Raw genomic sequence first — 71016 nt, 5'->3', positions numbered from 1 at the left:
AATTTAGAGCCATTAGAGAAAACAAATATGTTAAAAAATTTTATAATAATTATATATACACTAAACATGGATATATTAGTAAAATAACAAACTAATTATTCTTTTAAAAAGGAAATAGACTCATAATGTAGCACACATAGAAGACAAAAGTAAGCTCATGTTTATAGAATATATATATATATATAGAATGAAAAGTATAATAATAAAAAAAAGGGAATTAAAATTTTTCCAATAATTATATAGACTAAATATGTATATATAGACTAATTATATACTTCTAATTGTACGTTTGAAAAAGCTATAGAATTAGAAACCATTTTTAGTTGAAACCTATGGCATCTTAACCGATTTTGCTTAATTATATGATGACAATGTTGGAATTGTTATTTTTTTCCTCTGGCTCAAGAATTACAGCATAATCGTTTGACCAAAATAGAGCTATTCATTATCCAATTCTCCTTTTTATATTATCAAAATGGAGAGCTTGAGAGAGATTTTCTTCTTTTTTTTTCTTTTTTTCTGGTTTTCTTGTGAGGCAGCCCGGGGTGGGTTGATATTGGAGAAGATAAAAGGGCATATGGCAGAGCTCTAAAACAAGGCTTGCAGCAGTACTTACAATAGAGAGCGTACAAGTACAGCTCTCTTTTGTGAGTCCTAGCCCCTGTAGCCCACATAGCACAATAATACAGCTAACAAGCCTCAGCCAGAGCCAGACCTTTTTATTGAAATATAATGCCAAGAGCCAGACTTAATAATTGTCTTTTTCCAGCAAAAGAGAATCAATGAAATAGCATCGGCAATTCTGACGCTTAACCGAATCTTCCTAAAGCCAGAGCCAGCCACATGACAAGAGACCAAAATGCCGCTTGACAATTGCCCTCAAAGTTGCCCAAAATTACGTGATAATCGCTTGACCAAAATTTCACTCTTCATAACCCAACTCCCGCTTTGCCAGAGCCAGCCACATGACAAGAGACCAAAATGCCGCTTGACAATTGCCCTCAAAGTTGGCCAAAATTACGTGATAACCGCTTGACCAAAATTTCACTCTTCATAACCCAACTCCCGCTTTTATATAGTTAGATATTTTGGATGCGCATACATATATATATATATATAATTATACACGATACATGTGTATGTATGGATGTTTTTTTTTTTCTGTTTTGGTTAAAGTAAGAAGGTTACTACAATTAGAAAAGAAAATAAGGATTAACTTGAATTTAATTCTCTAAAGCAGTATAAAATTTTAATTCCTTCTGTACAACTTAAAAAAATATAATTTTTTGTCATATATCATTAAAATTACTCGTAATATAAGCGATCTCAAAGATTTAAGCACATACACGGTACAAATTATTCTCTAATCATGCAAGCAACAAAATTGCTCTGGAACGGTTGACGAGGGAGGATTGAACAAAGTCTAAAAATGACATTGCTCCAGAGAAAATCTCCTTCAAACCATCTCTTAAAACCTAGACAGTATATGATAATAAGCCGGGAGACTCTTTATTTCATGTTTTACGCTTGGGATGCATAATCGCAGTTAATTAGTTAATCGTTTCTCCTCATCGACACTTTTTTAGTCTGCTGTTGCCTTTTTGGACGGCGTAGGTCATTCTGGCATGGAATTGATTTGAAGAGCTAATACTCTACTACTGTTCTCATTGCTACACAAATAATACTAACATTGATGCTGGCATGCTGCTATTAGTGGCACAGTACTTCAACATTGGTATCCAAAAAAAGCAGAAATTGCCATTGACAGCCTCTTCCCTCGTAAGACAAAATATATAAATACTTCATAAGAAAGGAAATATACTTGCATAGAATCTATTTGGTCTAGTGGCGGATTTAAGGTGGTGCAGTGGAATCCTTAAATTCCTATAATATTCTCATAAAATTTTGATATAATTTCAAGTGTACCTTTAAAGTTTTAAGGAAGTGACAAAATTACGTGGTTCTCTAAATTGGTTCATGAACTAATATTCAAAAAGAATATATAGGTCATAAAGTTCTATTTGAAATAAACTAAAAAGGGCTTTTTATTTTACATGTTGGTGAATATTTTTTTTGCTTAAAAAACTAGAAAAAGAGTAAGCAAAAAAATTTAGTGTTACTTTTGCTCCATTGAAAATTTTTTCTGACCCCGCCACTGATTTGGTCGACTAAAGGCTTTAATTGATTGTACTATTTTATAAGTATATATATAAATGCACATGATATCACCATCAAACACAATGATGGACCAAAAACCAGGTTTAAGTTAGTAATATGGTAGACTGCAGATAAGATTGGTAAATCTCGGCTTTTATCCTTTTCTGACATTTAGTTAAGCAGATGTTGTTTAGTGTAGCAAAATTCTTGAACTATGTTTAATGGCTAAATAAATCACAACATTACAGAGATGTGACATTTTTGTCATTTTAGCCCTCTGCAGGCTTCTTAATTTGCACAAGTCCAACGCCCTCTGCTCCTCTGTGAATTTTAAAAGGCATGGGAGGATCTATTAGCAAAATGGCAAATGCTGATTCATTGATTTCATCCCCCATCCCCCGTTCCTTCACTGTGACAAAACAAAACAGAAAAATAGAGAAATCAAATGCTAATAGACCAGAACATGCTTTCCCCAAATGGCAACTGCCTCCACTTCTTCCCAGAAGAAAAATCAGCGCACTCTTAGAATTTTTATATTGCTGCTTTTGTTTCTCTTCACCTTATTCATCCTCAGCAGGGACACTCTTGAACCCCAGTTGTCAATCTACAGAGATCTGTTTGTACAAACCCGTCCTCCCTCTTCCCTGAATTTACCTTTAAGATCTACCGAGACACTCATTTCAGCAGATCCTGAACTTGATGATAATGCAGTAGCTTTGATTGGTAAAAATGGCCTAAATACGTCTCCTGAGAATCCCATTTCATCAAAAGTGAATCTTGAGGATGAAACTAGTGCAAATTTATCGCTTGCTGATGGTAATGATGCTTCTTTGGATGCATCTGCTTCATCAAAATCGAATCTTGATGGTGAATTTCATGAGAAATCAACAACTAAGGAGCACCCTACATCCTCAAAATCTGATTTTGGTGACAAGGACACCGGAAAAGAAGCACCGGTTGACGGTAAGTAGACATCTTCTGAGGGACTCTTTTCATGGGAATCTGGAAATGATAATGAAGTCAGAAAGGACTCCACTTCAAGTTCTCAATCTGATGATGATTTAAGCAACACAAAAAGGGAAAAAGAAGGGCCAGTTTCTGAAATTTATAGTGAAGATTTTGCATTGTGGAAAGGTTGTGATTTTTACAAGGGAAAATGGGTGAAAGATGAGCAGTACCCAATATATAGACCAGGATCTTGTCCTTACGTTGATGAGGCTTTTGATTGTCAAAGTAATGGAAGGCCAGACTCTGAGTATTTAAAGTGGAGATGGAAGCCAGATGGATGTGATTTGCCAAGGTTAGATTTCATTCTTACACTAGATTTTCCTGATTATTATAGCCCTCTTGAGGATGGTGGCAATAATTCTATTCTGCTTATCAAAATTTGATTTTTCTAGTTGCATATGTTTGTATAGGTTAACATTTATTGTAAATTGGTTTGCCTAAGTGGAACAACTTGGTATTAATTTGGTTAATTTTGAGTCACGTGGTCATTATTGATATTAGTTTATCATATTATGGAGGACAGATGTGTCAGACATTACAGTCAAAAAATAGTTAAAGCTATTTAACAAACTACATATTCTGCAAGATCAAAGGTTACGTAAATTAAACTCTGAAGAAGAATGTGAAGAAGTGCCTATCCTGGTGAAAGAAGCTGGAATGTATCCAGACATGGTTGATTTTGTGCCGTTTTCTAGGCTGGCAGCATTATATAGAAGATTTTTACGGTTGTCTGGAGTGGATTTCAAAATTCTATTGGAAAATTTACTTGTATTTTGTGGTTGTTCCCAAACATCTAACATGAAAAACAATTTCTGAGAATGATGTCTATCTGGTTAAATTCAGGTCTTACTGATACTGTGTTGGCGCAGGTCAAGTATAAAAATGTTAGGTTACTGAAGGAGGGAGCAACTGAAAACAGTAGAAATAGAAGAAATATTTTATCTTGAGACAGATACAGTAGTAATTGTAGGGGGAAAATCGTAGGAGTATCGGCTGGGATAGTTTGGATATCAAAAATTAAAATTGACAAATTCACTCATCAAAGGTATGAAATAATAGTTTCTGCAAAGAAAAGCTGATTGAATACAATATTAATTGTAGGCAGAGTTAGTGCAATATCAGAAGTTACTCAAATGAGGTAATGAATCCAAGAGAGTTGGCCACAAAATAAAGCCAAGAGACAGGGTTATGGGGTTGACTTTTAAATTTGGAAGACGTCCTAGTAGAGTTGAGGTCTTTTAGCATGGTCCAATCCTTGTGATGAGGAGATGATTTTATTTTCTTTTTCTCATTCTCCTCTCATGTGATCTTACCATTTTGTATGCTTTTTCTGCTTTAACAGCATGATATTGTCATCAATTACAAGTCTTGTAAGAATTTGAATCCAGCTTTTTAAAATCTCTGTAAGAATTGATATTATCCCTACTTCATGTGCTTTTACTCTTGATGATTGGCATTATGGAAAATTACCTAAATAGTTTCCCATTTATTTTGGTTGAGAGTTTTGGCTCATCAGATCTGCTCGCAATTTCCAGGTTGTCTTCACTGATTAAGCACCAATCATTACTTCTAAAGAACCCGTACTTATGCCGTATGATTTCAGCACAAACAACCATAAGTTATTAATCACAATGGATTGAAAACCAAACCTTTGCATTGTGCTTTAATAGTTTGTGTCCACCTCTCATTACTTGCCTTCATTTGGTTTCCTAATCTGAATGTCAATTTTCATAAACTTGTCTAAAATGCATTCAATAGCTCCTATGACATTTTTTCAAAAAGATAAACTATCTTCTTGGTTTATAGGATAGTCAAATTTATTTTTCTAGCAGAATGCAGGAGATATTGGGAACTGAACATCTTTTATGTTTTTTTGAGACAAAAAGACAGAATTTATTTAGAGAAAAAAGAGAAGTTACACCTATAAGAAAATGAATAGTTCTGCTAGAAGAACCAAATAGTAACGAAAAAAAAATCTTTCTGACGCCTCAGAAAATCTGTTGCACTTGTACCCTTAAGAGTGCAGATAAGAACCGAAAGAAAGAGTGAAACACTCTATACATTTTTGCGGCTCTTTGGTTATTGGCAAGGAATCAATCTATTTCTCAACTATTTCTTGATTACTGACCAGTTTCTTAATAGTTGGTTTTGAAGTTTTTATCTTCAAATGAGCTATAAATTTACATTCGAAATCTTTTGAGACAGACATCTGACTGGTCCTCTTTGCAGATTTAATGCAACAGATTTTTTGGTTAGATTAAGAGGAAAGAGGCTGATGCTGGTTGGTGACTCCATGAACAGAAACCAATTTGAATCACTTCTTTGCATTTTGCGTGAAGGCTTACATAATAAAAGCAAAATGTATGAAGTTCATGGATACAGAATAACAAAGGGGAGAGGCTATTACATCTTCAAATTTGAGGTTAGTTCCGTGATCTTGCAGTTCTGATCATAAACATGGCTGATTGAATAAGGATCATTTTGCTTTTTGTTTGAAAGAGATGCCATGCCCTAAAGGACAATTGTGTTTCATGATCTGTGAAATGCCAGTAATTGGTGGAGAATCCCTTTCAGAATCTGTAATTACTAACTGGAATGCCTATCTGAAATTTTAGCCTGTATAAATGATTTTGATCCAAATAATGTTTATTGGATTACCAACACAAAAAATAAAAAAGGAGAAAAAAAGGTGCCGCAATATATGTTTGTTGGAGCTCCTCATGTAGCATTTGTCTGTTGCATTTCTAGCACATGCTTCTTTAACATTTTTCCCTCTTTTTTTTTTCTTCTGTCTTGATCTTTATAAAAGAATACATCATGTAGATAGTACTGATTAATAGGCACACTCATGAAATCGATGGGCAGGACTATAACTGCACAGTGGAATTTGTACGATCTCATTTCCTTGTCAAGGAAGGAATTCGTATCAATGCACAAGGAAACTCAAATCCAACTCTGTCAATAGACCGCATAGACAAGTCAGCTGGCCGATGGAAGCGAGCTGACATTCTTGTCTTCAATACTGCTCATTGGTGGACTCATGGGAAGACTGCTAGAGGGTAAGTCAACATCTGTATCATTCTAGTCTGTCATCTGTTCTTTCTGAACTCTCATCTGTTTTCTTTCTTTTGCTTCTTTTAAGCGTTTAAAACTGTACGGAGCTCTCATCGTGACTTCACATGCAAAGCTTAGAGGAATAGGAGTATGCCATGTATGATGGCATCAGAAACTTCCATACTGAGTGTATATAGAGTGATTCCATAATTACAATGTGATTAGCTCATAGTTTGCTACACATAGTAGTGGACAAGGTCATGGAACTTGAAAGATGTTTCAAGTGTAGTTTAGCTGGGTAATTAAGTGCATTCGTCCTACATGAAACAACACACAACCTCTTCTGCTGAATAAGCGTAGACAATTTGGAGCTTTAGACATGCAGCTGATGTCTGTTGATATTACGTAGGCAAAATTATTACAAAGAGGGGAACTACATCTATCCTAAATTTGATGCTGTGGAGGCTTATAGAAGAGCTATAAAGACATGGTCAAAGTGGGTTGACAATAACTCAAAGTGGTTAATTTTGAGTCACGTGGTCATTATTGATATTAGTTTATCATATTATGGAGGACAAAAAAAAAATCAGTAGTGGGGTATAAATTTTTGCTTTTTCATATAAATTTTTGAATTTCTCAGTGGGGTATATTGGATTTCAATCAGTAGTGAACTGCCCATTTTTGCTGGATATTGTTGAAACGTATATCTAAGAAGCTCAAAGTGCAGATAGGCAGCGTCACTGGGTTTGAGTCCGTTGCTAGCAGGCTAAATGAGGGCCTAGCAAAAACATACCAGTGAGGAGCTAGGTTTTGTTCGCTGGAGGGGGATTTTTGTTGGACCATACACTATTCAGAAAACTCTCTGTGAACTGTGCGGATCAGTGTTCTTAGAAAACATCATCCCTGCTGCCGCCGTTCCTTTAGCGCTAATTTTAGACTTCAATTTCAAGCCTCAGCCCCCAGCTCGTCTCCTATTTGGTTCTACTCTTCTTAGCCGTTGGTCCTCCATCACTGCCGCTCCTCAACGATTGCCGCCGCCACCGCCGTTCAAGCCTTCATTTTGGGCTTTAAGTTCAAACCACAGCAGCCAGGTAAATAATTTGGCGCATATGAATGTTTGCCTTTCAGACATTATAACTAATCTTTGTGAACAAAATATAGATAACTTTTTGCAAGGTAAATAATTTGAATGACGATATCAATTCTTTCATGTAGTTGTGGGATTAGAAGTTTATAATTAAGGCTGCCAATCTATATAACTAGTATGTGAATTGCAAATAGAGCGATACTCATTGCAGTATTGGCTGTTCGACTCAGAGGCATAAAATACTCTGCAATACAAACAAGAGTATACCTGATCAATTATTCAAAGCTGACGCTTATGGCTAATTAGGATGGGGATTCATGAGACGAGAAGGGTTTTTGAATAACAGCATATTATAGAATTTCATTTCAAGAAAAAAGCTCTTCTAGTTAACAAGGATAGGTTCATTAGTAAAATGTTCCTTTGCGGGGATTTTGTAATCATTGTTCTGCGTAATCCCAAGTAAATGTTTTGGAGTTCCAGCATGTGATAAGACACGACTATCGAATTATGATGTCAATATTAGGACTTGTGTGGAATCTCTAGTGAGCTAAATTAAACTTGTGCTTTGGCAAAAAAAACAATATGTGCTGTCTTTTTACCCTGTGATTGTTCGGCTTATTTGTACTCATAAGGGATAGCTCTACATGTTTGGATGTAACATACATACATCTGTCTAAGCAATGGTTGATTTTCTGGCCCTGACCTTTTTAATCTTTAGATTAGTTTGTTTGAGATGTTTTTTTAAAAAAAAGCATATGAAAGTTAATGAAAGTTAAATTTTGTGAATTTGGATGAATTTGGTGAATTGTTTGGTGAATTGGATATAAATTTGGATGATTGGATTCTTTGGTTATATTTTGTAAATTTGATTTGTAGAGAATTAAATATGTATATATGACTTATTTACGACGTCATTCGGTTCAACCTTCTATCGACCCCAATTGAACCCATTGAACCCTAACTCTTGGACTCGGCTGAGTCAATTCCGGTCTGAGTTTGAAAACGTAGGTGCAGATTTCACGAACCCAAATTATCACCAAATCGCAATCCATCTATTCAGAAAACTTTTGTGAACTGTACGGATTTCACAAACCCAAATCACCACCAAACCTTAATCCATCATTCGGGATCAAATAGAAGATTGGGAAATTAATAATCATAGTTGTAGATTTACCCAACTAAATGTGGAAGGTAGAGACCTAAGTGAAGGATATAGCAACAATGTGTTACGAAGACTAGGTTTGATAGATAAAAATTGTTCATTTGTACCAATTAAAGGTACTGAGTTGCATCTCATATCTTTGAATTTGGAGTGACTGGTCGGGAGCGATGCTGTTTTGTCGATTTATGGCCTTTTGTAACATAGAAGACAAAACAAATATCGTCTTGTGACTGATAGAATTGATTCTTCTTTGCACCAGTGGTTCAAAAATGAAGGCAACCCGTACGATAAAAATGGGTTTTTGAAGCCGTCTTTGACCGATAAAGTAAGGTAATGTTCATCATTTTAAACTCTGCTCCGAAAATCTGCTTTTTTCTTTGTTGTTGATTTTGTAAATTGACCCTCCATCATTATAAGTCTCCACATTTTAGTTTGACATTTTATTTGCTCTAATTTTAGCATTGTAATTTGTATAGGGGGCTGTTAGGATGTTTTGCTGTTTTATGCAATAACAACATTAAACATAGTGGCGGCTGCAACATCCAAGCAACTCAAATCTTTGTCGTCAAAGGAAAAGTGAAGCTTTTGTATGTCACCATTCGTAACCTGCATGAGAATCGGAAACAGATCACCATCTACAGCAGTCAACAATTCAACATATTGTTCTCATATTTGGTTAATCCACAGGATAAAATCCTTGTGAAAAAGGAATATATTCATTTCTATCAGATAGATAATTATTTAAAATTGAATTTTAAGTTTTTAGAAGAAAAATCATACGAGCTATTTTACTTTAATTTTTTATAATTTAAGTAAACTTTTTTTTCCATTCGTTAGGGAAAAAGCTACTCGTCATCCCTTGCTGTTAAGTCCATGGAAAAGATTGGTATTGCCGGCGCATGTACACTGCAAGCTATTGTCAGACAAGAAATATCATCCACACAGGTTCAATAATTTATGTCATTTGCGGTTGTGGACAAAAAAAATCTCTCTCAACAGTTTGTGTTTCATCTTTTATCACTTTATTTTATTCACTATTTCTTATTATACTCATTTTCATTGTTTGTATGTGTATTGTACTTTATTTTGCTCTTGAAATTTGGCAATAGCCATCCACAAATATTCTGCTTAACAATATATATTTTGAAAAAATACGGGAATAACAATGTGACAGTTGGTTCTTAGTTAATTTTTGATAAACTTATGTCCAAACACAATAATAAATTAGTGGTAAGTAAATCTTGGCCAGTGGATTAAGAGATATTGGCAGTGATATGTAAAGCTGATTTTTCATTGTTGGACTATATTTATGATCCCAAAATGTTTGAGGCTGTCTATCTAGTGGCACCATGGAGGGAAAAAAATTAGTGGGATTGGCGTATTAGTTAGCTGACAAAACATGAATATAGTGTTTACTTTCATGTTTGACTGACATAATGGTCGGATGTAGGTGTTACGGGAATCATACTTGATCATAGGTCATATAAGGATACTGCTCACAGTTGTTTGGATTTTCTGAGAAATTTTATCGAACATGTGTTTCAATCCGATACATTGGAATAGTACCGTCGTGCAATTGGGGATAACATTAACACTGCTCATTTAGTATATTAATTTTTACCAATAAATATATGATATCTGCCTACTTTAGCTGTAATACTTTTTGTGCCTCTTTAACTTTAATTTTTTATATTGTATATAGCCATCAATTGTTGAAATGAATCACCTTCTAGCGTTTCAGATTGGAAAAAATTATCTATTGGATATCTTTGATCATGTTGAATCTAGTCATTGGAAGTAGGTATGTAACACTAACATCATCTAGATTTCATCCCCTGGTATTATATTAATTTCGTGTTACTTTTTTGGCATATTACTTGCATGATCAATAACTGTTTACATTTGGTGCTTAATTTTGTGGAATTTACTGTTAGAAAGTATCTCTAAGAAGGTAATTTATGAGATTTGAAATTTAATAGATATTCACACTTTGTATCTAGTATGGTTCTGTAAATTATGAAAATTAAAATTTGATGATATAGCAATTTCATATGTAACATTCACATCTCTGCATAGCTGTGAGCAACAAATGGTTTTTATCGTTAAACATCATTTTTGCAATTGTAAGCATCTTGGTTGGAATCTATATGACTGGACAGTTCTAAAATTTGTATAACATATTGAAATGTCCAAAATGTTAGAACTAGAGACATGGAGTGCTGCATAAGAAAATTGAAATTGAGGAAAAATTGATGAATCTTTGCTACACTTTGTATTGAGAATGAGATCTAACATCAATTTTGAAGTTTCTAGTTGGAGTCAGCCCACCTGAAAAGATGTGTACCAATATGTTTTAGTTTTTTGGAAAAGGTCTTCGGGGCCCTTGAAAGTGTAGCAAAAATCTACCAAATTTTTTTCAATTTCAATTTTTTCAAGCAGCACTCCATGTCCCTAACTCTAACATTTTAGGCATTTCAATTTGTTGTATACATTTTGGAACTGTCCAGTCATATAAATTCCAACCAAGATGCTTACAATTGCGAAAGTGATGATTAACGATAAAAATCATTTGTCACTCACAGCTATGCAGAGATGTGAATGCTACATATGAAAATGTTACATTATCAGATTTTAATTTTCATAATTTACAGAACTATGCTAGATCCAAAGTGTTCATATTTGTTAAAATTCAAACCTCATAAATTGCCTTCTTAGTGATGCTTTCTAACAATAAATTCCAGAAAATCAAGCGCCAAACGTCAACAGTTACTAATCATGTAAGTAATATGCAAAAAAAGGTAACATGAAATTAATATAAAACTTGGGGATGAAATCTAGATGATGTTAGTGTTACACACCTACTTCCAATGGTTAGATTCAACATGATCAAAGATATCCAGTAGATAATTTTCCCCAATCTGAGACGCTAGAAGGTGGTTCATTTCAACAATTGATGGTTATATACAATATAAAAAATTAAAGTTAAAGAGACACAAAAAGTACTATAGCTAAAGTAGGCAGATATCATATATTTATTGACAAAAATTAATGTACTAAATGAGCAGTGTTACTGTTATCTCCAATTGCACGACGGTACTATTCCAATGTATCGGATTGAAACACATGTTCGATAAAATTTCTCAGAAAGTCCAAACAACTGTGAGTCGTATCCTTATATGACCTATGGGCAAGTTTGATTCCCATAATACCTAAATCCGACCATTACGTCAGTCAAACATGAAGGTAACACTATATTCATGTTTTGTGAGTTAACTAATACGCCAATTTCACTGATTTTTTTTCTTCCACGGTGCCACTAGATACACAATCTCAAACATTTTGGAATCATAAATATAGTCCAACAATGAAAAATCAGCTTTACATATCACTGTCAAAAACTCTTAATCCAATGGTCAAGATTCTACGTACCACTAATTTATCATTGTATTTGGACATACGTTTATCAAAAATTAACTAAGAGCCAACTATCACATTGTTATTCCCGTATTCTTTCAAAATATATATTTCCAAACAGAATATTTGTGGGTGGCTATTGCCAAATTTCAAAGACAAAATAAAGTACAATATACATACAAACAATGAAAATGAGCATGATAAGAAATAGTGAATAAAATAAAGTGACGAAGGATGAAATACAAACTGTTGGAGGAGATTTTTTTGTCCACAGCCCCAAATGACATAAATTATTGAACGTGTGTGGATGATATTTCTTATCTGACAATAGCTTGCAGTGTACATGCGCCGGCAATACCAATCTTTTCCAGGGGCTTAACAGTAAGGGATGACGAGCAGCTTTTTCCCTAACGAATGGAAAAAAAAGTTTATTTAAATTATAAAAAATTAAAGTAAAATAACTCTTATGATTTTTCTTCTAAAAAGTTAAAATTCAATTTTAAATAATCATTTATCTGATAGAAATGAATATATTCCTTTTTCACAAAGATTTTATCCTGTGGATTAAGTAAATGTGAGAACAATATGTTGAGTTGTTGACTGTTGTAGATGGTGATCTGTTTCCGATTCTCATGCGGGCTATGAATGGTGACGTACAAAAGTTTCACTTTTCCCTTGACAACAAAGATTTGGATGTTGCAACCGCCACTATATTTGATGTTGTTATTCCACAAAACATCCCAATAGCCCCTTATACAAATTACAATGCCAAAATTAGAGTAACTAAAATGTGGAGACTCACAATGATGGAGAGTCAATTTACAAAGAAAAAAGCAGATCTTCAAAGAAAAGAACGGAGCAGATCTGACATCAGTTTTGAAGTTTCTAGTTGGAGTCATCCCACCTGAAAAGATGTGTACCAATATGTTTTAGTTTTTTGGAAAATGTCTTTGGGAACCTTGATGGATTGAGTGGTCTAGAACTGATGCTTATGATTAGTTTGTTTGCATCAAGCCATGCTTTTGAGTTTTGACAACCCAGGTCATTGCTCACTGTCTAAGCATACTAACATTTAGGCCATGCTTAGCTAAACTCAAGTTTATATCTAATTCCACGTATTTGGACTGACCAAGCTTGGATTGTAGGGTAAACAATGGAGTCAAACAAATTTCATGTCTTTGTATGATGAGAAATAAGGGATTAATAATATAGTATGTTGAGAAATATATGGATAACAAATTTCATGTCTTTGTCATTAATTATTTAATTAACTCGAGCTTGGTCAGATCTCGCATCAACAAGTTTATGGAGAATGTTATAATCTTGTAGATAAACCAAATCCTCATTGATGTGCTAAATTGTTTAGTTTTGCGCACTTGACCCTCGGATTGGTAGTCTAGTCTTCCAGTGCCCCAAGGCCCAAAGTACATATTTTACTCCTTAAACTTTAGGGCACTTAAACCCAAACTTTGGAGATAATTATACTAATTTGAATATAAACAAGGAAACTTAAGATCACGTTTACTTAAACTTAGCTCACTCAAGCTCAACTTCAAGCCACATTGGATCTTTATTCAGTCAAGCTCAATCAAACTTGTGTGATATAAATTAATATTTTATATAATTTTTAACAAGAGATATGGTAGCTTTTCACACTAATAAATATAACAAAGTCAAAATACATATATATTTGAAATTTGATTGAGCTCGATTAAATTTAGTGAGTTTCGAGTTTCATATGTCTATCTCTCGACAGAGCTCGAACTTGTCAAGTTATTCGAGTTGCTCGAACTTGATTAACACGAATTTAAGATGCGTTCGAAATCAAACTTTGATCACATAAGCTCACAAGTTGTTTGCACCCGATTTAGAAGTAGATTTCACCATGTACCTCCCACTTAGATTGATTCCAAGGACATTCATGTCATACATAGCTTAGAGCCTTCGACACAATTGACAATCAACAGAAAAGCTCCTTCTGTCTCCACAATTCCTCCACCATATAAGTCCATGCATTTGACAACCCAGTTAGAGCTCACTAAGCATAATACCATTTTGGCCATGCTCAATTCATCTCATGCTTGTGCTAAGTTCTGCCTAATTTCGATTGACCACGCTTGGATAGCAAAGATTAATTTGACTCCACGGCTACTAGGGGTGTGCAAATTCGAAAAATTTCGATTTACCGACCGATTTCGAATTGAATTCGAAATTTCGAATTTGGAATTTCGGTAATTTGGAATGCAATTCGGTAATTCCGATTTCGAATTGATCAAAATCGGGTCGAATTCGAAAATATAATTTTTGAAATTGGAATTACCGATTTCGAATTGGGAATTCGAAATAGGAATTCGAAATCGGAAATATGATTTCGAATTTGATTAATAATATTTATATATAGTATAATATTTTTTAACAATACATATATAGTATATATTATATAACTTAATAAGTTAATAATACATCTAACAATTGAAATTGCAAAAACCTAATCTGTTCTCTTGTTACTCTTCCGCCGCTTCTTCCTCATCATCTCTCAAGAGTCTTCCCCTACTGCCGCTACCTATTACCTCTTCCCTCTTTAGCCACATCAATTTCATGGGCATTGCTGAAATCGCATCGAATTTGTGTTGCAGTCTATAAGCCTGGCACATTTTAATCCCAGCAATCTTGGCAACCGCGTACCATTCATTTGTGGGCTCCAAAGGACCCGTCAACAGCGTGCTTTCGGGGATGGGTTGGGGGGCGAATTTGGGATAAATTCAAGAGGAGTCGAGGAAGAGGAGTTTCTTGACGCCATGGGAGAATGAGGAAGTGATGACGTTGGTCTGGATTTGGAGGTTGATGGTAATGAAATCAGCAGGGTAGGTGTTGTTGGCGTGGATGCCGCCGACTTTAGAGGCGGAGAGGATGAACAGGTTTTTTCCTTTTTGAACAGGAGAGAGAAAAAAAAAGGAATTCGGTGAATTCGAAATTCACCGAATTTCGTATTCAATTTGGTATCGAATTCGAAATCGAAATTGGCCATTTCGAAATCGAATTCGGTCGGGAAAATTCATGTCAAAATTTCAAAAAATTTCGATTTCAAACTTTCGATTTACCGATTTCGATTTCGATGCACAACCCTAACGGCTACAATGAGGTTTGGCTCCATGCTTGTTGTACTTACTTATTGTTATATTTATACCGCTTTAGAGAAAGTCAAACTGTTGTTAGCTTAAGACCAGTAAGAACCAAATAAGAAAATAACAGATGATCCAATAGGCACTTTAAAGTAATAGCAGCAATTGATATGTCATGACTTGTAATAAATAATGATGCAGCCTGAAGCCAGAAAGAAAGTCCTTCCAACAAGCATTCAATTAAGCACAAATAGACAAGGACTTCATTTCATGCACCTACTAAGATGAAAGCTAAAGCAACCCAAAGTGGAAAAGTTGCACCCCCAATTACAAATTCTCGGTTGCAAAAGTTGTCTTTGAAGTCCCTCTTCTATTCACTCTCCAAGGCAGCCAAACAACCAACCAATGAAAAGGAAATGATGTATGAAAGTTTGACATAGAAACAACCACATAACTTAAAAAATTCATTGTTTATAGGCAATCTATGGTTGGCTTGAAACAACCACTTGTCAAGTGGCTTAATCGTGACTGTGGGATCTGTGTCTCTTATTGTAGGATGAAGTTGAGGACGTATAGCTCGAGACATGTGACTGCAACGTTGATGATGGAACTTGAAGAGGGGTTGAGAAGAAACAACTTGAATAGCTTTGAGCTTTCACGAAGTTTGCTCTATGGTTTAAGGGAAGCTTGATTTGTCAAATTATCACTAGGATACCCAAATGAAAACCTGCAAATGTTTGCTTAACTGGAAGTTTATTTGTACAGGGATCTCCAATGTTACTGCATGTGTTTTTAAGTTTCATATCGTTTTTATTATGGCAGAGGTTATCAAAATGGATAGGGATAATATCAGAAACCTCCCCTGAGGTTTTCGACAATTTCACTCGGCTCCCTTGAGGTTTACATAATTACAGAGATCTCCCTTATTGTGATAAAAAGACAATAATGTCCTTTGTTAATTATCAACTCATTAAAAAACTCTATCAAATATTAAAACTCTCTCATCGATTATTAACCAATAATTCAAATCACTGTTTTTTCTATTTAACTATCTTTTCTTTTCCTCATATATCTATTTTTCTTTCGAACTCATTTATCTATTATTATCAACCAAATGTGTACTGTCGCTACTAATAAAATCACCATACACGCTAAACCACCAATACTTATATATTTTAGTATCTATTCCCAATCCTCGATTTTCTATTATTCGTAAATAGTTTCCTTATGCCCATGTTTGTTTCCAAGTTTTGATAGGTATTAGCAAATTGAAATTGTCAAATGATAAATTGAGTGCTAATTTCATTATCAAATTAGATGGAGATGAAGATAGTGACAGTGATAAAAAATAATTAAGGATAAGAAGTGGAATAGGAATTAAATATAAGTTATACTATTATGGTTATCATGAAAAAAAAAGTGTTCTTGGTATATATTTATAACTGCATTGTGTTTCTATTTTTGATTTACAATTATTGATATTATTCCTATAGAGAGAATTTGATTGATTTTGAACTCTGTGCCAATAGAATATATTGGATATTGATATTAGTAGTGATGGTTTAGATTATTTTGTATTAAAAAGGTGGCAGTCATGGAATTGAAATTTAGAAATATTGATGAATATTGTAGTATATTAAGTAAAATCTAATATTGTTATGAAATTGTAAGTAAGTTTTTGAATATATGATGTAGCGTTTATAGTTGATACGATAGTCTGCATCGAAAATTTTTAGGTAAAAGAGGAACATTAGAACAAAGATAAGTGTTTATTTAATGATAATTTGGATGTTGATAAGTAGGTAATAGTGGTAGGAAATAAAGATAAATGAAATAGAGACTGTAAACCATTTTTTCCTTTACATTCTTGTTGTTACTTATAACTCAAGGGTATTATAGAAATTTTGGGAAAAAGTATAGCCTTTTGGGTCTAGAATATTACTTAAATAGTGAAAATAAGGGAGGTAAGTATAATTTGTAGAACTTGAGGGAAGCTTTCTGCAATTGTTAAAAATCTCAGGGGAAGTATGTGAAATTAACCCAAATGGATAGTTATATCCATGTGGGCCTGCAGAATTTGAAGCTTAAGAGTCTCATGAATTTATAATCTTTCATCAATAAATCGTTGAAATGAGAGCTAATAATAATCATACAATAGAGTTTACACGTACGTAGAATCCGGCTCAGTTCCTTGATGAATGTATGAAGAGATCTTCCTTTATTGACATTCGAGTGCTTGAATATCGTTGAGGTGAGCCGAGGAATACTTGACATAGTAACTGCAATATGCTGCAAGTAAAATAATTGGCTAGTTGAGAAAGGCACCCATGGATCGAGTTGCTCAAGCCTAAAATTAGATGAGAAAGGAACAGAAAAATAATTTAATTAATTTACACAGTATCACTAATTTGTGCCCTCACACACGAGGCCTTTCTTGGTCTGAGTGCATTCTATTTTCTACTTCTTCGCAACAGAAAACTCTCCAGAATTGTAAACGCAGAAATAGGCAACAAGAAGAAGAGAAGATGACAGTGGCAAAGTCAATGTAACTGCTATTGCATTTTAGTGTAAAAGAGATTCTAAACCTTATAAAAGGCGAGGAGAAAGAAAGATTTGACAGTCAAACTAGAGATCTTACAACTATCTTCTGTACCCATGCCTTGTGCTTCAGAAGACAGAGAATTTTGGATCGCTAATATATTATAAGAAGGAAAATTTATCAGTCATGTGAAGATAGGAAAATTCCAAACAAATTTTGATTTGAAATAAAATTGTTCTAAATGCTTTTGCCCGGTGGTTTGGTCCTAGCTACAAGTACTTCAGCGTCTCTTCTTGTGCATGCGCAGTTTATTCTTTATCAAGGTCCATTTCAGCGCAATGTGCTCTGCGATTGAACTGAATCCAAATACTTGGGAATTCTCCTATCTCCAAATGGCTAAAGCAGTTCCATCATCACTATAAACTATTATACTCCCAATAATAATAAACTGACCGAAGTTTTCAAGCATACCAATCATCATAATCACAAACTAACAGGATGACAGGAAAGATTAGCTACTATTCTTGGAAAAGATACGCCAATTGTAGAGGAGTCAATTCTCCACGGACACATGTCAGTTTTGACAGGCCAGTTCGGCCTACACTATAACAAAAATGTCTTTTAATGGCATTTAAAAGTGTCAGTATAAATAATTTAACCTGACACTTTACCTTTTCTCACACCTCGAACGAGTGTCGTCCCTTCCAATATGGGGATAGGCTCCTAGTATTCAAACGTGTCAGGAAAACTATGCTATTATAGCATCCCATCTGTCAACAAAAATTCCTTTTCTTAATAATCGAAAGTGTCAGGATAGCTATAGTACAATATTAGGATATCGAGTTCTATGCTGATACTTTTAATTGTCAGGAGTTTTTTTTTCTTTTTTTTTATATAGAAGTAACCTGTAGGTAGTGCTCTCTGCTATACATTCCGTCAATCAGAAACCCAAAGGACTTGTAAAATTATCCCAAAGAACAGAATGCATATAGTAATCTAAAAACAAAAGTCAATGCTCAAATATAATTTATGGAACTAAAAGTCAATAACAAGTACTAACATAACAAATCCCTAACAAGTACAAACTTAAAAGATTTTCTTGTGCACAAACTAAAAGATCCTCATGTGCACAAACTAAAATATTCTCTTCCCTAACAAGTAGAAAGAATTTGCAGTAGCTTCCAAATTTTCCAAATGAAATGAGAGCCTTCAGTCATAACCACGAATACCCCATCAATCTTCAGCTGGTTCCACCTATGCACAAAGTTTGTTGGGATCATTAGATCATCATAGCTAGCAATAAAATTCATTAATGTGTGAAAAGCATAAGGAACCACGTACAAAAGCTGATCTTCAGTGTAGTTTGTGTGCCTCTCGCATGTCTTAGTCCACTTCTTGAACCCATTGACAGAGCATTGTGCAGTAAAGATTGTTGCTGCTGCTAAGAGAGACGGGGGGAATTTAAGCATTTCATACTGGACAAGGCACAGCTCAACGATCAAGAAGGACAGAAGCTCCAACTGGTCACCAGAAGATTATTGCCAGTTATTAGGAACAGAAATAGAAACTTGAAAGGAATTTATTACAAAACAATAAAAACAACCAAACAAGAAAGGAATGATTGAATCATTTGGTTTTTAAAAAAAAATTTCTGAATAAACTAGGCTTCTCTCTTTCACTGGCTTGACAACATGTATCCAGCACTGTTTGCTTTTTTTGAAGCTCAAATATCTTCTTCCCTTCTTTATAGCTGCTTCCAAAGGCTGCTCTAGAAATCACATCTGTAGAAAGGCTCTGCAGTTCAGGATTGATATCAATTTCACTCCATCCATCGGATGCAACCAACATCTTCCATCAATCAATCAGGTTGCAGCAACTTGCTAAAAACTCTGGCACTATTCCCTACTTTCTTTAAGTCATAAGTACATAGGGATGAAGCTCACTTTTATTAACAGTTTGGGCATGCAACTTAATCAAGATGATGCACTTTTGCTCTTCCTTAGCATAACTTGTTTACCTCAGAAAAGTTCTTTTTATTGCAATACATTTAATTAAAGAATGTTCAGTTATGTTTCACATTCTTTTTGGTCAAATGTACTAAAAAGAAATTGTCTGCCCTGCTCTTCCGACCATTAGTCTATAAGACACCAACTAAATAGCCAAAAGCCTACTAGAATAAGATATGAAGCATTCCACGAAGCATTACTTACACTGCAGTGGGACAGAAAAAATCAGAAAAATTCCACAATAATCTAGTAGAAAGTTGGGATTACCTGCAGCTTCTCATGATGGAATGCAGGAGTAATTAACCTTCTACGCTTGGCCTATTTCTCACCTTCCAAGGTTGAGACTCCCAGCGTTAAAAGGTCCATAAGAGGGTTCTGTGGAGGCTTTTGGAAGTGACCATCCATGTCATTCAACATCAGCCTCATCAGCTCTGCCTTTCCCATTATCAGTCTCGGCCTTGTTCCAGTCCAACTTAGGCATACTTTTCCTATTTTAGCAAACCAAGCCACCATTAATCACAATTCAATGCAGTCATAGTTTTTATTTTTCTTGGCAGATGTAATTGCCGAGCTTGTAATAACATGCAAATAACTAAAATGTTTCATCCCTCAGAACCATGTAAACTATGATTAATTCAAATTGAATAAACTAGGCTTCTCTCTTTCACTGGCTTGTCAACATGTATCCTTTTAAGACTCTTTCACACGAAGTATCTGGTCACATGAGATTTATTTGTAATCACTTTTCTAAGATTCACCAGTTTCTCGGTTGTCTAGACATTTTATCGAACAGGTTATAGGCAACAAATCCATAACAAAATAGTCACATGAATCAAGTAGACAACCGAGAGGAATAAAGCTAAACAACAAGTGCACTCAAATTATAAACTATTACTATATCCATTTCAATCTCAAACTGTTGATCTTGATCCCTATCTTTTGATGTTTACAAAACAAATGGATGATACTAATATTTCTTCAAGATATACTTTCAGTTTTGAAGTTGTTTGATTCCATGAACAAGTGCAATTGAAAGGGGACTAAGTATGCTGAAGCTGTCGGACGCTCAAATAGTCAGGATCGGACGTCCGAAAGGATGAAGAACATCAAGAAGGAAACTCTGTCGGACGCTCGTATGGAAGCATCGGACGTCCTGAAGGATCGGACGCATGCTTCGGACGCACATCAATCTCATCGGACGTCCTAAAAATTTCACGAAGATTTGATAACTCTCTGGACGATGTTCGGACACAGAAGCTAGGACGATAAAATACCATCGGACGTCCGAACGACAACTTGGCTGATTTTCGGACGATGGGATCAGACGGTGATTAATCTGTCGGACGTCCGACGTCCCCAACGGCTAGTTGACTATTCAGCTACTTTCTATCCGTTGGATGCTTTAATGAGGCACTTTCTTGGTCCTATATAAATAGTGGTTGGTCAGATACTTCAGACAACTTTTGCACACTTTGTTTACAAGATCTCAAGAGATATTTTAGCTAGAAAATAGTCTCCAAAGCTAGATTTGTAGTCTTAGTGGTGTGAGGTTCTTTGTAAGCTTTTCATTTGTGAGTGAATCTTTCATGAGTGTAGCTCTGTGAGGGTTGTCCTGAGGGATAGTAAAACGTCCTGGCTTGACCGAGTGGAGTTCGGGGCAAGGAGGAGGTGAACCTTCCTTTGTACACAAGAGTGATTATAATTCATCAACTTGAAGTAGCTTGTCTCAATTAATCTACAAGCTCAAGAGGAGTTGGGTAGTTAATTGGTTTGCAACTCTTTCCTTTTTATTTACTTATTGTTACGTTTATGATCTTTAATTTGTTTATCTCTTCTACTCACAAGCACTTGTGCTTTCTTATCAACTGTCTCATTGGTTGTCTTCGGGCCTTACACAAACAGACTAGGCCAGAGGATCGGTATCGGTACTCACAAATCAAGGATTCGGCTGTGGCTTTCTTCTCCTGGTTGTAATCGCTCCCCATGCTAGGAAAGGCATGATACTCTTAGAAAGGAGAATCTGGAACTCTTTTAACAATTCCCGTGGCTAATTCTTCCTTACTTTAACTGCTCACGGGAGCCAGAAAGAGCGAAAGGAAAGAAAGTGGAAGAAAGTCTCATTTAGTACCTTGGTGGTCTATTATTTTCTTATTTTCCAGGTTTCCTTTACCCATCTGCAATCGTCTTGCGCTATCTACAAAAAGCTCCGTCTTAACGTCCCTACTTGGCTGAGAGATAATTTGCGGAGAGTTAGTTTGCGGAGAGAGTGTTTTTTGTGAGAGAGATGAGAAGAAGCAAAATTTGACTAAGTGTTTTGGCCGGCAAATTGAAAGTTTTGAATATTTCACAGCAAATGAATCTTCCGCCAATTCACTTATATGATGTTGTTTCGTGCCTTTTCCTTTTTTTTTCGGTATATCTCACATTTTCTCAAGTGTCATGATAGGTAGTCTAAAGGCACATTATTATTCTTATATCAGATAAAATAAAAAAAAATTAGAGTGTATATTATTGAGTTGATAACAAATGTCATAATAGAAGTGTTACAATGACACAAACCAACAAGTGTTCTTATAAACATGTCAGGAAAAGCCATTTTTGTTGTAGTGCTAGTAGATGAGTCAGTTCAGTCATTGGCCCGGATCCCTTTCGTGGCCGAATTGGTCAGGAACTCCTGTATCTTCGGGATAAGGCCATAATTGGAATCCAAGAAAGACTCTGCCTCTAGTAATCTTGTAGGACTCATATTCGAGAATGGGATAACTACTAAGGAAAGAGGGATAACCTTAGGCTTCGACATAACTGCCCCAAGGGACTCTATAAATAAGGTGCAACGAGATTAGAAAAGGTATGCTACGTATTATTATCAATTTCTCTATTCTCTCATTTTTCTCAACTGACTTGAGCGTCGGAGTCATAGCGGGGAGTTAGTCCGCTGTTTTGCTCATTGCAGGTCAGTTCGGGAACACACGCCAGGGTTTTGTTTGGATCACGGTCTCGGCTCACTCATCAATTAGCGCCGTCTGTGGAAAATTTCATTCTTGCTTTGCGAATCATGCCTAGGACCCGGTCTTAGAAGAACTCCAAGGAACGCAGAGGGAATGAACAAAATGATCCTTAAAACCCTCACCAGGAGCCAACTCAGGGTGAGAAAGGGATGGAGCCCTCTCGAATCTCACCTGAACAGCTGCTACAAGCGGTGGCGAAAAATCTGCCCACATTCGAAGCGATCATGAACTACCTGAAGGGTAGGGACGGAGACCGTTATGACCAGAATCCCAAAACCCAGAAGGAGGGCGGAGAAGAATCGTCGGAGTCGGAGACATGAAGTCCTCACCCCCGACAAAAACAAGTACGAAAAGAATCTTCTCACGACCAGATGGAGGCCTTTGAGTTTTCTCATAAGAACACCCGAACAGACCACTTTGGGTCTTTTCAAGGGATCTCTCGAAGAGAGTATTCTCCAAAACGTAAAGAATATCCTATACGGGATAAGCTGGACCTATTATTAGATTCAGAGGTACTCTTTCTCTCCATTTATACCGGACATCGAGAACTATCTCCGACCAACTAAATTCAAGATACCAAGTATGAAATCCTATGATGCATCCACGGATTCCGAAAATCATCTATTCGCATTCTTAACTCACATGTGCCTACAGACAGCTGCTAATGCAGTTCGGTACAAAACCTTTCCCATGTTCCTGGAGGGAAGGGCGCGTCAATGGTTTCAAAGGTTCCCTCACAGGTCAATACGGTCCTTTAGGCGGCTCGTGCTCTTGTTCGCAGTTCAGTTCGTCTCGTCCCAGATTTTCTCCAAGAACATTGCCTATTTGATAGTAGTTCATAAAAAATCAGGGAAGTCGTTGCGGGAGTACATGGTGCGATTTAACAACGAGTCTCTTCAGGTCCGTAATCGGAATGACAAGGTGGTTATAGCTGCTTTCATTAACGGGTTGCATGTACAATAGTTGTATATGAAATTCATTGGAAAACCTCCTAAGTTTGTTCGAAAAATGTTGGATCGAGCTCATGAAAGGGCTAATGTCGAAGAGACTAATCGCCTGAAGAGTGAGCAGGAGAAACAGAAGGACGAGATAAAAGTAGCAGAGCAATATCAAATAATTTAAAAAATTTGTAACCAAAGCATTACAAAAAGTAGACTTTAATACCATAAAAATCTTATAAACTAACTTTAATATATTGACAAGGATATTTATGATGTTAAAGTTCGCTCTTTGTGATGTTTTGGCTCCAAATTTTTTTTAATTATTTATTGTTGATCATTTTTTACTGTGGGTATGTAACTAGAAAAAGTAATTTTGGATCTTGCATTAAGTGAAAAATATAGAACGTTATACTATCTTTTGATATTTTATGTGATTTGATTTCTAAAGATAAATAGCAAATTCTTGTATTTTCTTTAATGCGTGGATTGGTATTGATTTTTCTTTATTGGTTGATTTTCAAAATAACACTAATACAAGGTGACTACAACGAAAGAAAAAAAAGTGAGGGGAAAGAGAAAGATTTTGAAAGTTCAATTATGACAAAGAAATTCCCAGCAGCAGAGCCATATCAATTTGAGTAATTTCTCAATGAAATTGCACAAAATAAAAGTTTTAAATTAGTATGGATAAGCCATATTACTTAAATAAGGGAGGGAAAGGTATTCAATCTAGCGATTGTAATATGACTTAACCACGAAATATTTTAGAAATCTAAACGAAACTCAAAAAGCTAGTTCTCATTTCCTCAAGTAGTTGATAAAGACGTATTTTTATCTTCAAAGAACAAAGAATTTTGGTGGTATATTTTTGTTTTACTCTTGAAAGCTCAAAGAAAAACTAATCGATTTGGTCAGATTTATAAATGGTCAAATTGACGTCATATTCTGAACTTTTACACTTCAATTTCTACAATTTCTATGTGTTTATATACAAATCGAGTTTCGGTCTTTTGATTTTGTCTGACAATTTAAAGATTTATTTTAAAGGCTGACTTCAAACTTCATAAAGATATATTTATAATTTTGAGGGACAAACTTCAACAAAGTTAATTCATAATTGAGCTAAGTATAGGCTCGGATCAATACGCTAATGTAAAGAAATGTTTACCTTGTGCCAAAAAAAAAAAAGAAAGAAATGTTTACCTGTTAAGGGTAGACTAGAGTTGGATCAATATGTTAAACATTTGACTGAAACCAAATTAAAAAAAAAAAAATGGAGCATATCGAACATCCCACAAACGATGTCGTCGAACTTTAGTTTAACATAAGGGTTAATCACATTTTATCCCCCTAAAGAATACCCAATTTCTCAGTTTACCCCCTAACCTTTAATTTTGCTCACTTAACCCCCTTTAGGACAAAATTGCCCTTGCATTATTTTGATTTTTCATTTACCTTGTTTTCCTTTCTTTTATTTTTTTTCTCTTTCTTCTTTATTTAATTCTTCCTCTTTCCCACAAAAATCTTCACATTAATGATTGAAATTAAAAAAGAGGAATTGCAGAGATCTATCTTCTCCTTAAATGATTAAAAAAATATTCAAATTATTTTCCTAAAATACAATTTTTTTAGCCTTTCAATTCTTTTAATTTTGGATTTTCCTCTTTCCTTTCTAGTTTCTCATTTTATTTCCAAGAAAATATCTTAAGATGAAATTGTGATTTGATTAATAATCATCAATTGAAATTTGTGACACGTGACATCACACAAAAAATCAAAATTAGTTTTTGATGCTTTTTAAACCTTCACCCAGAAATATGCAATTACAAACTCAAAACAAAAATTTTCGTTGAAATGGAATTTCTATTGGGAAGGATGAAAGAGAAAAGAAAGAGAAAAAGAAATAAAAGAAAGGAAAACAATTTCATCTTATGATATTTTATTGAGAATAAAATGAGAAACTAGAAAGGAAAGAAGAAAACCTAAAATTAAAAGAATTGAAAGACTAAAAAAATTGTATTTTAGGAAAGTGATTTGAATATTTTTTTAATCATTTAAGGAAAAGATAGATATCTGCAATTCCTCTTTTTTAATTTCAATCATTAAGGTGAAGATTTTTGTGGGAAAGAGAAAGAATTAAATAAAGAAGAAAGAAAAAAAAAAATAAAAGGAAGGAAAACAAGGTAAATGAAAAGTCAAAATAATGCAAGGGTAATTTTGTCCTAAAGGGGGTTAAGTGAGCAAAATTAAAGGTTAGGGGGTAAATTGAGAAATGGGGTATTCTTTAAGGGGATAAAATGTGATTAACCCTTAACATAACAGCCAGTCCATCCTCCCTCGTGCTCTTCCGAGTTATGCCAGTCTAGGGGACAATCCATCTGCGGCATGGGTCCCCCGACGCCGAAGTGCCCGAATTCACCCTCAGCTGCCACAATCCTCGCTGGAACCGAGGATGTTTTGATCGAAATCCTCCTTTACCTGCCTATCAAAACACTAATCAGATTCAAGACCGTCTCCAAAAGCTGGTTCTCCCTTATTTCCAGCTCCCATTTCTCCCATCTCCATGCCCTCCGCCACCGCCCCACTACTGCCGTCTCCGGCCTCTGCCTCCGCAAATCACCCTCGCAACTCTACCTCTTACCCCTTTTCACTAGACGTCCAAAAATCCAAACTTTTAAATTTAATCTCACCCCCCCTGATGCTTATAATCGCACGCCCACGGCCCCTGCCGCCGGTGCTGCCACTGCCACCGCCACCACTTATAGGACTAGGATTTTACAATCTTGCAATGGACTATTACTTTTACAAGTATCATACAATGCCCGAAATGCCCCCAAAGATTACCACATTTACAATCCCACCACCCGTCGTTCCAGAATTCTTCAGCTCACTTATATCTTCCACAGCAATATAGTTAGTCAGAGTCAAAGTCAACAATTGGGGCTGTATTTAGCCTATGATCCTTCAAAATCAGTTGATTATAAGGTGATATGTGTGAGTTTCACAGCTTATTCGGTGTATACTTATCAAGTTTTTGTTTATGATTCAAAATTTCAATCTTGGAAGGTTGCTAATGGGGGAAAAGAGTTTGTGGTGCCTTATGATGTAAAATTCTGTGATGGGGTCTATTGGAATGGCAAAATTCACTGGATTAGGCCAAAGGGCGAATCTTATTATTTTGACATTGATAAGGATTGTGTTGTCCAGTCCATACAAATTCCTCTGGTGGAGAGATGGCGGGGTGATAGAGTTAGTGATACTTACTATTTTGGAAATTCTAACGGCCACTTGCATTTTGTGACAATGTACTTGAGGCAAGCATCTGAATCTGAATTAAGGGTCTTCGAAATGCAGGATGATTGCTCGAATTGGTTGTTGAGGTATCGGATGGATTTTGTTGATATCTTGTGTTATTTTCCTGAGGTTAGGAGAAGGGAGATTGATTTTAGAGATGGGGATACAGTTGATTACGCATTTTGTGTGCTTGGTATGGTTAGGGAAGAGAATGGTGAGGGATTTTTGGTGTTTCATGTTCCCGGAAAGGTTGTCGCTTACAAGTTCAAGGATAAGAGCTTTGTGGAGCTAGCTGATTTGAGAGCACTTCATTTTTCTAGGAAGGGTTTGCTGAAGTTTGGATGTCATGATGCTTATGAGTTTATTGAGAGTCTTGCTCCTGTTTGATTGGTTTTCCAGCTTGTAGTTGTGGTCTTTATGTTTGTTGCCTGATGATTCGTGTTGTAAATTAGAGTTTATGTAAACGTGATTCAATTTTCTTCATATTGATGATGTTAATAGTGTTCAATGAGGGCGTATTGCATGGGAGCAAATATTTCTTAATCTGTTTCTGGTACTATTTGAATGTATGTCCTCCAAATTGATTTGTCACAAACCATTTGATTTGAAATCAATTGACTGTTCTGTCCGTGATATTAGACACCCTTGTGAAGCGTGCTTCCAGTGACTGCTCAAAATGATGCAGTCTCTTGATTTTACGGATTCGCTTTCTGCGGAGGTTTTTTTTTTCTTTCTTCCTTCCAGTCCAGTATGGAAAGGCGCGGCCTTAGTGATTTGTTTAAACGCATTCCTGTTTTCAGCTCTTTTTTCCCCTCTCTGTCATGGTACGGTTTCCTGGACAAAAACAGCTAAACAAACTAATTTACTGCTCGGAAATCACTGAAAGCTGATCTCGCGGAAATCTTTTGATTATGCATATAGAACAATTGACCAAGTTCGAGTTCCTTTTCTCTGCTTCATGGCTCTTCTTTCCCATCTAACTCAGCTGTCATCTGAGGTTCTTAAACTTGTTTCAATCCCATTTGTAGTTCTTGCGGAAGGATAGAGATGAAGTCAAAAGCCCTCTTAGCATCCTGCTTCATGTGCTCAAATATAGTTCAGGCTCCTTAGGCTTGTTTGAAGTACTATGTTAAGCTACCAGGTCTGCATGAGGGAAATACTTTAAGCTGCTATGTTAAGTTACCAGGTCAGTATCGGGTAAATACTTTCAGCTTGTACTCTATTCACCAAAGGGGAATGCACTTCGGGAACCTCATCTGTGCAACAAGATCATTTACCTAAATCACAGGTGTTCTGAACAGCTCACCAATGGCATGGTTTTTGACATTGTGGAATTTAACATTGTCGAACCCCAAACTGAGGTCAAGCATACAGAAGTACCGCGAGCCACTCTGCCGTTTCAGGGAGACCGCATCTGGTATAACTCAGCTAAGAGGTAGCATTGTTGACAAAGACCAAAAGTAATTTACAACCGTTCACTGAAGCAGTTGATGAATCGAAGTGCAATGCATACAACAACGATGTCAAACTCACAAGTCCATAAACCAAAAGATCACACTTTTATTGGCTGAATAAATACCGTGAAGAGTTGTTTTACATCCTGTACACACTTCCCATTCCCGTAATACAAGATAACCTAAAAAGTCTGCATTCGCAAACCCCCTAGTTACTCTGCTCAATCGATGATGAAAAAATTATGCGCAAAAAAGGGAAACAAAAATACAAGCTCACAACAAACCTGTGACCAAAAAAGAATATGAAGTGACTACCTTAGACAAATAAAGAGGAGGAAAAAACAAAAAGCAATCGAAACCTATGTATTCAGACCGCCATATGCAAAAAATATATGCTAATCTCCTCACTTTCGTCCACTAAAATAAAGGAAACAAGCCTCTTAGGAGCAGCAGCAGCTAAAAATGCACTAATGCTGTCTCTTGCATACTTGAGAAAGTAATCTCCTGGAAACAAAGAATAAATTTCAGTGACATGATACCCAAAATAATAAGCCATGGTCCTGTGGAATATAGGAGAAGAGTCGTACAAATTTTTCTAATCAGGATTTCTTTCATCTGCAGTTGATGCATCAGCAATCTGAGATAGATTCAAATGTCTCGAGCACACTAGAACAATTGAATGGCCATTTTCAATTTGTTCTGTTTCCATTTGGGCAACTTGTAGAATGCAGCCTTAGCCATCCCAAATTTTTCTTTGAACTCTTCTGAAGACAGATAAGTCTGCATAGAACATCACCGAGTTTCAGCAATAGACCTTGGAATGTTATCTGGTTACATGAAATTGCTTGCCCAAATTACGTACCTCTCTCTTGGTTACATCAATTTCTGTAATTGGATCTGATGATCCTATTTTAAGCCGTTCATATGGGTATGTTGGAAGCCCTTCCTCATCTTCAGCCTCACCCTCTTTCATATCCTCCTGTATCGTCTCTGGTTTGAGTTTAGGTGATTCTGTTAAGCTGCCAGTTGAATTTTCTCTAGAATTTGTCTCCAGCTTTGGTTTAGGTGCCTCAGGACTCGCTACATGCATAATGCAATGATCAGAAAATTTTTATCAAGTGAATAGATAGGTTTCCAGAAAGAAACTTGAGTCACAGTACCTTTAACAGAACGAGGTATAAGAGTTCCCCGAGCTGGTGCTGGTTGTTCAAAGCCAGAACTAAGTGCTGCAATAGCCGCTGACCTGGAAGCCTGTTGTGCTGACTCTGGGGTACCAGACTTTGGATAAAGCTTTCTTACCACTGGGGGAGGAGTTGAAAGATTCCTTGCATTTGGATTCTCAAAATTTGCAGCTAATGCATTGAAGGCTGGGGATCTGCCTCTCACACGAACTCGGTCAGGGCTGAAAGACATGCTTCTGGATCGTTGTGATTTTTCTGGTGCAGGAGATCTTCCACCATAGGATACAGGTGTTCTCCTTTTGGGTTTCTACCCGCACAACGTACACGTGAAAGATACAATTAGAACAAACAGTTATGATGTTAAAAGAGGGAAGCACATAGGATAAAAGGCATGCTGTAATTTCAATTTGCAATTTCTGTAGATACAAATGACATCGATATTTTTTTGACAAAAAAAAAAAAAGACATCTATATTTGGAATTCTTGCCAAAAATAACCAAACCAGCAGTTGCCAGTAACTCAACTGCTAGCCCACCGTTTTGAAGAAACTGTTCCAAACTTAGTTACTACTACAGTTCTAATGTTCGTGGGTGAGCTCACAAAACAATAATTAATCATTGACCATTTTATCCACCGAGGGCACTTATACCATGATTGAAAAGTGTACTTAGCCATCCTCAATATGGAGAAATACGTGCAAAACTATTAAGAAGGTAGGCGGTTAAAAATTGGAACCTGGATCTAAAATCTTGGATACAAAGATAAAGAAATTTGAGAAAAGAAGAAAAACAAAATAAAGGCAATAAGATGTTCTTTTCTATTATGCTGTTCCCAGTTGAAAGGCTAGATAGAGGCCATCTCCATTCTGGTTTCAATTTCTTTTGTCAATTCATCTTTCTACTTGGACACAAAGAAATGTTTCCCTTGTGATCTCTCAGACAAGATAAATAAGCCAAACAGAATTTGCAGTATCTGCACAGGAAACTTAAATGTTACGACAGGTGAAACAGAAGACACTTGGTGCTGCTTCAACAAACCAAAGCTAAATAAGGTCATCAAAATTTGCAGCTTTATGGATTTGGTTAAAGACTACTTGAAGTAATTGAGTTCATCATCATGTAGATAGTTTGAAGAACTATGTAACTGAACTTATATCTACATAATTTAAGCAACTACAAGTCGCTTCAGACAATGTGATTTGGCACATTGAGAAGTAAGATCACAGGAAATTCACAAAACCAAAGTAAAAAGCAAGCAAGACAGTTTACTGGATGCAATATTTGCTCACCTACTCAGGAAGGCAAAAGAAGAGAAAGATATAAATGTCAAAAGAAAGCTTACATCCAGTTGTGGAGTGCCTCCACCTTTAAGAATAGCAAGTTTTCTTTGGAATGAGTTCCCATGCATCTACAATCATGTCAAATGGTATTCTTAGCAACGATGTAATTACAGATAACTCTTTAAACATAGTAGCGAGATGCTTACACCAGACTTAGCAGAATCCCAGGTGAAGAAACGAGTAAAGAAAGGTGGCTCACTCCCTTCAACAACACTATATATAGGAGTTTGAGGAGATAATTTCTCCAGAAGAAAATCACGTTCAATAAATTTCTGTTGGATTAAGAAATTTAAGGAATCATGAGACTCTGCAAAAGCTACATCAGCCGATGCCTCAAAAAATTAAACCAAATTCAAATGATGAAACAGGCAGAAAAAGACATGAACAGAAAGATATGGAATTTAACGTAGCAAATGCATTGCAACACCAGGAAAAGAACAATATCTAGACCAATCACTGTTCTGAAATTATGGTAACTAGCTTGTATGACAAGAAATGCACAAATTCTAACTATTTCATCTGCCAAGAGCCAAAATTGCCAATTCCAAACTTGCAAATCTGAGGTCATCGACTTGAGCAGTACAAAGAAAAACACTCAATTCTTGACAAAAACCCCAGCGAACTCCAAATACTGACTAATTAAGCATAAACAATAATGTATAAAGTCAACTGTTTAGTTCCAAGAGAACAGCTACCAAAGATCACCAAAAACACACAAACCTTTCCACACCTTTAAATTTTCCTTGAAGCCAACAAATGTCACCATGGAAACAACTTGTCAGACATGACAGCTTATATAGCCAACACATAAAACCTTCTACAGTGTCATAGGCCAGAACCCAGCCTAGAAAGATTCTTCCTAAAGGATTCTCTACCCAAATGAGACAGTCAAAAAGTTTTAAAATAAGTACAAAACCAAATAATTCCACAAGTGACATGCATTTCAGAGCCTAGAGCAATTCATATAGTCACAACTAGAGGACAAGTCACTGCAAGATAAAAGAATACCTCCCCAATAGCTAGAGCCTGCGTCTTATTTTTTGATTCAACTTGTTGGCCAACCCAGACATAGATATCCAAATGACAGTCAAGGATGAAGATATCTTCAGTCATTAGGTCATCCTGGTTGAAGTTGTATATCTCTGTCACCTGTATTATCATCAGAAGTCATATATAGGGCAAATGAAAGAGTTACATCACAAATTAAGTGAACGACCAGACTCCCTTTAGTGCTCAATTTTGTAATGGGCGTGACTTGATGAAAATAGAACATTAAGGATTTGGAAAAAAAAAAATAATCAACAGCATAATTTCCGAAAAAAAGATTCCCAAACTCCCTCTTAAATAATAAATATTGGATAAATGAGTATAACCATGCGTGAGATATACCTTCAAATCTCCTGAAGTACAGCATAATTCCAGCAAACATCAACAATAGTGTACATGAATAACCAAATTAGTACAGTTTACAATTGAGTTTAAAATCATTTAGATGTATATAACCAATGAATATACTCTTCTTACCTTTCGAGAAAGTGCATGAGAACAAATGAGGATCAGTTTCAGCATCCCTTCCAATTTTTTGGCCGGGGTATTCTGATTTTCCATTCAACAAATCCCAAACTTGCTCAGATTCTGCACCTTCCTTTTGCACTTTGCACTGCATGTTGGGCTGTAAGATGGCATTGGAAGTTAATTATCAGGCAACTGATCAGAAAAAGCCAAAAATTATGGCTTTACAATGACAGGGCATTCAGATGACTTTCTCATGTAGGACAATTACAATTACCACTTATTTGCATTACAGTAAACTAAATAGTTTAATAAATGATGAAAACAAAGGAGAACATTTTAGTGCTCTCTTTCAAATTCATTTTAAGCAGGTATCCGTTTTAAACTCATTTACTCAATGTCGTAGTGTTAACAACTCTATAGAAATAGGAAAAAAAACTCTATAGATTTTACAAAATAACAAAACAGAAGGGAAACATCCATAACCACAATTAAGACCTTTATGATATCTAGCTGCCTCTCAACCAGCTCCTGGTCCTCAGCTGTTGTAAGATTTCCAGACCATGTAAATATGGAGGACCCACCATGCAATATGTAACAGTAGGAGGAATTTAAGGATGATGCCACCTGATCAAAATAAATAAACCAAAGTTAAGTAGAGATGGATGTCAGAACTCCCACCTTGCCCCCAACCCAAACCACCACCACAACCCCCCCCCGCGGGCCCCCGAAAACAAGGGACATGACATTCCAATTAAGAGTGGGAACGGGCAGAGCAGCAAATGTGAAGTAGATTACATAGTGTTGCTTAATTTTCTTTTGCTTAGGTACTTGACAATAATAATGCACTACCAAGATGTGCTGCCCATTGACTGTATGTTAAAACTATGTCAGGATTAACAAAAAGATGCAAATTTCAATTTGGCTGTAGCAAAATTGAAACAGAAATAATTGTGCTACAAGATAAAGCAGAAATCTCAAAATATATAACTACAGAGCAACACAGGAAGAACACTCTAGAGTGTTAAAAATGTTCAAAAGCCCCTTTATTCCAATTAAGAATTAAGATACTAAAGGCTTCTCCGAGCAAATTACAGTGACCAGACCAAATAGCCAACTAAGGAAGCCTTTTCTCAAGACAATTTAAGCACCATGCGAAAGAGAATAGACAAGAAACATATCTAAAACAAGGATGCTTGATTAAAATTAAATTCATAAATATAATTTGTTCAGTATAATATAAGCTCCTTCTGCAAATGAGGGGGAGTCCATCGTAATACAACCTCAACAAAATGAAACTCGCTCCTATTCAGTACAAGTATCTGTTATCACTTTCTTGCTTCATTTTACGAGTGATTGCATATCAAGGAATCTAGATCAACTGTAGAAGCCATTTAAGGGCTAACGTGACAGATTTGTTCAGAAAATAGACCAAAGGTAGATCTTTCTGGAACTAGGAAAGCACTATAAAAAACAAAAAGCCCCATTGGACTATCAATTCCATAAAACTTTAACCTGGTCCTGTTCTTAGAATCAAAGTCTTAATGGATAATAATTAAAAGAATATAAACAGTTTTAATATCTAAATGGAAGTTCAACGTGTGAATGCTGTCAACTTTGATCAGTCAATTTTTTAATCATAGCAGGCTCATGTGTAGAGAGTAATGCATACATATTGTGCATTTAACCAAATTGGTTTAATAGCTTTTCTCTGTGAGATTCCATGAGTTGCCTGTCAAGTAGATCAGATGATTTTTAACATGGCTTGAAGCAACCTCTTGGTGACTTGAGAACTAAGATGTAAACCATCTAATTAGACATTTATAGATCTTGTCACTTGGAACCCGCAAACGAATGATACCTCAGGATTCCTCAGAGTCTATAAGCACCTTTAATGAACACATCCTAATCTAAGCTCCACCAAGGATGATAGAGACTAATTTCTATTAGCTTGACAAGAAGCAAGTTATTTAGAATATACTGATAAACTTGAAGCCTTAGATCAGCTTGGTCAGCCACAAACTTGCCTGATAAAGATTGTGTAAGCTTAATCTTATGGATGCCTCCAATTGAAAACATCGTAAAGATGGGCCAGTTCTAAGATGTATCTCAAGCCTAACAGAAGTAAACTATTTAACATAACAAATATGGAGACAGCCCAGGAGAAATTGACTAACTCAAGAAATCAAATTAATACATGACCACAAAAAATAAAATAAAAACAGCATAACATCGCAACAATTTATGGTTGAGACTCTTATAAATAATTGGCTACTTAAAATAAGTCTGATGCACTTCTCAAACCCTTTGGCACAGAAGGATAAACCATATCCATCACCTAAGAAAGAGGAAGAAGATAATCAATACTGAGAAATATTCTGCAACATCAAGAGTATGAACAGCAAAATTGAGAAAGGATTAAAGACCAATATAGTTGATTTGAAAGAGGGAAGGAAGCAAACAAAAGTGGTGTAACTTACTGGTTCAACTTGAATAGCTTGCATATTCTCAGGTCCAGTACCCTGAACTCGGAATAATGCCAGTCCATCTGCTGTGTACGTGTCATCCTGAAGTTCCTTCTCTGCTATGTATTTCTTGTACCCTTCACTAAGACCACCCTGGTGATGTTTACAGGAAATAGATTGTTGATATCCAACAGTTAGACTATGTAGTAAAAATAACTTTCCATGTTGGCTTGATAAAGAAGAAAAGTTTATACAGATTATGCAGGATTTTTTTCTCCACACCTTGAAAACAATAAAGCTCTGAAAGATTGCAAAAAATTGGATAGGTTCACTTCCTTCATAGATGCGAGCCTAAGTTTCACAATGAACAGTGTGTCAATAAACACCAGGTGAAGCACGCCTTCAGTTTGAAAGTGGCGGTTAAAGCAACAGGAGTACCTGAGTAGCTAATAACTTAAGTGATTCAACCATCTTGCTTGCCTGTGAAGCTGCTGAGACCCTATCTTCCTGAATTGCATGTAAAGCAGAATCAATAAATGAGAAATGCGCTATTGCTACTTTTGCTACTGGTGTCAATAAGAATACCAGCCACTTAAGCCTCTATAAAGTGGGCTATTCTCAGATGAACCTAGCCTCCAAAATGACAGATGTTATCTAAACTTCGAAGACTAAAAGATGATAATTATCCAAAATAAAATACCTGAAAAAAACTAGTATTACACAAAAAGGAAAAAGGGAAACAAGCTTTTCTATACAATCTAAATGCAGATTAATATTAACTGAAAGCATTTCATGGTTGTTTATAACAGGGATTCAGCAATTTTGAGACAGGCATTAGCAAAGGCACGCAACGTAGCCAAAGCATGCAAAGAGACTAAACATTTCACCTCAACACTTTGCTTCCCAAACCATGTCCCTATGAGGTATTCTTCTTTGTCTTCCCCGGCATATGAATACTGAAAGATGTAACAGTCTCCACTGTAAAATTTGGACTGATCTGATGATAGAAGAAGAGTCTTTTCTTGACCATTCACATGCCAAACCTGCACAGACACAATGGATCATCCCCTGCTGTAAATCAAGAAATTGGCTACATAAGTTGATAGAGGGGCGGTTTTAGGGATTCATTTGTCTCCTTGTTAGACTAAGGTCCTCACGAACAAGAGCAGAAAGAGTTTAAAAGGAAACACTCTTCGTTGACAATTTATTACAATCATATCAATAAAGTTAAGTAATTGAGTTTCATAAACAAAACTTGAACGGGTAAAGATTAAACTTTATAACATATTTTATTATGCCAACCACAAGATTCAAAGGGGGGAAAAAAAGTAAATGAAAAATGTAGTACATGGGATGACAGCAATTATGTGATGAACTTTAGCAAAAAATTCTTCAATATCACCTTTTTTGGATTGTTTCCTTTAATTTGGCACTACAAATATTAAACTTACGCTTTTGTACCACTAAATCAACTATTAGGTACAATGAATTATTTCTGGATTAATAAATGGCCGACCAAACATGAGAACAACTCTAAAACGTTGGTTGATCCAATTTTTATGTTACAAATCAGAGAAAATTTAATCATAACCAAACAGGTTGTTTAGAGAAAAATTTTCACTGCTAAGAGTAAGTGGAAAAAAAACATAAAATGAAACATGCATATCTAATGTACAAAAAGTGACTAGAAACTGAACAGTTAATATGTCAGGAATTGTTGCATTTTTTCATCATTCTTTTAATAAAGTTCATCAGAAAATCAGAAAGGAGAAAATAGTGCAACAGGACATGCCATTTAATTGATCTATACAGACAGATATCTCAAAAGCACCTGCAGATTGCCCGTGCAGTCTATGTAGGGCTGGGGCTCTTCCTTTGGAGGTGTAGCTTTCAACAAGCCCTTCACATTAACCCCTTGGCGCTTTAAAAGTGCTATGTAATCATCATGCAGTACAACAATCAAAATTCTCGTTCAAAAGAAGGTTAGATGATCTAATAAACACAGAAATCTCAATACAAGAATAATTGAGCCAGTAGAGTTTTGCTTCACCTATTTGAGAGCTACTCAAAGGAAAGGGATTCTTGAAAATGCTGTTTCAAAAGTTGAAAGTAGTTGCTTGTCAAAAGATTGAAAAAAGAAAAAGAGTATTGTCTTCAAAAGCAGCCTAGGATTGTTCTCCAAATGAACTATTTCAACTCAAGTTAAGATAGAAATAGAGTCAACGAAAACACCACCACCTCAAAGCTTCTTTTAGCTTAAAAAAATTTAAAATTAAAACATAAAAAGAACTGTAACCAACTAATTCTAAGCAAGAACAGACCTGCAACACAAACTTAAAAGGCAGGAAAGACAGCGTAGATTTGCTTGAAAATACAATATCAGTTACTAACCAGCAACCTTGCCCCTTCCATCCTCAGATACAGCTACACTAGTTGAGTGCGGCCACGAATCAAACTTCGACCGGAAAATTACAGTCTCAAACCCCTCAATTACACGTACTATGTGACATTTTCCTCTATCAAGGCTACGCACTAACTCCTATAAGAATGAGGGTGAGAGTAAAACAAAATAAGAATAGGGAATAAAGCTGTAAACATAATGCAGATACAAGTTTATAGCAATACAAACTATTACATCAGCAGCTCCGCTTGCACATTTTCTTTCATCAAGAGAAGTAGCTCTGCCCATCCAGAGGAAAACCTCTGTCCCACAGTCAAGAATATAGCATCTATTAGTATCCAAAAGTTCCCTCGTCAAAGAATCAGCCTCAATAGGTTCCGCCTGTCCCTTCTCAACCCTAATAGCAATGATAAACTTGTAATCTCTAGAGATGCTTAAAGAACAGGATAGACAATTTATCACCAAAAAACCATATATGATGCAATTAGTTCTCTTGCAACAACATTTTTATTTGGATTCTGATCCTGTACTTCTTTTACTTCAGAGAATCAAGTCGTGCGCACTATTCTCCAACAAAAGCCAACAAAAATTTGTGATTTAAGAGATATACAGCTCTTACAATTTCCAAAAATCCATGAGAAGTTTGTTAATGACTTTGCCACCATGTAATGTGTTAAACAAGTATTGGATGCACAACAATGTGTCTATGGCTGGAATGTATTACCGAAACAATCTACTAGAATTATCATCAGTACTTTTAGCCTCCTCGGTGGTGGTTTTCCTTGGAAGGGGAGCAAAGCCACCGAAGAAACCCCAAAACTCTCCAGTCTCAGCATCAGCCATTAATTTTCCATCATCTATACAGTCAAAACAGAACAGATCTTAAATGCATTGGTGATTAAGGCAGCCTAGCAACAAGTTTCCATTTAACAATCCACTCACCAATTGCGGCAACCTCACATTTTCCGTCATGGTAAGTATCTTTAATGTATTGGACAACTTCTAGAGCTTTTGCTCTTTCTTGGATAGATGAGTTGGAACCATTGAACTGAAAAACTTTAGAATTGGTGTCGAGAACAAAGATGTCATCATGATTTAAGGATGAGCGAGCAAAAGGAACCTGCACCACCAAGAAAAGGGTCAAAAAGTGTATAACCGATATACTATACAATTGCTAATGATCCATCATCAGACAAGCACCAGGACCAGAAACTTGCCTCTTTTACATGAACAACATGCTTTCCTTTACATACAAACAATCGGGTCTTGTGCTCTTCAGCCTCTGCATGCTTGAAACCTGATGCTACTCCACCTTCTTGAGGAATAATACATGGTTTAAAATAAGAAAGGAACTTTTCTGTTTCATGACCTTGTACTTCACGATATTGAACAGCACGTCCACCAAGAGCTGCATCAAGTTCCACAGTTTTAATGGCTGCAGTGCCAGCTTCATCCTGTATATAACAGAACATCAACAACTCAACTGCAACCATGAAGTTGGCTTACTAGGACATATCTTCAAAACAACAAAACAGACCTGAGAAGTATCTTTACCCAGCCAATAATGAATATCATGGCGCAGAGCACCATTTTTCAGTGCAGTAGTCTGAAAACAGAAATTAAAAGTTCAATTGCTGCGAGAAGTGGCAAATATTCATAATGCAGTACACAGAAATTGACATCTCTTGATACAAGAAAAGCATAATGCATAGATTAATTGTGCAGCTAGTAGGTATATCAACCACTGAAGCTTCCAAAGACCATGGGTAACTAGATTCATCTTATTAAGGAAGCTGATCAGAAAATTTGTGAAGTATAACTGTAAATAGAACCACAAACAGTACACAAATTCTTGGATAAAAGAGAGTGCAAAAGAAGGTAAAACTAGATGTCTAGGTATACCCACAATACAAACTACAGAAGTGAAATCTGCAGTTGCATTTATTTACATTATGTTTACCGGGTCCCTGTTATCATATACCAGTGGTACTTAAAGACTTCAAACCTAAAGTGCATGTTGTCCAACAGTTGACATGTAATTAGAAAACTTCCCAGTATGATCACTTTCTTAAGAGTAAGATACTCCTTACTCACTTACCTTCAAAATCACATACGAGTCTCCAGTAAAAAATTTGCCATGTGAAGACTTAGAAATGGGCACGGGACGAAAATTCTCAATTCGCCATATCTCAATCCCACTGTATGCAGTCAAGGAGCATCAATTGAATTCCACAAGAAATTGAGCTAATGGAGATGTATTAAATTCTAAATATCTGAATTGTAACTGTTATCCTCACAAATACGACTATATTCCATTTTAGTTTACTAGAAGCCACATGACAAATGTAAGTTTGCAAGAAAAGCCTGACTAACAGAAATGCATTGATATTAAAGTAGGAGAACAATAGCAGCAGCAGAAGTTATAAAAACCACTAAATTTAGGATACGCCTTCTGCCCAGCTCCTTGAAATGCTGGATCCAAGTCTCTCATTGAAACAGACATATTGTTGACAGTTTTCTTGGCACAAATCAGAAACTTGGCCTGAAAGTTGAAGCAAAGGAAGCTGAAAATTCATACAACTTGTAAGTGAGAAATAAGCTGTCACAAACTAGTGCAAACGTAAGTAAATTGGATCCAAAAAGTAGGCTATCCCGACCAACATACTTCTTTTTGAGTGTCACACTAATATAGCTTGCAAGATGAGTAGTTGACTAATTTAGAAGCCAATGATACAGACTAGGCTATGATAGCCAAACATCGAAATAAATTAGCTGCATATTTCAAAATTTTGATTCGCATTGGAGTTATGTCATTCACTGGAACAAGGAAAAAAAGGGCAGAACCATCAAAATCTGTGCATTCACCCTTCTTTGAGAGAGCAGAAACACAATTTTGCATCAGAAATCCTCGGTACGAGCTAACAGTTTTTCACACGTATGCTAACAGTCTCTGCATTTTGAGTTTAATAGAAACCCCTAAGCAAGGAAACCGAAGAATCATACATTCAAGAGCTAAAATCAGAGTGCTCAGCTTGAATAAGTTTTCCAGACAGGCAAAGCCACTAAGGCTTCCCATTTACCATTCTGATACCCGGATATCATATGCTCCATGGTCTGCTTCTCATTCACCCGAACCAGACATCATCATCATACATTTAGAAATGTAGAATATATAGAAATAGATATCTGCCCCATAACGAACATCTGCAGTTCCACTGGATTCGATTGAGCTGACTCATGGTGCACACACAACCTCAAAGAAAGAATGCATTTTTGCCGCATTGACTTTCAAAGTAAAAAGCTCAAGTATAATTTCATCACCAAATCATCCCCAAAAAAGGATGAAAAAAATTGAAACTTAAAGGACGAATGATTCGGATAGTTGATACAATTTCGCAGCATAAAAGAGCAATGGCGAGGTGAGACAAGTGCAATTAGTAGCATGTAACATCAAATACTGACAACGGATCCACTCAGCAAGTTAAATAATTTAAAAACTCTTCAAATGCCGTATCATCTCAAAATTCGAAAATTCTGTTTTAAAAAAATGAAAGCAAGGATGCAGTGTGTACACCAATTACAGACAAAAAATTTGGCATTCCCTCATCGAAAAACGCAAAAAACACAATCCTCATTTCAATCTCCAAAGCATCCAAAACTATAAAATAACAACACACAACTATTTCCCACGGATCAGCACACACAATTCACCATAAAATGAATCAAAACAACTCAAAAAAATCGATAATTCAATAAGGGATCATAAAAAATGCTTCAAAAATTACCTCGGAACGAATTAATTGCGCAGCTGAGGGAATAAGAATCAACAGATCCAATCTAATGAGGAAATTAAGCTGGAATTAAGGAAACAGCTGGTTCGCCAAAAAGCGTCCGAGAAAGACAGCTAGGTTTTTCGAAGAAGAGAGAGAAAGGAGAAAGAAAAGGAAAAGAGAGAAATGTACTGTGTACTAATGAAATATAGAGAGAGAGAGTGAGGTAAGAAAAACAAAAAAGAAAGAGAGAGAGAGAAGAAAGTGGGGAGGCGAAGGGCAGGGGTGTTGGAGGGAATGATGAGTTGCCAGGCGTGCTTGTCACTAACGGCAGCCAAAGAAAGATGGCCCCATTGGCTAAATGGCCATGGTTTTTACACACAGCACACACACTACCAACAACTGCAAAGACGACAGTAAATTAGCAGTAACGCATTATTTTGTTGCAAAATGAACTGTAAAGCTTTCATTATTCGGCTACTAACCTTTCTAATTTGATTAATTACTAAACGACAAAATTTTCAGCCTTTTCTGAATAACCAAATGCTAGTATAATATGAGGCAAGGCATATTCTTTTTATGGACTTACCACATTTGCAAATCGTAGCTTGATTTTTATAATTGGTCATTTCATTAACTATTAAACAGCAAGCTTAACAGTCTTTCCAACTAAATGTAAATTATGATGAACCGCTTAAGCGTCGCTCCTCATTTATTTGGTAGTCGCGCAATGTGATTTATGCAAGGCAAAATATGTAATTAGATTTTTTGAAAAACTCGCAATCAAGAAAATCTAAATAATAGATATATTCATGACACTGTACACTGATTGTACAGTCAGGTCGAAACTTTTAAAGTTTTGCAATTGTGACGCTTTTGATATCAATGTAATCAAATTATCGTTTCGAGATAAAAAAAAAAAAAAAAAAAAAAGATGCATTCATGACACAAGTATTTAGCGTTAGACTTGCATGTCAAATATGGTACATTTTTCTTTTTCTTTTTTTTGAATTTGGGTGAACATTATATTGCATTGGGTAAAATGGTTTTTTTTTTTTTTTGGGTTGGAGTAGAGGTGGGGGGGGGGGGGGGAAAGTGGTCAAATTGGGACAGAAGATGGAGAGGTTATGTGGCTGGTAATGGAGCTGACTTCCGCAGATCCGATATGCGAGGAGAGAGACACAGACACAGACGGGGGAGGGACTAGGGAAACTGAGAAAGTCGGTCACCAGCCATCATTCGTGCATGACCATAAAGCTACTCAGGAGTTTTAGTATTAGGAGAAACATGTCACTGCATTAGGAAAAGGAAAAGAGATTCTCCAGACTTGTCTGTCCCTCTTCTTGAGATAGATGGTCGCTGGAGGACCCATATTGTAGGGACCATCACAAGGACTAAACACGCTTGTACTACCATATTCAAACTCAGTAAAATGGCCACTTTTCCTTCTTAGAAAACTAAATCGAATTGAAATTGCTCAACTAGTCTTTTTTGGTCCACGTGATATCAGGATGCAGTGTAGTTTTTTTGTTTTAAAACCCCACCTCCTCCTCACAAGAAGTTTCCACCCTAACTTTTAAGTATATGATTCAAATCTTGAACACACGCCGTTTCCGCCTTAATTGTTAAGTACAGGATTGAAATCTTAAACTTAATAGTTGAGAAGACATAATCTACGCGAAATAGCAATATGTTTAGATAGCAAATTATTTTTGAAATGATAATATGACACATTTATAACGTCAAATATGTGATGTCTGTAACTTGATATTTAAAAAATGGGATAATTTCAGAAACCTCCTTTGAGGTTTTGTGAAATATCACTTTGCTCGCTTGAGATTTTCAAAATCTTACTTAGCACCTCTCAAATTGATATTTGGGTAACATTGTCAACCCTTCTAACCAAAAGTAATACTAGAAAATTCATGTTTGAGGAGAGAGAGTATTTTTAGTGCCCTTAATACCCTTAGGCTATAAAAAAATAAACATTTTACAAACTAAGGAAAAAAAGTATTAAATTGGAACCATCTTAAAAATGAGGGGATGAAAGTTGATAAGTATGTTATAGTCAACAGTCACTGCTATAGCAAAAAGAAATAATAAAAACAAATACTATTTTGAAACCATTTTTACAAATAAAACCCTCCATAGTGTTAAAGGCAATTAGCATGTAAAAATCATACATTTGAGCAAAGAAACTCAATAATAGATGAAATTCAATTTCAATAACATATAGAGAATTTACTAAAAATAAGCCAACTTTTTTTATAGGTGTGAAATATGAAAATTTTATTATAAAAATAAAAGTCAAAATTTGAAAAATACCAGCTTGAAGCTTCGATTACTTCATTTCTCTAGTGCTCTAAATGAATAGGACAAATTAATAAATAAATAAATAAGTTGTGAACACAAAAAAGGAAAAAAAAAAAAAAGAACCTGCAGCTATATACTTCTCCAAATGCGTTGAATATTACATTGATTAAATCCTATATTTCATTGACATTTGGAATTCAATTATATATATATACAAACACATACATATATGTATGTATATATGTATATGTGTGTGTGTATATATGTGAATGTATATATGTAAAGAAAAGCAAGAAATCTAGAGAAAGAAAAAGAAGTTTAGAAAATTTAAATATGAGGGTGTTATTGATAATTCATCACCTTTGATATTGGCATATGGTCCCGCTATTATTTCAAGGGTGTTAAGTGAGATTTTGAAAAGTTCAAGGGAGCTAGGTGATATTTCATGAAACCTCAAGGGAAGTTTCTATTAAATCCTATATTTCATTGACATTTGGAATTCAATTATATATATATACAAACACATACATATATGTATGTATATATGTATATGTGTGTGTGTATATATGTGAATGTATATATGTAAAGAAAAGCAAGAAATCTAGAGAAAGAAAAAGAAGTTTAGAAAATTTAAATATGAGGGTGTTATTGATAATTCATCACCTTTGATATTGGCATATGGTCCCGCTATTATTTCAAGGGTGTTAAGTGAGATTTTGAAAAGTTCAAGGGAGTTAGGTGATATTTCATGAAACCTCAAGGGAAGTTTCTAAAATTATCCCTTAAAAAAATAGAAATGTGATGTAAGATAAAATTGTGATTAAAAAATATATTTATAATATGACTAATTTTTTTTAATTTTTTGCAAATAATGATCAATCATCCAAACACACTTGTCAAAAAATTGAACAAGTTAGTTCTCACTGTCCAGGTATTTGCACATAAATGAGTTGTTTTTGTAGGTACAATTACGTTCAACTCACGTACAGTTAACTAAAAATTGTTAAAGGACTATCTGAACAAGTTTTCCAGAACACATTATATTCTGCATCGTGATTTGAAGGTAAGGATTAAAGGAGCCAATTTAAAAGAAATAAAAATAGATTAATTGTATCAATTGACTTAGTTTAATTAATTTAGTTTATGTATTCCATAATTATGACAGAGAATTTCAGCTGTTGATTCTTATAGAATAAAACCATCATCTAAAATGCCCGAAAAGCAATTACTAAATCAGATATCCCAAACTTTTACAACATAAAAATCAAAGCTGCTCCTACCATTCAACTAAGAGCTCTGAGCATTGTACAAGGACGTAACATATACTACATTTTATGCTCCTCCTATCTTGTTTTGTCGTTTTAAAATGAGTGTGAATTTGTTTAATTAATTTCACTGTCTGATTTTTCCCCCGTCTTCGTCTTTTCCCTCATAAACTTTTTTTTCTTGTTATCTTTTTGGCTATAATAAAAGAAATTAACATTTCAGGTTAAAAGTGTAATGTATGAACAGTTCTACATTTTTTTTAGGATATATATATATATATATATATATATATAGAGAGAGAGAGAGAGAATATTCTGTCAAAAAGAAAAAGAAAAGAGAAAATTGCAACACAATTAATGTTGTTAATCAATGCATTACCATGTCTGACTGTGGCATGTGGATACATTAATATATCTTAATAATAATTTAATTATACATCTAAACTTAGTATATTACGTGTCTCAAGAAGAAAGCTCGAATGGGCTAATATTAACGAAGTTCATGCAACATCGCTGTCAATCAATAATACCCTGCAATAACAAACGATAACGGCCTCACCGGTGCAAGAATAATTGCGAGTCTTTCGTACGCAGTGCCAAGATTAACAAACAATTTTCCACTAGAATTACGAGAACAGGGAACTAGGCCAAATTCTTCTTTTTAATTTTGGCCTTGGAAATTAATACAAAAGGAGACTTTTTAAGTCATAACAGAATTTAATTTGCGAATTTCAGCAGTAACGGGAATCCATCTGGTTTCTGTTTAACCTAGTATCCATGCATGGACCAAGTTCTGTCTAGTGTTAAATATTCTTGTTCCAGCCGAACAAGAAAACCTTTAAAGCTTAATGAATGATCGAATGGCTTGTTTGATAGCCCCTTTTCTAGTTAGCTCTTTTAAGACAAGACAAAGCTTGAAGAATGTTCAGGGCGTTTTACAAGAGTCAGATAGACGTTTTTATTTCTTTTTGTATTTGTTCTAGATTATCAGGAAAGATAACGAATCACAGATGAAAAAAAGTTGGCGGGGGTACATTTCTTCTGCATTGGTCTTAAACCTAGGGTAAGCTAGCACCCGATTTGAGCAGTTTAAGAAATCAACCTGTTTACTCCATTCCTTTATTCGCAGATTCCCTTTCTCTCAAGCTATACGATGTTCATTATAAAATGGATAAAGCAAGTTGATTCATATGGGTTGCTACATCGAATCCAGTTCCTTGTTGAATCTCCATGCAATACCTTCCTTTTTCTTCCACAAAAAAGACGTCTTTATAAGCCCTTTTCAACTGCATTCTTCTTGTGCCTTGTACGTAATTATAGTTGCACACCAGGCAAGGGACGAGAGAAACGAGAGCTTAGGGAGTTGATTAGCGCGAAAGCATGGATTTTCGCCTAGTGTTTAAGCTGTTCTTGGTTTGTTTATTAGGTGAAGTCTTGATGGCAGAAGGGTTGGCATGCAACTGGGGAACGCGGGTAACGCATCCCCTTCCGCCTGATATAGCGGTGAAGCTAATGAAAGACAATGGAATTGACAAGGTGAAGCTGTTTGAAGTCGTGCCTGATGTCATGGGGGCTCTCGGCAACTCAGGAATTCAGGTGATGGTAGGGATACCAAATGATATGTTGGCTTCCTTGGCAAGTAGTGTTCGGGTTGCTGAGGATTGGGTAACCCAAAATGTTTCCAGATATGTTTCCAGGAATGGCGTGGACATAAGGTTAGTTCTTGCATTCTTTATATATCCTTGATTGGAGTTGTGAATCATGCGCATTAATTAGTAATTACGAACTTAATCTTAAGCTATAGGATGTATGCTTTGCTGTTTTACATCCCCTAATTATTTAGATAACACTTGGACCCAATAATTTGATGAGAATATGTTCGATACATTATTATATTATAGGTGAATAGTACTCTTTTAAAATTGTCTCGTCTGTCTTACATGTTTATCATATAAACATTCTATATAATAATAGATATGTTATATTTCCATCTTCTAAGAATATATATGTGTGTGTGTTCAATTTTGATGACTCGATCGAGACATTATTCACTAATTTTAATATGTATAGTGCATGTTTTTCCTCACAAAAAGGAAGAAATATACAGGAGAAAAGAATAATCAGTAGGAATGAAGCTTTTAGCTAGAGGGTTCTCTCTCTCGCCAAGAAAGTTCCAAGAACGTGGTGAAAACGGTCATATAACATACAGAGACATGTCTCGTCTGAAAACTTGTCACTGTTTAAGTGTAAACATTTCGCATCAAAACACAGTTAAGCTAAAAATCTTAATGCCCACAAGGTGACAAGCAAAAGCAGCTGAAGAAACATATCCCTGTTTCTTTGTCTTCAGGTACGTCGCAATCGGGAATGAACCGTTTCTGAAAACCTACAAAGACATGTTCACCCAAACAATATATCCAGCACTTGAAAATATCCAAGCTGCCCTGATCAAAGCAGGTTTAGGCAGACAAGTCAAGGTAACCATCCCAATCAATGCAGATGTGTACCAATCAGATAGTGGCATGCCATCAGGAGGCAACTTTCGCCCTGACATCCATGGTTTGATGATCTCAATTGTAAAATTCTTAAGTGACAATGGAGGCCCTCTGACCATTAACATATACCCTTTCCTTAGTCTCTATGCTGACCCTCATTTTCCAGTCGACTTTGCCTTCTTTGATGGCGCTGCAGCCCCTGTAGTTGATGGAGGCGTCACCTACGGCAATGTCTTTGAAGCCAATTATGACACTCTAGTTTGGAGCCTGGAGAAAAATGGCTTCCCAAATTTGCCAATTATTGTTGGCGAGGTTGGATGGCCAACAGATGGCGACGTCAATGCAAACATAGAAAATGCTCGTAGATTCAATCAAGGTCTGCTCAACCGCATAAATCAAGGCAAAGGAACGCCAAAAAGGGCAAGCCCGCCTGATATTTACCTGTTTGCTCTCATTGATGAAGATGCCAAGAGCACAGAACCAGGCAACTTCGAGAGGCATTGGGGCATATTCTACTACGATGGAAGCATCAAATACCCCTTAAATTTGGCCAACAACAAGAATCTCACAGCTGCCAAGGGCGTTCAATATTTGTCCAGGCAATGGTGTGTCATGAGGCCTGATGCTGACCCTTCGGATCCCAATCTGCCACAGAGCATAAACAAGGCCTGTACCTATGCAGACTGCACAAGCCTTGGATACGGATCGTCTTGTGGGGGCCTGGATGTTAGAAACAATGCTTCTTATGCATTCAACATGTATTTTCAGACCATGAATCAGACGAAAGGGTCGTGCGACCAGTTCTCCAATTTGTCGGTGATCACTTCCATCGATCCTAGTACTCGAATTCGGGGCGGCGCATGTCGATTTGAGATCATGATCGACATTGGAAAAGGCGGGAAGACTCGAAAACCTACCACTTCATCAGCCGGAAGAATGTATAATTCAATCTTTGCCTCGTCCTTTCTGCTTGGACTGCTAGCTTTTGTCAGTTAGTCCTACGTTGATTGCAACCTACGCTGAATAGAATTTGGATATTCTTTGGCTACACTATGCTTGATTAGCGGAGTTGTTTTGTTGTTTTCCCGTTTACGTCCATACATGAATGTAACTTGTTTTTGTTCTTTTTTCCACCTTGTGGAACTATGGAGAAGCTCTTGAAAATGCAAGTATGGAAACAGTTTCGATTGGCTTGTGTCTTCTATCTTGCATCTGTCTTTGTTTTTTTTTTTTTTGCATTATTAATTGGTGGAGTATATTTTAGTTGGATACAGTTTTTTCGAGTTCCACTCAATGATAATCCCTGTACCATTTTTATTTCATTTTTTTTAGCAGCGAAAGTGAAATTTAAGAAGTAGGAAAAAAGAAGGGAAATTTGAGTAAAAAATCTCTTATTTTAATTCCTGAAATCTCAATATTATTTACGACAATAATATCTCAATTTAATTTAACCACAATGATAATACTTGTACGTGGAGAAGAAAAAGTATACAACGTAATTGTTTTCTGGCAAATTTGACGCTTGAGTTCAAATACATCTGTAGCACCTTCAATTAAAAAAAGGCTAGTTACTTTCTTGAGATTATTTTTTATTCAAGACTCCAATTTGGTGTGTCATGAGGCCTGATGCTGCACCTTCATTTTAAACGGGCAATTTGGAGGAGCAAGTTACTTTCTTTTTATTATTTTTTATTCAAGACTCCAATTCTTGAGTACTTACAAATTTCAACCACAGAACAATAATAATACTAATATCTAGGGCAAGAACAAGAAAAAGGCTCTTAGAAAACAAATGAAGCTGAAATCTGCCCTCTTTTCTACACATTCTTAATTCGTCATTTCCTCCAATAAATATTCATATTCCAAGAGAACATTCCATTCTTGAATTGCTCAGATTTGGATAAGCTACGCGCCTTTATTCTTCCTCCACATCCCTAAAATTTTAGATGTAGCAATAGATCGAATAAATTAAAAAACAAAAATCATTTTCTAATCCATTCATATAGTTATTATTATGATACATAGGCGAAGCTGTTTCTTCCGCTTAGTATCTGTATCTATATATAGAAGAGATCATCACCACCGCCTTTACAGCCACCACCATTGCTGGCTTTATTTAATGGCCGCGGCGCCGTCCACCTTTTCCGTTGGCCGTAAAGATTTATTCCCATTTTTATCCATTCAAAAATCTTCCTTTTCCTCAGCTTCTTCAGCTATTGATTTGAATTTACATAGTAGCGGCGGGGGGTTCGGAGGAGGAAGAAGTGTTTGTTTGAGGCTTAAAGGATGCGGCTCATCTGAGAATATTAATAAGAAAAATGATAAAAATGCGGGGTTTAGTAATGCTGGGGACGGCGGCGGTGGTGGTGGGGGGTTTTGGCTGCATAAGGCTAGGGCAATTGCGCCAAGCTTGCAGCAGCATTTGTTCCGTGAACTAGTTTCTAAGGATATTAAGTTCAGGTTGGAGAATGCTTTTGACGGCCATGGTGATGACGGCGGAAGGTGTCGGAATGATAGAGAAGGCTCCGTTGAATTTCCTGAGGATCAGCATTTGCCGCCGGAGAAAATTGCAGTCGCCGTTGATGTTGACGAGGGTATAATCCTCTTCCCATTCAAATGAAGAAGAAAATAAAGAAGAAAAACAGTAATGGATTAGCTTCCTCAGAGTACTATGTGTTTCAATTTACAACTGTTAATCTTGACGCTGTAGGATATATAATGCAGTTTGAAACTTGGTTTAAAAAATTGAATTTTTTTTGTTATCGCTGTACATGTAAGTTGCTACTGTTAGTGTTTTTCTCGTTGTCAAAGGTTACTCCAAGGGCGGGAATGGTTGGCATTCGGATAGTTTTCATTCTGCTTTCGTCGAACGGTGTTGTTGATGTCTTCATTTTAGTTGTGATTCGTCCTACGTAATTCTAACTGGAGATTAGACTGGTTGACTCTCATGTTAAGTTTAATAATTGTTGTCGGTGGTTCAATTGCTTAGTTTTAATCTCCTGGATTTACTGGCTTAAGCAGATTTCTCGAACACTGCTGAAGACATGTCAACAAATCAATAACTTTGTACCTTAAGTTACTGTTGTTCTCCTGCTAATGTGGATGTTGCTTTCTCTACTGATTTTCCTTGCAGTTCTTGGCAGCTTTGTATCAGCTCTCAATCGGTTTGTTGCAGATCGATACTCCTCAAATCACTCAGTTTCTGAATACCATGTTTATGAGTTTTGCAAGGTATTCATCAACTGGCATTTAATACTGCATGACATGTCTCTGAAGAAGTTGAACATCAAATGTGCCTCAATTATATGAAAAACTTTCCTGTGTTAGATGCGGCCTTGCAATTTATTAGTTCATGCTTTAGTAGATTGTAACTATGATTGACATGCTTTTTTTTTATCGAAAAGATTATTTGCCCAGATACACATGTCTTTTGTGAAGTATGCCCTTTTGGAAGTTAGAAGAGCCTGGTCCATGATCAAACTTGTAACTCATTTTGTTTGTTCACTGTACACATGAGCCGTAGGAATAGATCATCTCATTGGGTACATAAGCAGTCAATTTTCCTTTATCAGTGAAGCTGGTAACAATATAGATCGCCTTTTTAAATACAAGGAAAGGTTGAGTTTCCCCTCCTGGGATGGGGTATTGGAAAGAATTTACTGGTCCAGTTCTTTCCTCCATGCTTTTGGTGCTCTAACTCCGTCGTTGTTTGTTCTTTTCTTTATTTCTTCTGTTATCTACTCTTCTCTTGTCTCGTTCTTCTTCCTTTCTTGGTCGCATAATTCACAGTTTAACTATATTTCCACGCATGTGGCTTTCTTTTTGCAAATACTTTGCGAAAAATTGAAAGTTTTCTGCTCAAATACTACTAATAGTTTGGAAACAAGGCACTGAGGAACTCTGTCTCGAGATATGGATCAATCTATCATGAGCATTGAAATTTAATTGGCCAAGAGATGGTGGTTCTATTAGTGGAAGTTGGATTTTTTTTCGCAGTTGTGGACACAAATTGTGAAAGGATTGGTGAATGAATTGTCCAAGCATGTGTCTTTTCAATGTGCAATGGTGGCTGGGTGAAACTTTTGCTGTCTATGGGCTGCTAGGTGCAGTGACAGACCTCTTTGCTAATCTGTTAAATATCTATTATCTATTCACAGTATTATTAAGACTGATGGTTGTTTCTATGGATCTGGCCTTGAATCATGAATGCTTTGGAACTTCAGAAATAGAGCCAGTTGGAACTAGATTTAAGGCATGCAAATTTACCATTGGAATTGCCAAGTGTTGAAACTTTTCCTTTAGTTTGTTTAGTATGCTTCAGTACGAACTGAAACTGATGCTTGCTGGTGCCGATTATATACAGTGGTAACTGTGAAATCTTTCTATGGCATACTGAGTGCCAGTTGGAACTAGATTTAAGGCATGCAAATTTACCATTGGAATTGCCAAGTGTTGAAACTTTTCCTCTAGTTTGTTTAGTATGCTTCAGTACGAACTGAAACTGATGCATGCTGGAGCCGACTATATCCAGTGGTAACTGTGAAATCTTTCTATGACATACTGAATGCAACCATTTACTCCCCTGTTCTTGCTTGACCAGTTCGTTGCATTTTCCATGACACTTTATCATCTCAAGAGTACTTGAATTCGTCCCTAGTTGTTGCAGTACCGTATAAGTGAGCGGAAAAGACTTGAGACCTTTTCTCCTTTGCCCCTACATTGTTTCGTGGGATGTGGGTTCTAGGCACTTGTCTTTTTATTAATTGGTGTTTGGTGGATTTGCCTTACTCTTTAATGGATCTACTGGAGCTGGAAAGATGGGAAGAGAAGGCAGCTTTTGATCAACTTTTGGAATTTTTCGTTTCCAGCCTCTATTTCAGGTGGACTGTATGGCTGAAGTGTCTATTCTTTGGTGTAGAAAATCTCTGCCATGAGGATAAAATTTTGCATCTATCTTGCCGATACTTTAGCTGATTCTTCACATTGAATACTGTTCACATTCTAAGGTGTTAGCTGATAAAATTTTGCATCTATCTTGCTGATACTTTAGCTTATTCTTCGCATTGAATACTGTTCACATTCCAAGGTGTTAGCTGCCACTCCTCTTTCCTCATTTTGGCTGTTCTGTTTACAATTTGTATGAGTTCTTTGCCCATAATCTTCAATTTTACGTTTACTACTACATTTGTGTGGACAAACACAAATGTCCATGTGCGTGTACATGAGAGAGTACTTAGGCCATTATGAAGCCATATGATCATGCCTGTTAAGTACTTGCAGTTTAGTAGAAACATATGTTCTCTTCTTCTCCCTGATTTATATTTGATCTGTTTTTGCAGATATGGAACTGTTCTCGGGATGAAGGTGTAGTTCGATCCTTTGTTTCTATTATTTGGTTAAAATTTAACCTATCTGTAGGTTGCATACTAAAATGATTTTAATGTGACAAGAGTTTCCTATTCTTGTGACAGCTGATACACGTGTTCATGAGTTTTTTAAGACGTCTTACTTCAGAACAGGGATTCATCCAATCCCAGGTGCTCGGCAGGCTCTTCAAAACTTGTCCAGATTTTGTGATCTGTCCATAGTTACGTATGTATTTTGTGGATCTCACATGATTTCCCCTTTCTCTTCTCTCCTTTGCATATGGCAATCAATTAGTTTGACTCATATATGTAGGTCCCGGCAAATTGCAATTAAAGAACACACAATTGAATGGATCGAGAATCATTATCCAGGACTTTTTCAGGAGATCCACTTTGGCAATCATTTTGCATTGGATGGAAAATCCAGACCTAAATCTGAAATTTGCCGGTATATTGTATCTTTGGCCTTAATAATCTTATGTTTCAAATTTTTTTGCCTGGTCCACCAGTAAATGAGGATTTTCTAAAAATTATCAGAAAACTGCACTCCGAATTTATTGCGTTAGCATGTATACCATCTATATCTTTGTCTTGGTCAACACACTGTCAGTCAGTTTCTTACCAGGGATTTTTGGATTATTTACTTGGAAATCTTTGAATTTTGTGGCTTATTGTTATGTTTCTGTCAGGACCTTGGGAGCAAAAGTTTTGATTGATGATAATCCAAGATATGCCATTGAATGTGCTGAAGTTGGAATTAAGGTTCTTCTCTTTGATTATGAGAATTCTTACCCTTGGTGTAAGACAGAGTCTGTTAACCAACACCCTCTGGTCACTAAAGTTTACAATTGGCAAGAGGTGGAGCATCACTTAGTTTCGTTGGTAAAATCCTGAGATTTTTTTTTATGATTTCTAGGACTCCTAGTTACTCTTTGTTTATAGTAAGTATTTAATAAATTGATTCTACTGGGAAGCATCAGAGAATATCCTGAGATGGGTACTTTCCTACGTTATTGGCTTTTGGCAAAGCAGCCAACTTGATACTACTGGGGAAGTTGTGTCCTTGATGCATCAACCAAAGAAAAAGGAAGGTTAGAGGAAGACACTATGAACTGCTTCCGATAAGTGGTTTTTCCCCACTATTTGGGGATTGTAGGAGGTCAATATGGGTTTTGGCCTGTAAAATTGCCGTGGCAAGACCCATTCAAGCATCACGGCTATTTCATTGTAGGATGAAAACATGAAATTTAGGCATGCTTCTGTTCTTAGTAAACACTTTTGCACTTATGGTTCAAACGGTTCCAAGGATCGATTGTACGATTTTACACACTATGTTCAACAAGATTTTACCAATCCTTGGATTTGGAAGCCTGTATATATGTTATATACTGTCAAGGTTTAGGTGCTTAACTCTCTTTTTGTTGACAAAAGACATTTTAGGATCAAAATAGTATTTGATTGGTTGGAAAGTTAGGTTTGACATTGCATTGTATCTTTTCATAAAAGTTTGTTTTGCCCGGTTTACCCCATACTGGAATGGAATGTTGTCTTCAACGTATGGGCGACTTTATTGCATGGGTCTGCTGCAGATGCGGGGTACTATGGATCTGTCAAAAGCAAGCGCTAAAAGTAATCAAAATATTAATCCATTCTCATTAATTGATCAAGAAACTACTCCTCTTTCTTGCAGATGCAAGGCCTATTCTTCTGTCCGTAAGCATCGGAATAAGTTTTCCAGCTCTATAATAGAGCTTACGTAGCAGATCCTCGTCGCTCATGTCCTTTTAATAACAATTGCTAACATTTGACAAATGCAAATGTATTCAACTTAAGAACGATTGCTTTACTTGTTAAGGAGTAATTCAAGAAAACAGACTACTAACCGGTATTTTGTTTTCACAGATTCTCAGAATTAGCTAAAAAATACTGGTATCGAGCTGTTCTACATTGTTTAATTCTCGCCCCATTTACTTTTCATTTTCCTGTATCTAGATTTTTATGACTTGAGTAAACAAATCTAAACATCATTGACTAACCCTTAATGAATAAATAATTATGCCAAATATCAACTGGAATGAAGATTATTCAGATGGTAATAGCTCGTATGGTGGCCAAAACGGAGTTTTGCTGCCAATAAAATTGACTAATGAAATAGTTCCTTGAAGTTTAATTTAAATGTCTACGTGCCCAATTATATCATCAACGATAACATGAATTACAGACACTATTCATCTTTGAAAATTTTATGATCAAGGTTCTTAGGCTCAAATCGTGTGCTTGAGGCTTTGGATTAGAACGAGAAGAGTGTGGGAAGGGATGGAAAGATTAACAAAAAAAAAAAAATTTATCCATCCCACTATTTGAATTAAGACAAATAAGAAAGGAATGACATTCGATTGAAGGGACAGAGCTCCATCCACCTTTTCATGCTCTATTTATGCTGTGTACATGTAATTTACAAAATAATACACTGCCCTAACTTGCGAGTATACTGGGGACCATCTGGTTGGATATCGTTTTGGATGGCCTGAAAAGTGCTTATTTTCATTGAATTCAAATGCGTATCTGAAACTTGCAGCTTTACAAGAATACAAAGTTCACTGTTTGGCTACTCGATCTTCTCCAACAACTTGAAACCATAGGCCTCCAAAATCTGGAGCGCTGCAAAATAGCAAAAACCAAAGTAACTTGCGTATCTCATTTATTGAAGGAGACGCGCACGTAATCTTGATGCTTGTCTTACTTTGTCAGATAATGCATCAAAACATGAGTATCTTCTTCCCTACCAAAGAACCTAAATAAAAGAAGAGACGAGAAGTTTACCTGGCATGTAGACTTCTGACATAATGGGCCTTATAACACCATTTACTTGGATCTTGTTTGCAAGCAAAAGCTGCAATAGTTTGATATAAGATGGATCTAGTTCGATAAATTGATCAAAAGCAGATTTGCAAGACCAGAAAACTGAAGCAAGTCATTACCAGAGCTCCAACTGCTGCTGGAATCCCAACCGTAAGCGCCATTGCTGTTGTGGTATTTCCATCCTTGGTCCTCCCAAATTCCAATAATGTAGCTCGATGGTTTTCCGTAGGTTGGCCATCTCGAAAATCTACTTCAATTTCGTGGTGCAACAAAACCATGTCCTACCCACCAACAACTTTATTACACGACTGGCAAGAGCAGCATATACAAAACTGTAACTCATAGAATGCATGGCCAATTACTTGTTCTGTGCCTGAATAAACTAAAGCTTTTTCCATGAGAAGGCAGGTAATATCAAATGCACTTTGACATGATGCTGGTATTTCTGTTGACTCGTGAAATCCCAAAAACCTGTTTCAAAATGGAAATTCATAGAGCTTTAATACTTGGGGACTTTACTTCAACACAGTGCAAACCGCAATAAGAAAAGGCAAAAAGATTTAAGATATTGAAATTATTGTTCTCATTGAAAATTATTAATAATCAGTGTCATTACTAAATTTGCAAGTTACTGTCACAACCAGAAGCAAGTGGAAATATGAGGCATGTAGTTCTGGGGAGCATGTACATCCAGTTACGAAACGTGACAAGTTTCTGCCTATTCTACACATAATATCGATACCGAGTCTGTTGAAAGATTCCAAGAAAGTTGCCAAAATTTCATCAGTAACTTTGGAAATGTTTAACATCATAATGGAAAAATGTGAAAGAGAGAAGAAACAGGGTGCAATGTCCAACACAGGAAAAAAGAAGGAATAAGAACTAAAACACCAAAAGGGGACACACAGACATTTCTGGCTCCGTTCACTCAAAAAGTATCAAAAGCAAATGCGTCTATTTATTGTTTTTATAGTTCCTTTAGATGGAGCAGGAGTTGTTTCAAAATTGGGGTTCAGCTTCCTGCCCCTTGCAAAGCTTTCAACATTTCTGCTAGTCTATGAAACTCTGCTAGGCAGAACAAACCTCTATGGGTATACTTACATAATGGTCTTGGCCGTCCTGACTGCAATTTCTCCCTGGCAAATTCCAAGTGTAGTAATTCTTTCTGTAATTTCCTTCTCATTCATAGCCAACCCATCCAAATTATTATCATTTAATCTAAGAAGTTGAAGTAAAGCTTTTCTGTATGTGGGCTTTTCACCATTGTTGAGGGTACTCAAAGCTTCGGTATTGAAGAATCCAATTTTTGCAAGTGCTCCCATTACACCACTGAAACCTGCATGATATATGAATGCATTAGCTTTACATATCATCAAGCCATTAAATTTCCAAATATTGACCCATAAGGAAATAAACAAGGCACCTTTGGGCCTTTAAGATGATTTCTCAAGTATGGGCGGTAATGTAACATTAATGGGCGTGTTCTGAAAAATGCTTAGTTTGTCTATTCATGTTATGACCAATTGTATCTGTTTCAACCAGTCCCTAGATGGCTTTGTTTGTGACATGCATGATTTGTTTGGCTAAATAGCTAACTTTTTTACATTTAGATAGTCCAGTTAAAATTACCCAACTGAGTTTGGCATATGCTAACCTTACAGAGAATCACTTTATTACATGTATCTTTGGAATTTTTCTCAAACATGCTCCCCAACCACCTTTTTGTCATATACTCACACTTCACCATGAAGTGTTATTCTTTTCAAAATCTCTTCTAAAAACCGCAATCAAACTGGTATCTGACAGCCTGAGCAATCCAGAAAGGTAAAGTATGTCTTCTTAGAACATTTTAATAGCGTATGAAAACTGAATACAGGATATGCGAATGCAGTCTTAACACTAATAGATTACTTAACACTATCTCCTTCAAATATAATTCTCACTCTGTCAAATTATGTACATAAGCTAATCGACTCATTAATCATGTATTATAAACATTTCTAGTTATTTAAAGGGCTGAATGTTAAAAATCTCAACCTGACAACCTAAATTGCCAAGTTTTTTAACATCTTGGATATCTAGTTTTATGTCGCATTAAAAATTGTTATGCCTATTAACTAAAGTGTCAATGATAAATTTATTTATCTGAAGGGATTTATATTGCGAATTGCCTCAATCCAAAGTATGAGAAAATAATACAATGTGTAACCTAAAGATGACATAATATAAAAGCACAGAGACATATCATGCCTTCATAACGCAGGGTTCCACGGAAAACTGTTGACGCTTCATTTTCTATTCCATATAGCTCTCCATACAGTAAAGAATTGCGATTTGGAAGACATTCCAATGCAAAAGCTGGAAGATCTGCTAGCCGAATCCTTGAAGCCGAATCATAAAGGTGGTCTCCTGCATGTATGCATCAGGAATAATCAAGAATTTAAGGAAGAAAAGGTGTAATTATTCTTTTGCTAAGACAAACAAACTTTAAAGTCCCAGCTAGGAATTAACGCCTTGGACACCATATTAGGAGAAGCTAATACAAATTACTATCATTAAAACCTAGCAACAATTCCAGAACTAGTTACCATTTTACTATATCAGAAGCTACTATCTTATCTGATGCGGGAAACTTACATAAACAATGAGAATAAAAACTCAGAAGCCACATAAAGATGAAGTCAACAGAGGATTATTCATGATAAATCATATTGGCAAGTAAAAGATTTGTGAACCCACATAAAGATGAAGTCAACAGAGGATTATTCATGACAAATCATATTGGCAAGTAATAGATTTGTGATCAAAGGAAACGAACCTGAACATGGTGATTACTTCTACATTTACTAGTCATTAAGATATTGATAACTCACCATTGACACGTACAATCTCTCCATGATATCTATAGGTGGCTGGATTGCGCCCAGCTCGAATAGCCCCTGCTGGACTCCAACTGACAGTAATATTGAAATGGTATACTTTAGTGCGTCTGTTTATCTTGACGAGGACTAAATACAATGCACAAAAAAGGAATGAAAATGATTTCCACAGGAACTTTAAATACTCATACATAACTCATCTCTGAGACATGCAATATGACATTATAAGCAGCAGAGGGCTTGTGGGACACAGACAGAGCCTGAACATGATATATTATGCAGTCACTAAAAGTACAATGCTCACATTCTGCTGAATTGGAAGGAGAACAATATACTTCTGTACAAGCAACAGGAGACCTAAAGAAGCTAATACGTTGTTGATTGACGAGTGTACCTCTAATGCAGCAAACTTCAAGGAGTAATACCTGAATTTATAAGCTAATGGGTTGTTTGCAGCTGCTGGAGACGGAAGACCACCACAGTAAGAAGTAAAGGACCTAATCTTCCCATTTCGTTTATGTGCTTCATTAATCATCTTCATCGCCATCATGTGGTCTGCAATGAGAAAGTGTTAACCATTAATCAATTGAATGTCCAACTGAATATCAGCATTTTTTAGCACCGGGATGAAGTTTACCTATTCCAGGATCTAAGCCCATCTCACCAAGAATTGTAATACCTGCAACCTTTGCTGCCTCATCTAGCTTTGACATGGAGTCGTCAACATAACTAGCAGTAACAAGATGTTTCTTCAGCTGCAATTAGGAGAGGTGACAAGATATTGTCTTATGCCAAATATAAAAACAAAAAATAAAAATAAAAAAGGCATAACTGGGTCAGGTGAGCATTTTGCTATGTAACCTGTAAAGCCCCAAGACATCATGGTTATTGTATAAGTTCAGAAAATGAAAACGAGAAAAGTTTGAGATGATTTCGTAACCTTGACCTAGTTCAGTGATAGAGGACTGTCACATGCAAGAATTTCTCTTTTAACCTCATTTTCAGAGGTTGTGATCACTTAGCAGATAAAGATTAGGGTACCTTGTAATTATCTTCCAATTATTTTTATTAGCAGTAAGTTTCTGGGCCAAACCCCTAACCATCTCAAGGTGGCATTGTTCCCAAAAAAAAAAAAGGAGGAAAGAAGATGTAATAAATGAACTCCAGTATTTTGTCCTTGGTGGTTGACTTTAACCAAAATTTTCTAGTAGGCTCAGCTACTTCTGGGCTGTACAATTTCAGTTAGAGCTAACAAAAAACCTAATCAAATTCAAGAACATGAAGGTATCACTTAGTACCTCAATACATGCAGTTGCTATGATGTTGTGGCAACTAGCAGGAAGTAAACTGATGACAACATCAGCCTGCACAAGATGAAGGTAGGATATTGACAAAGTAAGATTATGGATGCGGCACCAAAATAGATGATTTCATAACCAATTCAGCTGCTAAATGTTCGCCAATGTTGACAGGTTGATGGTGCAGTTGAATAACATAATATAACAAGAAATATAGCATCTAAACTATCAAGGCACCAACAGGATGCCAACATCTCCTTGTTCTTCAACTGGAGTTTAATTTGTTTAAACATTCTTTGATGAACATGTACAGATTATACCTGTGAAATGTGAAAATGAAGATTTTCATGATTCATCACATCAAGTTGAATTGCTGTTGCACTTGGAATTCCTTGAATAATCTGCACCGAGAAGTGAAATGAAAATTTATTTCAGAATACTATACAGAAAATGGACAGCCGACAAGGGAATAAACAAGTGAGCAATCAATGACGAAAAAGTTGCTGGCTAATGCTAAACGTGTCATTATATGCTTCACTCAGACATGCATTGGGATAAACAAAATAGCAAAGCAAGGGCAACGGACTTCTGTTTTTCTACTATTTTTCCCTCTTTAACAGGTTGATATACTGCAAAACTTTATTCTGCTGTACCTCTTCTGCATCCTTCAGGTATAGAGAAGCAACAACAACTTCAATGGAGTTTTGCTCCTCAAAAGCAGCTTCCAGACATGAGTTCAGAACTTGTTGTGATGGAAAACTCCCTATTGATGTCAAGAATTCAGCAGCTGGTCGACAAACATGCCCCGCACCTAAGATGAGGATTACATTTTTTTTCTTCATATCATATCCCTTCTCTACTTCATTCTCATAGAATTTACCAACCTTCAGAGATATCTTATTTTTTGTTATATCAGCAAACCCATCTTCTACACTTGGATTAGCAATTGAAGTTAGAGAGTCGATTATTCTGTCCAGGACTTCTTTATCATCAGCTCCGACCTGTCCAAAACATGAAATCACTAATACAAGTAAAAGCAGGTTGGGAAAAGAAGTAGCCTAAGGCCAACAATCAAAGGCAAATATGTATGAGTAGCCTAAAAGAACTTGCACTAGCAGAATCACCACGTGCGGATGATCAGAAAGTCATTTTTAGAAGGATGAAGTAATTGGATATTTGGGTGGCAGAGATGTCTCTGGTTTTTAAGCTGTAAATTTCAAATCAGAAGTTGGAATGAGTTTTATGAAGAGTAGGAGAGATATTTCTATCCAATCTTTATTGATCACCAGCAACTGTTTTTGTTCCACTTCATTACATATTCTATGGAATCTTCAGACTTTAGTAAAAGCCAAAACGCACAAGCAAGTGTCAGCAATTGATTTCCAATTATGATTTGTAAGAACTGTACCTGTATTGGTGCACCTGTCAATGAGTATGAATTCCTCTTTTTTGTTTTGAGGAACCAATGTTACAGGTTTACTCACCTCAAGTTCTGAATAAGACATAGCATCTGTACTTTGGCCCACTTGGCATTTAACCAAATGAAAGGAGCCACCAGCCGCTTCAATAATATCCAGAGCCTCATTAATAAGGAATTGATCAAACAAGTGACCACTTAGAGACACCTGTCATTTGACAGAGTAAAGAGTGACTTTAAGAGTCAATTCAAAGCATGAATTTCAAAAAAAATATATTCAGGGACAATCATGACTTGATGTTTCCACCATAGAAGCATGAGTTCTTTAAGCACATTCACTTTCTGTTAAAGCCTCAAAGTTTCCTACAGCTTAATCAACCACATGCTTCACCAAGAGCAGCTAGTCAAGTACTCCCTCCGTCCCATTGTTAATGTCATATTTCACCTTTTTCATTGTCCCAAAATTAGAGTCACGCTACACTATTTTCCTTCTAACCTTCCGTCCTTGCCCTCATAGTGCATGTGCTAGAAAATCCAAATAAATTTGGTGGGACCTACTATTTATTATCCATTTGGAGAAGCAAGAGGAGTACGTGAGACTAACTCTCACTTTATAAGGCCAATAATAGCGCGTGTCTCTAACATACAAAGGGATGCTTTTGGTTAAGATGGGACCCACGAAATCATTACTCCATGAAAAATACAAAGTGCAGCTGACCATTGTACTTGCGACGGGATAAATTTGGAACAAAGGCTTGGCTGTCAATAATGATATCACTGTACATAAAAAGTTGCATTCCCTATAAACGTCTCTAATATTGGGACGGAGGGAGTATAACGGATGAAAATTGTTGAAGCATTGCCTATTGTAATCTATAGCTTGATGCATTTTTAGCACCAAAATTTCAGCATACAAATTCTTTCAAGACCAGAAAGTTCAGCAAGACAAGTTTCAGCTTATAACACACCAATTTTAGGCCCAAAAGAAGGAGAAGATAACTTAAGTGAAAAAAAAAAAACCAAAATAACAGGAGGAAAATAACAGCAGGTTAAAGAAAAACAGAGAAGAAAGCATCACTTCGATGAAGAGAAACAGAAAAAGAAAAGAAAGAAAGCATATTTGCAGCAAGAGAGAAGGAGGATAAAGACAAAGAATCAAAGAAAGAGCAGCTTACCTTGTTTGAGAGAGGAACGAGAATCAGGGAGGGAGAAAAAAGAGCAGTGCACAAAATTGCTCTAGATTTTGGCACTTTGTTTATTTAATAGTATTCAACAAAAAGATGGTGCATTTTTTAGTTCCTTTTATTTTTTCTTGTGAACAGAAAAATATGAAGATTTGGTGCAATATAACATCACATAACAACATTTATACAAATCCATACCCAGAGCAAAGATAAAGAATACACCAAAGCGAAGAATAGTATTACTAACTATTAGAACCAAGTAACAGTTCTGGGCATGCATTTCCTTTGGCTGAGAATGCCAAATGGAGTGTACTATAACGGAGTAGCAGAGGTGGTCTACCGAAGAAACATACCAATGTAGTATACTTCTTCTTATCAGGGTAGACTTTTTCAAGATTTCTAGAAGGATCTCTGCATAAAAACACATTACGTGAATCGTTTGGCATCATGTTGGAAGTAAGAATTTCATACAAGATCTAACTTGTACAAAGTTCACAACAAAGAAGCCTAAATCAGTACACAGAAGTAGAAATAATATCTCGATTTCTCAATGGCTCGAATAAAGCAATTATAAGATGAAATTAATAAAATACTCCAAAAGAAAGTAGCATAAATTAGAGGGTCCTTGAAAGCATGAATCCACAAGCCCTAATAATATTTTCTTTCAAGCTAAACTTCTACATGTTCAAAACTAAGCATAAACATGATGGTTTTCAATTCAATGACTTCTTAGAAGTTGACTTGATACCTATAGACTTATAGGGGTACAAACCTAGATGTATCATATTAATGTGATGTTTTCACTTTTCAGAGTATGGATTTACATTGAGAACTTGATATGAATTACGAAATAATTGTGGGATTGCTCAATACTTGTTGAGTTCTAGGAATGAAGATTTTAGAAGCTAATCATTAAACTAGAGCATCTAAGTTGCAATTGCTGTGCATGAAATTGTAATTGACAAGTATTTTAAATCTTGAAGTGAGAATAAATATAACAGACAGAAGGAGAAGCAAGATTACGTGAGCTACTTACTCAACATCAGAGTTTTGCATCCGCCGTATATATTCATAAAGTGGAGTCAGTGCTCCACGATGCGCTATGCAAGCTCTCTTTAAGTGCAGAGGTAACTCCTCAATATTTGGTATAGAGATTAAGCTTCCAATAAACTGGGATAAAATATCTCCAAAATGCTGGGAAGCCTTTATTTGTGATTAATGGAGGAGATAAAGTTAATAAGACATGACAACCATAGCATATTTATGTCAAAGAAGATGAGAAGATGATGTTAGATAAAGCATAACAATAACCTCTTTTGCAAACTCGGTTGGAAGAATGTCAACAGCAGAGCAGATCACTCCCTCACCATCAAGATCATAATGGTACGAATCTTGGAAAGGATCATATCTAGAACCAATCATTGTCGAAAGTAATGGCACAGAAAAAGAAAAGAAATGCTTCAGGGAAAAAAAAGAAAAAGAAAACATATGGAAACATTATTAGGATTTGAAGGCAACAACTGGATGCCTAAACCTCGAATGTGCAATGGAGAGTATCTAGCATCCTAAACATGTCAAGAAAAACATAGTTCATATGAAGATCTAACCAAAGATTAAATAAATGCATTGTTAGTTTTTTTGCCAACAGACAACTCCCCAGGGCAGCAATTTCATGCAATAAGAATTTATGGTTAGATGACTACGAGTCTACCCTGTTAGGGTAGAGAAGTATGGCTATTTATAATATGACTAATTTAAGTATTTTTTCCAACCATTTCATCTAGAGTATTACAACCACAACCATGTTATCCTGGTAGAGAGATTTAATGATTGTCTAGTCAAATTCAGTTAATTTGAAGGGTTTCGCACCAAATTGTCCTGTAGAATAGAAGGAAAATATAATTCAACAATGATGTAGTGAAAACCACCAAGGCGTACCTAAAGAAAGGAGAATCAATTGATGTGGTTTGGTTAACAATCTCCAATGAGCCACCTATGTCACATGTAATGTCACAAACTCCAACGAGTGGACAGTCTTTACTCATCAGATCTTGCAGCTGCTTGGTCGTCAATAGCTGAGGAAATCTTTTCTCCCAATACATACAGTTAACTGCAAGTGGGACAATGCATGAAAAGAAACAATTTGAGCTAAACATTTAAAAATAAACAAATTCAGTGCACAATGATTTTGAACTGTTTGAAGATTTTATGGCCTAGTCATGTAAGTTTAAGCCTGTTCAACACTGAATTACTTAAAAATTCACCAGATATGAGTTTGGGCTTGGAATTCAGCATTACATACCTGAGGTTTCTTTGATATCAACCCCAAGAAAACCGTTACTAATACGAACAGGTATGCCTAATACTCTTCAAATTAAGTATTACAATAAATGTTGTGGTTGTCCAAATTTCTGTTATTCTTCCATCGGCCAAGCTGCTTTTTGGTTTCTTTATATCTGGAGAAAGGTTCTTGTATGATTGAATTGATAAACATGGCATTCATTTATATCTGGTGAATTTTGTGATATAATTTCCTACCTTGGTGATACCATAACTCATTACTGAAATTGACGATGAAGAAAACAAACCTATCACAGATGCATAAGGGGCAATCTTTTCATGGAAAACAGGAATGTAGTGCTCTGGATGTGCGTAATAGTCAGCCTGAAAGAATCATAGCTTCATCATCAGCAGAAATTGCACGAGTTATCTTGAAAACTGGTATAGACATGAATGCTAAACCTGCAGCTGAACTCCTTAAGAGAAGTTCAGAAACAAAAGTTCCTACAAAGTAGATCTAAGGTTCACAAGATATTTTCATCTCTTCTACATTTAGCATTCAGCAGGAAACTATTACAATTCTGCAAAGCAAAGAACCTAGCTCAGGTAGCAAAACTACACGGCAAATTTTTCATTATGAATCAGACATCAATGAACTAATAAAATGATGCATGGATATTTAATTATTCTATGATATGTTTACTCAGTTTATCTTCATAAAGAATTACATGAAAAGCAGATGTTTGTCAAAACTCTTAATTTAAGACCATGCTGATCAAGCAGGTAAAATCACACACTGGCAGAATTGGTTGATAAAAGTGAGCTTAAGTACGTCATCCAGCTCCAAAGCAAGAGGATAATAACAATGCAACTACTAGTTCTCTCTCATTATATGCAGTATACAGAGGCATCTATAGTTCCCAAGCAATAGGCAGAAGACTGTAATAATGCTATTAGCTCCTTTTTCAAGGTTGGAAAGTGGAAACATAAGTAACTGTTGGACTATGGGCCCACAAATGACTATGAAGAATCATTGACACAAGAATTGGGAGGATGTGCTTAATTTTGGCTCAAACTCTCATTTACTAAAAGATGTACGCCTGTCACAGACTGTACTCAAGAAGTCCTGACACAAACTTGGCATGTGCACCTTGGACTGCTTTGGAAGACATTTCCAGGATGGTACCATGTGAACATTAACATTTAGGTTTGCCATTGAACATATAGTTCACAATATAGAAGTTGCTTTCCTGAAACCTAAAAGACTAACCAAGAAAACTGCATTCTCATGCATCCAAAAAGTTCAATTGAAGAGTCAGAACCTAAATAAAAGAGCTATTATTGTGTACCTTATCAAAAAATTTCGAAGGTTCTTCAGGTTCCACCATGTCCTTAGAGGTTACAACACAGCCATAAACTTGAAAGACTCTCTTTGCTGGACGTGCAGGATCTTTAGCCTGTATGCAGTAGACACATTTTTGTAAGAACGAACATAGTAGGCTCAAAGATGAACGAGGGATGAAAATAAATAAGGATATCATTTAAAGTAAAGAATTGGTCATTAAATGAAAACAGTCCATTTCAGAGACAAGCAAAGAAAGAGACACAAAAAAAAATCTCAACATCTCATAAAATTTGTATTTGCGAACAAGTCTACTTTGCATGAAAATAATTCTATACTTGATCATCAACTTGACCAATTACATGGGTTGGATAACTAATAGCCAAATCATTGCTTGGTAGCAAACTTGGTTTTGTGTATCATCTCAAACAATTTTACCAAAGAAACCAACTTAAAATAGAGAATTCCAAAATCAACTTAAGCATCAGCCAAAAATGCAGTAATCATTTCTAGAAGCCACTTATTCAACTTTTCAAAAATTGCTATAGGTATGATAATGTTGTTTTAAAGTTGAAAACCCACAGAGGTGGCCAGCCAACGCATTCAAGCAAGTTTGGGTTGGATGTGGTTCTTCTTTCTACTTCAACATAAAAGCATGCAATTCATCAGCAAAAGTTAATTTACAACAGCCAGAGAAATGCAATAACGCCTGAAGACATTGAAGGACAAATGAAGTCCATGGAAGTAAATTGTACTGTCTTGACGAAAAAGTCTGTGACTACCTTCCCAAATATTTCAGGAAGTCTGCAAGGATCCATGGGAGTGTGAGGCAGAAGTTTAAAGATCTCTTGTGCTCCATGTGAAACTACAGAAAATATCAAAAACATAAGAAGATCAATAGAGAAATCAAAAGGTATTAGCATATAGCATAGAAGATAAACAACACAGAACAAGCAAGAAATTACACAAATGCATTCAGAAATAATGATATCAAAATAGAAAAACAAAGTATAGCATATGCCGACATGGAGCATAATCATATCACAATCTTTTCATTATAACACAGAAAAACAATGGGGACATGGCAGATTTAGAGTACCATTTCCTGAACCAGTAAAAACAAAAACTAAAGGACAGATTCCAGATGGAAGTCCCATGGTGGCAATCTCTTCCCCAACTGAAATTACTGCAGCCTTAGCAGCAGCTAATGAAGAATACATATAAGATGCTCCCAGAGACAGGAAAGGAGTTGAATACCCAAGACTAAGATACCCTGCATTAAGAAGAGAAATTAAATAAATTACTGATAAATAGCATTTGAAGGAGATTCTGGTTTTAGGTTAGCTCTGCTATGTCAAACTACATAGCATTACATAAAGAGTAAGTAAGAAGTGGAAGTAACTCGGATTGAAAGAACAGGTGCATACTCTGTCCTAATCCATGTAAAAAGTCAACCATTCCAGCTCTACCAGCAAACTTTCCGAATGCTAGTAATCTCTTTCCATGGTCTCCAACAATAAGCTCATAATCAAACAACGAAGCCTTCTCAGCTAGAATCTAAACATAACGAATTATGTCAGAACAATGCCAAAACTATCCAAGTCTAGATCAAGTGCCAAAAAAAAACCTTTGAGTCCACTCTACCTTGTCAAGCAAGGGCATATTTTCCCTTTGTGCCTTGTGAGTATGTGAAAAAAAGGCATAAGCCCTGTCAGGAAGTATCATGTCCAGCTGCCACCCAAAAAAAAAAAAAATAAAATGATATGACCGTCTGATTATCAATGAATATCCCAGAATCCAAATTGCAGAAAAAGTTGGCACCTTGGGTTGTTTAATGCCCAAAATAAGGCCACAGTCCGACAAATCCTCAGAAATTTCACAGCCCACATCCTCATAAAGAGAATCATGATGAATGCGCTTTGTAGAAGGCTGAACAATGATCCGGGCCACCCCTGTTTTGCCTCTACCTCCATGCAACAGTTTTGCACAGTGGGATGGCGTGAGAGGCACCCTTCTTTCCCACTTGTTGGTTGATTCTGATAAAATCCCCACCACCCCATTTCCCAACATGGCTACCTTTGTTCTTCTGCACCCAAAAACGTCACAAGAATATCAACTCATTAAAGTCACTATATCCATGATAAGAATATCAAATAAGATCCCACTTTGTCATTTTATACATAAAACACCTAAAATCACAACATACTCTTCAATAATTAATGGTTATATCAAATTCTTCAACATCAGGGAGAAAAACTAATAAGAACTAACAAAATGCGATTGTTAATGAAAAAAATTCAAAAAAAAACCTGCAAGTTCAAGCAGGTGAGAGTTCTGAATTAGTAGAAAAATTCCGGATGAAAACGTCGCTCAGAGCTTTCCTGCTACTGTCAATGCTTGCGTCTGATCAAACATGTCTGTTGCAGTAAGAAAACTAGTAAGAAGTTTTCGTGATGAGACAGCTTTCTGCAGAGCTCCGTCGTTGTCAATGCGTGATATACTATCAGAGTGCGTGTCCGAGTCTAATAAGCAACTTCGAGGATCTCTGGATTCGACTGCAAAATATATAAGTACGATTGTCTTCTATTTCGACGTTTCTGAGATAGATTACCGTGTTTATACAGCCATCACACTCATGTCCCACTAATATTGCATATGTGTGATTAATGTGATATACATTGGGGAAAAGAAAAAGAAAAATTAGGTGACATGTGACGTCAACTAATGGCGACGGTGAGGCCTTGATCCTCAAGTCCTATCTTTTTTCTATTCTTCCCTTTTTTTAAGAGTCTACTCATGTTAAAAAGAAATTTGTCTTCACAAAAAGTTTTGAATAAGTTCGATTTAGTCATTATCATGAAGTAGAAGCATACCTCACGAATCCCATAAAAGTGTTTACTGATTGAATCAACTTATGTTAAGGTCATATTTTTCCTTCAAAGGTATATGTAATTTATCAGTTAGTGTTGATTCTATGCTATGGACATTGGGCAATCCATCTTAGCCAGATTACTTGAGGGAATTTATAATTAAGTGGAATTAAATTTTTTAAATAATTTTTGCTCAAAAAATTAAGTGGTAAACTATTTATTTAACGTGACATACACTCGAATGTATTAAATTTAGTATCTAATAATTTAAAAACGTAATGAATTGAGACGTCAGATTTCACATTTCAATTTTCAAACTTCAATTTTCAATTTCACATTTTAGTTTTTGAATGATAACTTTATCATAGTCACCAGTGATGATGAGTACTATTTGGAGTCTTGGATAGTTGTGTTAACGGTTCCATACAACCGTGTCAATCTTCAATTGCGTGTGTGTCTCACTGTTTGATCATTTATGCATAAGCAAAATTTTTCTCAAAATAGAGAATAAACTATCGAAATGGTGCGAGGTGAAAGTCTTAAAGTGTAGGCATATATAGGGCTGTAATCGAATCGAGCTCGAGTATCGCCATACTCGAGCTCGACTTGACATACAAGAAAGGTACTCGAGCTCGAGCTCGAAGCTTGCTCGCAATACTCGAGCTCGACTCGCATGGGCTCGAGTCAATCGAGCCTTATCGAGCTCGGTCGAGCTCGAGTTACTAAATTTCATTTTCTTGATAATTTTTGTGCGAAAAGACATTATTTCCCTTTTAAAATTTTTATACGATTTGAAACATTTCGTGAATTCAACAACTCTTTTGGGCATAAGAGTAATTTTATAATAATAATATATTAAATAATTAAAATTAAAAAGCTCGATAAGGCTCGACGAGTCTTCAAGCATCGCTTTTGGATGCTCGAACTCGACTCGTTTAGCTTATCGAGCCGCTTGAGCTCGACTCGAACTCTGTCAACCCAAGTTCGAGTCAAGCTTTTGACCGAGCTCGCGAGCAACTCGACTTAATTACATCCCTAGGCATATGCAATCCAAGTTAAAAGTAAAAAGGCATGATGATGAAACCAAATAATTTTCTATTTCCTTTTTTCTGATAGGAAAATAGTTCCCATTGGATTAAGATATGACGTGGGTATGGCGAAGGGATGGGGATTGGACCTACTCCGCTTAGTCGTTTGTTGACGTGGGTATGGCAAAGGGATGGGGATTGGACCTACTCTGTTTCGTCGTTTGTTGCTCTTTGGCGCCGGTTTGGTGCTTGGGGTTTTTTTTCTTTTTTTTATCAATAGGCAATTTCTATATTATTTTTACTCCTATTCTAGTATAACTTATTTAAGAGAGGGCCAGCTCAATCAAAAAAAATAAACGAATATATTATGCACCCATTTAAATTTAAAGAAGTCATATATTAGTGACTAATGATAAAAGATCAAACTCTTAACTTCCCGACCTTTAAACACACTTCAGGTCTTTACGGTGGCCAATAGCCAAAGGGAATTGAACTGTTCAATCCTTTGGGGCTTTTTTTTTTTTTTTTTGTTTAATGTCAATAGACAATAATCTCTGTGAGGTTTCAATTCTTTGTCACAAAGACACTAAGATCCCCATTTGGAAGGTGAGTTTTTGAGTGTTTGTCTAAAACTTTACTGTAGTTTACTGTAGAAGTTTTTAAAAAAATTTTTGAAGTGTGTTTTTTTTTTAATATTTTGAAGTGTGTAGTTTAAAATTTTTGATAAATTTTTTGAGGTTACTGTACTTTAAATTTTTAAAAAAACTTATAGCAGATAAACTTGACAAAAAACTTGGCTTCCAAACAAGGCTACCCGTGATCCAGTGCAAGAGGAGAGTTTTTAGAACCGTACCTCTAACTGTTGGACCAAATCCAATGATTCAGCCCTTTGGGATTTCAATCACGTTGAACGACGGGAACTCGACAGGCCCACGTGGATATTCACGTAAAAGTGGTTTGCCTTTAGGCTCTTTCTCAGACTTTTTGGGTCCACATCAAATTCTAGTTAATTGTATTGCATCATCCATTTAATAATTGGCACCGGTAGCAATGGTAGGAATGGGCAGATGCTTCAACGGGTGGGAAGGCAGCTTGGTTGGGGATGCTGTAAAATTGATACAATTGTTACATTTTTTTTAAAAAAAATATTATTAATTTATTGAAATGATATACAAGAATAAAATTTATATGTATAATAAAGAAATATAAATATACACAAAATTATGTGAAATGTATCACAGTCGTACAATTATATCAAATTCTTAATCGTATTAGTCTCAAATCCTACTTTAATTGATAAGGATATTAGTCAGATAGTCATGCAGTTTCTTGTTCTATTCTAAAACTTTCCTTGTCCCACATCTAAAACTTGGAGCCTCCCTTTATACCCAAGATTGAAAAAAAAAAAAAAAAAAAGAGTTAAGAAACAACTAGGTGAACTACACTATTGAAAGTCTAGGGCAAGTCCATTGATGATTGATCACAGTCACTTGGTATATGTTG

General features: G+C 36.0%; 5 protein-coding genes and 1 pseudogene across 11 annotated transcripts; 4 read left to right on the top strand and 2 right to left on the bottom strand.

Annotated features, from left to right (window-relative positions):
- Positions 1-2525: 2525 nt before the first annotated feature.
- LOC113696103 (protein trichome birefringence-like 2) lies at positions 2526-6865 on the top strand (annotated as a pseudogene).
- An 18953-nt stretch (positions 6866-25818) lies between these two features.
- LOC113694947 (F-box protein At5g07610-like) lies at positions 25819-27300 on the top strand. The gene has a single exon (XM_027213873.2). It carries the CDS (start codon positions 25884-25886, stop codon positions 27177-27179), a length of 1296 nt encoding a protein of 431 aa, XP_027069674.1. The 5' UTR covers positions 25819-25883; the 3' UTR covers positions 27180-27300.
- A 1032-nt stretch (positions 27301-28332) lies between these two features.
- LOC113695212 (villin-4) lies at positions 28333-41309 on the bottom strand. Of its 2 annotated transcripts, none has more exons than XM_027214230.2 (24): positions 40930-41309; positions 39592-39708; positions 39243-39342; positions 38682-38750; positions 38362-38598; positions 38087-38264; positions 37869-38001; positions 37379-37541; positions 37135-37282; positions 36575-36675; positions 35631-35786; positions 35182-35250; positions 35026-35094; positions 34759-34896; positions 32777-32905; positions 32291-32438; positions 32156-32166; positions 31775-31915; positions 30913-31038; positions 30769-30834; positions 29407-29734; positions 29109-29326; positions 28834-29026; positions 28333-28750 (listed from the first exon to the last, which is right to left on the bottom strand). In XM_027214230.2, exons 2-23 carry the CDS (start codon positions 39645-39647, stop codon positions 28913-28915), a joined length of 2898 nt encoding a protein of 965 aa, XP_027070031.1. In that variant the 5' UTR covers positions 39648-39708; positions 40930-41309; the 3' UTR covers positions 28333-28750; positions 28834-28912. The 2 variants fall into 2 exon arrangements, with proteins under 2 accessions (XP_027070031.1, XP_027070030.1); XM_027214229.2 differs by having other exon boundaries at positions 39592-39686.
- A 4494-nt stretch (positions 41310-45803) lies between these two features.
- Positions 45804-48176, top strand: LOC113695429 (glucan endo-1,3-beta-glucosidase 5). Its single transcript, XM_027214528.2, has 2 exons — positions 45804-46207; positions 46843-48176. The coding sequence occupies exons 1-2, from the start codon at positions 45873-45875 to the stop codon at positions 47981-47983; spliced, it is 1476 nt and encodes a 491-aa protein (XP_027070329.1). The 5' UTR covers positions 45804-45872; the 3' UTR covers positions 47984-48176.
- Positions 48177-48806: 630 nt separating this feature from the next.
- LOC113696998 (uncharacterized) lies at positions 48807-53763 on the top strand. Of its 3 annotated transcripts, none has more exons than XM_027216393.2 (6): positions 48807-49581; positions 50121-50218; positions 52327-52351; positions 52459-52579; positions 52667-52801; positions 53043-53763. In XM_027216393.2, exons 1-6 carry the CDS (start codon positions 49002-49004, stop codon positions 53245-53247), a joined length of 1164 nt encoding a protein of 387 aa, XP_027072194.1. In that variant the 5' UTR covers positions 48807-49001; the 3' UTR covers positions 53248-53763. The 3 variants fall into 3 exon arrangements, with proteins under 3 accessions (XP_027072194.1, XP_071911298.1, XP_071911297.1); XM_072055197.1 differs by having other exon boundaries at positions 48855-49581; positions 52459-52524; positions 53043-53193; XM_072055196.1 differs by lacking the exon at positions 52667-52801 and having other exon boundaries at positions 48855-49581; positions 53043-53450.
- Positions 53764-54744: 981 nt separating this feature from the next.
- LOC113696997 (alpha-aminoadipic semialdehyde synthase) lies at positions 54745-68256 on the bottom strand. 4 transcript variants are annotated; one of them, XM_027216390.2, is made up of 25 exons: positions 67925-68256; positions 67437-67701; positions 67260-67346; positions 67043-67172; positions 66715-66888; positions 66398-66480; positions 65623-65730; positions 64582-64657; positions 63932-64103; positions 63305-63401; positions 63030-63196; positions 62347-62404; positions 60877-61017; positions 60046-60393; positions 59713-59793; positions 59393-59458; positions 58732-58849; positions 58520-58649; positions 58089-58168; positions 57466-57624; positions 56317-56551; positions 55578-55686; positions 55335-55496; positions 55177-55246; positions 54745-55014 (listed from the first exon to the last, which is right to left on the bottom strand). In XM_027216390.2, the coding sequence occupies exons 2-25, from the start codon at positions 67683-67685 to the stop codon at positions 54962-54964; spliced, it is 3153 nt and encodes a 1050-aa protein (XP_027072191.1). In that variant the 5' UTR covers positions 67686-67701; positions 67925-68256; the 3' UTR covers positions 54745-54961. The 4 variants fall into 4 exon arrangements, with proteins under 4 accessions (XP_027072191.1, XP_071911296.1, XP_027072193.1 ...); XM_072055195.1 differs by lacking the exon at positions 59393-59458; XM_027216391.2 differs by lacking the exons at positions 54745-55014; positions 55177-55246; positions 55335-55496; positions 55578-55686; positions 56317-56551 and adding an exon at positions 56900-57022.
- Positions 68257-71016: the final 2760 nt, after the last annotated feature.

This window comes from Coffea arabica, chromosome 6e (assembly GCF_036785885.1).
Source record: "Coffea arabica cultivar ET-39 chromosome 6e, Coffea Arabica ET-39 HiFi, whole genome shotgun sequence".
In the NCBI taxonomy this organism is placed as follows: domain Eukaryota; kingdom Viridiplantae; phylum Streptophyta; class Magnoliopsida; order Gentianales; family Rubiaceae; genus Coffea; species Coffea arabica.
Note: the sequence above shows the minus strand (reverse complement) of the source record. Positions and strands in the feature narration are given on the sequence as shown.

Coding starts and splice junctions, on each gene's coding strand:
- LOC113694947 (XM_027213873.2), top strand. CDS start 25,884: ATGGGTCCCCCGACGCCGAAGTGCCCGAATTCACCCTCAGCTGCCACA.
- LOC113695212 (XM_027214230.2), bottom strand. CDS start 39,647: ATGTCTGTTTCAATGAGAGACTTGGATCCAGCATTTCAAGGAGCTGGG. Junction 38,002..38,086: donor ATGTGAGGTTGCCGCAATTG/GTGAGTGGATTG, acceptor TTGACTGTATAG/ATGATGGAAAATTAATGGCT. Junction 37,542..37,868: donor AATTCTAGTAGATTGTTTCG/GTAATACATTCC, acceptor CATTGCTATTAG/GGTTGAGAAGGGACAGGCGG.
- LOC113695429 (XM_027214528.2), top strand. CDS start 45,873: ATGGATTTTCGCCTAGTGTTTAAGCTGTTCTTGGTTTGTTTATTAGGT. Junction 46,208..46,842: donor AGGAATGGCGTGGACATAAG/GTTAGTTCTTGC, acceptor CTTTGTCTTCAG/GTACGTCGCAATCGGGAATG.
- LOC113696998 (XM_027216393.2), top strand. CDS start 49,002: ATGATACATAGGCGAAGCTGTTTCTTCCGCTTAGTATCTGTATCTATA. Junction 52,352..52,458: donor GAACTGTTCTCGGGATGAAG/GTGTAGTTCGAT, acceptor TTCTTGTGACAG/CTGATACACGTGTTCATGAG. Junction 52,802..53,042: donor CCTAAATCTGAAATTTGCCG/GTATATTGTATC, acceptor TGTTTCTGTCAG/GACCTTGGGAGCAAAAGTTT.
- LOC113696997 (XM_027216390.2), bottom strand. CDS start 67,685: ATGTTGGGAAATGGGGTGGTGGGGATTTTATCAGAATCAACCAACAAG. Junction 64,658..65,622: donor CTTCGAAATTTTTTGATAAG/GTACACAATAAT, acceptor TGATTCTTTCAG/GCTGACTATTACGCACATCC. Junction 55,015..55,176: donor GTCAGAAGTCTACATGCCAG/GTAAACTTCTCG, acceptor GCTATTTTGCAG/CGCTCCAGATTTTGGAGGCC.